This window comes from Rhinatrema bivittatum, chromosome 11 (assembly GCF_901001135.1).
Source record: "Rhinatrema bivittatum chromosome 11, aRhiBiv1.1, whole genome shotgun sequence".
NCBI classification, from domain to species: domain Eukaryota; kingdom Metazoa; phylum Chordata; class Amphibia; order Gymnophiona; family Rhinatrematidae; genus Rhinatrema; species Rhinatrema bivittatum.
In genome coordinates, this window is record NC_042625.1 from 90,048,637 (window position 1) to 90,119,715 (window position 71,079).

The 71,079-nt window shown below is 49.3% G+C and overlaps 3 protein-coding genes and 1 long non-coding RNA gene across 9 annotated transcripts in view; 3 read left to right on the forward strand and 1 right to left on the reverse strand.

The window, feature by feature from the left end:
* Positions 1–2,379: 2,379 nt before the first annotated feature.
* LOC115072994 (mucin-2-like) lies at positions 2,380–24,638 on the forward strand. The gene is given in 11 exon segments (XM_029571078.1): positions 2,380–2,541; positions 2,754–2,768; positions 11,287–13,412; positions 13,414–15,013; positions 17,046–17,231; positions 17,532–17,633; positions 18,057–18,277; positions 19,332–19,489; positions 20,851–21,093; positions 22,829–22,991; positions 23,291–24,638. Coding segments are annotated over 11 exon segments (4,968 nt in total). The 5' UTR covers positions 2,380–2,492; the 3' UTR covers positions 23,396–24,638.
* Positions 24,639–25,830: 1,192 nt separating this feature from the next.
* Positions 25,831–28,168, forward strand: LOC115072995. The gene is made up of 3 exons (XR_003851914.1): positions 25,831–26,081; positions 26,643–26,730; positions 26,832–28,168. It is a non-coding gene; the product is annotated as an uncharacterized LOC115072995 (long non-coding RNA).
* Positions 28,169–30,909: 2,741 nt separating this feature from the next.
* Positions 30,910–55,472, reverse strand: EXTL1 (exostosin like glycosyltransferase 1). The gene is made up of 11 exons (XM_029619223.1): positions 54,244–55,472; positions 39,943–40,036; positions 36,632–36,739; positions 36,182–36,301; positions 35,763–35,895; positions 35,544–35,662; positions 35,133–35,228; positions 33,755–33,841; positions 32,882–33,042; positions 32,136–32,307; positions 30,910–31,369 (listed from the first exon to the last, which is right to left on the reverse strand). The coding sequence occupies exons 1-11, from the start codon at positions 55,176–55,178 to the stop codon at positions 31,181–31,183; spliced, it is 2,214 nt and encodes a 737-aa protein (XP_029475083.1). The 5' UTR covers positions 55,179–55,472; the 3' UTR covers positions 30,910–31,180.
* A 13,965-nt stretch (positions 55,473–69,437) lies between these two features.
* The window catches only part of PAFAH2 (platelet activating factor acetylhydrolase 2), a 12,667-nt gene continuing 11,025 nt past the window's right edge, over positions 69,438–71,079 (forward strand). The window contains exon 1 of one of the 6 annotated variants that reach the window (XM_029571101.1): positions 69,438–69,568. Coding sequence is in view for 1 of the 6 variants with exons in the window: in XM_029571098.1 (XP_029426958.1) it covers positions 69,872–69,901 (30 nt within the window). In the remaining 5 variants the exon portion in view is untranslated. Of the gene's footprint in view, positions 69,682–69,704; positions 69,902–69,948; positions 69,972–71,079 lie in introns of those variants that run through there. The other 5 variants (XM_029571100.1, XM_029571099.1, XM_029571098.1 and 2 more) reach the window with 5 other exon arrangements.

A 71,079-nucleotide genomic window follows, 5' to 3' on the forward strand; every position in this document is an offset into this window, starting at 1 on the left:
TTCCTGATGTTGTTCTGCATTGTCCTCCCTGTAGTTTCATTTCATGACCCCTAGTTCTACCAATTTCTTTCCAACAGAAAAGGTTTGACATTTGTAGATCATAAAACCTTTCAGGTATCTAAATGTCTGTATCATATCACCCTTGTGCCTCATCTCTTCCAGGGTATACATATTCATATCATTTAGTCTCTCCCCATAGGCTTTCTGATACAGACCCCACACCATTTTTGTCGCCCTTCTCTGGAACACCTCCATCCTGTCTCTATCCCTTTTGAGATAAGGGTTCTGTTGCAGATCTTGGTACCATCTGCAAACAGACAAACTTTACCTTCTATCCCTTCTGCAATGTCACTCACAAAGATATTGAACAGAACCGGTCCCAATACCATTCCTGTGGCACTCCACTTAAGACAGCTATCTCTTCAGAGTAGGTTCCATTTATCATTACACGCTCTCTCCTATCGGTCAACCAGTTTGTAATCCATGCCACCACCTTGGCACTCACTCCCAGGCTTCCCATTTTGTTCACAAGCCTCCTATGTGGGATGGTATCAAAAGCTTTGCTGAAATCCAAGTAGATGATGTCTAGTGCTCTTCCTCGATCCAATTCACCTTCCTCTGGTGAATCCATGCAACTCACTGGATTGTAGATAGTTTAGTATCCTTTCTTTCAGCAGCGTCTCCATTAATTTCCCACCACCGAAGCCAGGCTAACCGGCCTGTAGTTTCCAGCCTCCTCTCTACTCCCACTGTTATGAAGTGGGACCACAGCCGCTCTTCTCCAATCTCATGGCACCACTCCCGTTTCCAGGGATCTATTGAACAGGAGAACATCTCTGAGCTCCCTCAGTATCCTGGGATGAACCTCAACAGGCCCCATGGACTTATCCACGTTCAGTTTTCCTAGCTCCTCCCTTACATACTCTTCTGTAAAGAGAGTTGTGTCTAACCCATTCCCTTCTACGGTCTTGTCAATCAGTAACAGTCCTTCTCCAGGGTCTTCTTTAGTGAACACCGAACTGAAGAATTTGTTTAATATTTCCACCATTTCCTTGTCCGTCTCTACACATTGCTCCTCGTCACCTTTCAATTTCACTATATCACGTCAGGCTTTCCTTCTTTCTCTTATATTTCTGGAAAATGTGTTGTCACTTCTCTTTATCTCTTGGGCAATCCTACTGTTATGAAAGTGGACCCTTGTTTCGAGGTAGATGGCTACCGTCGAAGGGCGAGGCCTCTTGAACCGTAGAGACTTGCTAGAAGACTTCACCCTGGAAGCACGCGACCCCCCCAGGTGGAGCCCATAGGGGTCCGGCCGCTGGGACTTAGGCGACTCCTCTGAAGACTGTAGAAGGTCTGGATGCAGGCGCCTCCTGCAGGCCGTGGGTTCCAGATGGCTGGCGCCTCCAGCAGGTCGAGACAGTCTGAGAACGGAGTCGAGGAAGAGTCCAAAGCCGGTCCGAGAATCAATATACCAGCGGGGTCCGAGTCCAGTCCAGGGTCAAAGCAGGAGAAGGGTCCAGAGCCGTACCAGGATCAAGCCAGGAGAAGACACGTCCACCAGTCCAGAGGTCAGAAGCCAAGAATTAATCCACGGAGCAGGGGAAGAAGAGCGGGATGAAGAACCAAGAACCAAGAGCCAGGAACACACGCAGGCAGGAACCTCAATACCAAGGCAAGGTCTGAGAGGCAGACCTTGCCTTTAAACCCCTGGAAGAGGAAGCAGCATCAGAAGGAAGCCACAACATTTCCTGTCACGGCCCCTTTAAATCTATTCTTCAGCCCCGCGCGCGGTTCTAAGAAGCCAGGAAGGAGGAGGAGTCATCGCAGCCCCGCTGGGCTCCGCGGCTGGCCTGGACAGCGGCCAAGGCTGCGAGAAGAACTCGGAGGAGGCTCCCTGCTCCTGCAGGAGCCTCCGGGTTCCCCCGATGTCTCGGATGAGTTGCTGATCCTGACCGTGGTCCGCCGCGGCCGGCGGCCATGACACCTACCTTCCACTTGACTTTTTGCTTCTCTGATTTCTTTCTTCCTCTCCCTCTCCCTCATTTTCATCAGGTACTGTTCCATGTGTTCTCTTTTTTGGGATCCTTTATACTTCCTGAACACTGATCTTTTTGCCTTTATTTTGCAGTCACCCTATTTGAGAACCAAATTGGTTTCTTTTCCCTTGAGCTTTTGTTTACTTTTCTAACAATTAGATTTGTTGCTTTCCCCTCTACCTGCCGTTTTGTAGAGCAGCCAGGCTGACAGGTGCACGAGATGTCACCTGCATATGCAAACAAAGAGATCTCACCCTCCCTGGTCCTGCCACATTCCCTGCAGCCTGCCGCGTATAAAAGCAGAGGCAGCGCTCTCTTATTACACCAGGAGAGGAGCAGCCATGCTGTGTGCACGTAGTCAGAGCTCCTGAGCCTGCTTTTCGCAGGAAAAGACTACACTTTCCTACTTGGTTTCTTGCAGGGTCTGGAAGGCGAGAAGCCCCGAGCCCAGAAATGCAGCTTCTGCTGGAAATCCTCCTCCTGGCGGTCCTAAGAGAAGCAGGTAAGAGCTGGACTTCCTGCCATTGCTGGGTTACTCTGTGGGCGCCTCCCAGAGCCTGGATTCAGCGGGTCAGCAGGACTGGATTTATCCCTTGCTATACATTTTTTTCAGCACCTGTTTCTCTCGTAATGATATCTCCTCATTTTGCAATAGAAGATTTCTCCCTGCAGAGTGAGCAGACGCTAATGGATCCCTTGTTCTCTTCTTTGCAGGAGCTGCTACCTGTAGTAAGTATTGCTTTTCCGGTGGTGGTGGTGTTTCTTGTTTTCTTTTACGAGTTCCAAACCACAATCCTTGAGGGCCTGGTTTTCAGGATATCTCTCACGACTGCATGCAGGTAAATCTCGTGCATATTTATGAGGGAGCCAGACCAGCGTGCGCCCCTCCCAGCATCGCACTTTGACACACCTCTACCAGATTGTGAAAGGATAGAGAGAGGTGTGGGTCTTATTTGCCCAACAGAAAAGATTTACATGAAGGTTTCCAAAATCTGTAACCTGCCTCCCGATCAGCCCAGGGACATCCTTACAAGTGCCTATTCATTTACAAAACAAAACCCATGGAAGTGTGAATTGTTTACCACTCTGATTGTCTTATTGTGATATTGTATTCAGTGTATAGCTTGTTTTGTATAATTTGGTATGGTTCCTATGGAACCTGATATTTATAAGTGTAATGTTTGTTTTTATCATTATGTATGTTTTTATGTATATCGCCCAGGCCTTTTTGTGTTGGGCGTTTAATAAATTTTATTAAATGAAATGAAATGAATAGTAATAATTTAGCAAAGTAAGAGACTGAGAGTAGCAGCTGTGAGTGAGTGTGATTGGTCTGCATTATGGCCCTGATTTTAAAAAGCATTTACTCGAGTAAGTGGGCTTTTGAAGATTGCTACAGTATATGCTGTTGAATTCTCCATAGGGTTTATTTGCATAAGTGCACTTCACTCAAGTAGATGACGTTGGAAAATTGCTAAGATAGCGTGTTACATTTACGCGCATAGCGGTAACTAACTTTCATTCTGGCACGTGTGTGCACATGTGCATGTGCTAGCCAGCTCATGCATATACACATATATGTGTGCGTGTTATAAAATAGGCTATACACGCATACAGGTGCGCACGATTTTATATTGATGCATGCATGTGCTGACTCGAGATATGTGCACCGACGCAATTACCCGTTTCCCCAGTTCATTCCCAGTTTGCCCCAGTAAAGGAGAAGACTTCCTTAACCCCTAGTTAACTTGCCTCCCTTTTACCCTATTAACCCCGACCTTTAAAATCCCCGCTGACTAGCCTATTATTTTTTGTTACATTACTTACATGCCGTCCATAGCAGAAGTAACTTACGCAGTAGGGGACCCCGGCACGCGCTTGTGCACGTAATTACATACGCACTGACTTCATGACAGACCCCGCCCTTTTTTATGTTTATGATTTGTGCGCGTAGCGGGAGACACGCATGTACTCACGCGGGTTTTAAAGTTCACATGGCACGCGCCGAGCCAAATCACGCGCCTATCTCCCTGCTTTCGCACGCATAGGCCTTTTAAAATCTACCCCACTGCTCCTTTGAAAATTGCCCCCTTTAAGTTAACTTCAGAATCTAAGGTTTTGCTTTGTTTTTTTCCTGCTGCCCTGCCTGTGCTCGTACCCCAGATAATTCAGCCACTCCTAGTGGTAACATATCCCGAAAGTAGAAACTTGTTAGCTGCATCATTTCTAATGCAGGCTGATGGTGTTCTGATGAAAATCACGGAAATGAGAATTTCAGGCAATTTTTACAGTAATTTTTTTTTCACATTTTTGCTGTTATGGCCCTCAAGGTTATTTCTTACTTTCAGGCACCATCCACACTCTTGCAGAACCACGGTTATATTTTTTAAAGCTACTAATTTCCAGTGTGTTCTTTTCTGTGCTATCTTAAAATTGTCTTGAACACAAACATTGCAAAAGCAACCTCCTTCAAGCATCAGAAAAGGGACTTGTGGGCCAGCCTGGTGGCTCAGAGGGTCTTTGAGTTCGAATTCTGGCTCAGGGGATTCCCTGGGGCTGGGGGGTTTCATAGTCATTGCTCAAGGGTGACACCTAATGGCCGGACTCAGGATCCCTGATTGCAGGGTTCCAAATGGAGCCCCGGGGCGTGACCTTTGACTGTCACTAAAATAAGCTGAGCTGGGATGTAAAACAGGGGGAGCAAATCAAAGCTGCTGTCACCAGATCCCAACCCATGTTCAGATGAAAGGAGCAGCAAGAGGAAACTGCTGGGTTACAAAGAGAGTCAAAGGGCACTCTTGTGACTTTTCAGGACCCTGTTTTCCATCACCTTCAATGTTTTAGCCCTGACCAATTCATGATTTCTCAAAAATCTGCCCTGGCAAGAACAGAGACCTGTTTACTATCTTTAAAATGACTTTGTTGAAGGAGAAGCATTTACTAGCATAGGCTTCGGAATGGGGTGGACCATGGCCCCACCAACTTTTTGGGGGGGGGGGTCCCACAAAACAGACCGGAAGGTGGTCTGTCAGAGCCAGAAGGCAAGTATTAAAGCAAGACAGACCAACTACCTTAGATTAAAATAATTTATTTGCACATATATCTCTTGAACAAAAGAGCCCAACTCTGGCCGAGTTTCGCACAAGGCCGTTTCAGGGGCTTCACCAGAGGTGAGATCAGAAATCAATTTCTCAAGTTGTAAAAATATATGACCATGGCAAGGTTATTGGCATACATCGGTCTATTGAAGCAATCACTGGAAACGTGACAGTGAGTCAACGGTTCCGCCGTGTTACTGCCTGCAAATACATTATTTTAATCTATGGCAGTTGGTCTGTCTTGCTCTAACACTTGCCCACCAACTTTTGGCCAGCATGCACTTTATCTGATCATTGTTGTTCAGGCCTCAATGACACCTCCCCGCTTTCCCTACCCACTTTTGCTGCCTAATTGCCAAGCGCGTTGATCTTCCCCCTTCCCTGCAGCTTGATTGTGATGGAAGTTATGTCTTAAAGATGCATCTTCCACCACAAGTAAGCTTAGTTTTCTATGGACAAGTGGTACATCAGTCACAGATGGGATACGTCATCCAACAGCGCTGAGTTGGGCCTAATCTATGGCTGAAACTTCTGGAATCTTTCTGCCCATGCACAGTAGGTAGGTGCCAGAACACTCCTTCCTCCTCAGTCTCATTCTGTCTGCTGCCAGGAACATTTGGGTCTGATCTGCTCCCATTCTTATTTCTAAGACAAGCTCCTGCAAAGGGGTTTCCCCCTTTTGACTTTGTCCTAAATGCCACAAAAACATGTCATTGAGAGATCTCCATGATGTCTGTCTCCTCTGCCTAGAAACTCATCATGACTCTTCCAACTGCAAAGCATGCAGTCGCATGTATCTCTGAGCATGTCATTGAGGGATCTCCATGATGTCTGTCTCCTCTGCCTAGAAACTCATCATGACTCTTCCAACTGCGAAGCATGCAGTCGCATGTCTCTCTGAGCATATTGCTACCGGGATCTTAAAGTCCAATTCATGCAGGCAAAGTCTTCCAAGAGGAAGTCGGCTGACTCCCCTCCTCTCCAATCCAAGTCCAATCGCTCCAGCAGCAGGGATTCCCACAATGACTCCAGAGGTCCCCCTCCCTCTCCCTGGTTGTGGACCTCCCCTGTAGCTCATCCAGGGTGTGTCATTCACCAATGTCCCTGCAACCACCCAAGAAAATGAGAGAGGTTCTAGTGCACAATGCATTGCAAGATGCCCAAATGAAAATCTGGTCCATGCCCTTCACTGTTCTCCCAGTATTGAAATCAGTAGATACAAAATATAAGCTCCAACCCTGTGCGGGACATTCTCATTCTCAAATTCCTCCAGATTCCATTATTGTTGAAACTGCCCTCTTCCGGGTGAAGCGATCCAGGACTCGTGCCTCAGCCCCACCAGGGAAAGATCCTTATTTCCTCCTCCCCTGGATACCATGGGGAAGCATATTTTCCAATTGGCGGATCACACTGCTCGCATTGTGTCCCATCAAGTGCAGATGGCATAATACTTATGTGGCTTGCTGCGGCAGCTTCTAGAAGTTATTTCCCAACTCCCAGAGCCTACATCAGCTGAGACTCAGTAATTGTTGGCAGATTCTAGAGATTGCACTAAACATCTTACCAGATCGTTTTATGACATCTTTGATTCTGCATCCCGTGCTCTGTATCAGCTATCACTACAAAATGTTTGGCCTGGCTTAAGGCTTCCGGCCTGCAGGAAGATTTCCATGAGAAGTTGGCGGATGCTCCTTGTTCAGGACACACCCTGTTTGGGGATAAGGTAAAGGAGGCAGTCACTCACCTCAAGGATCAGGCCACGGCTATGCATTCCTTATCACAGCCTCTTCTTTCTCAACAGCGCAGACAGCAGCCTAATTATTCCTACTCAAAGAAGCCTTATTCCCTCTACAGCATCATCGCTTCCAGTTGTCTTATCCTCTGTATCACCCTTGCCAGTTGTCTCACTTCTCATCTCAAGGTCCTCCTGCTTGATCGCAAGTAACCAACCAACTATCCTCGCACCAGGGAACAAGGTCCTCGCCAAATTTCACAATCTGCTATGCCGTCCTTCTCATCCTTTTGTCAGTGCAGCCTGGCCTCCAAACCTGGACTGTGCTTCTAAGATGATATTTTTTAACAGTGTCCACGCCTCTTGTACACTCTTAACCTTTGTAGCTGCACCTTTCAGTTTTTTTCCTAATTATTGTTCTCATTTTATCAAAGTTTTTCTTTTGAAAGTTTTCTGCTTGAGCTGCAGATTTACTTATTGTCCCCCTTCCAGTTATTAGTTTAAATTTGATCATGTTATGAGCACTGTTGCCAAGAGCCCCGCCACTGTTACCTCTCTAAATTAATCCTGTGTTCCAATAAGAATTAAATCTAAAATAGCTCCCTCTCTCGTTGGTTTCTGAACCAATTGCTCCATAAAGCAGTAATTTATTCCTTCCAGGAACTTTATCTCTCTAGCATGTCCTGCTGTTACATTTACCCAGTCAATATTAGAGTAATTAAAATCTCCTATTATTACTGCATTACCAATTTGGATAACTTCCCTAATTTCTCTTAGCATTTCATCATCCATCTCATAATTTTGGCCAGGAGGATGGTACTATACTCCTATCACCATAGTCTTCCCCAACACACAAGGAATTTCTACCCATAAAGATTTAGTCTCATGCAGGATGTTTATCCTGTTGGACTCTATGCCATCCCGGACATAAAGTGCCACACTGCCTCCCGGGTGCTCCTCTCTGTCATTGCGATATAATTTGTACCCCGGTAGAGCACTGTCCCATTGGTTCCACCATGTCTCTGAGATGCCAATTAAGTCTTTGCCATCATTCACTGCTATACATTCTAATTCTCCCATCTTACTTCTTAGACTTCTGGCATTAGCCTACAAACATTTTAGAGTTTGTTTTTTGTTTGTATTTACATTCTGCTTTTCAGTTGATAGGGATAATTTGTAATCTTTTAGCTGAGGTGAGTTTTTAGTTACAGGCACTTGGCCTACTTTTCTTATTATTGGAATCTCACTGTCGGGATGCCCTAATTCTAATGCATCATTAGTATCCTTTGAAGATACCTCCCTCCAAACCATGCGCTGCTGAGCAACTTTCGCTTTCTCCTTTGATTTAGTTTAAAAGCTGCTCTATTTCCTTTTTAAAGGTTAACACCAGCAGCCTGGTACCACCCTGATTAAGGTGGAGCCCATCCCTTCGCCAAAAGGTTCCCCAGTTCCTTATAAAACTGAATCCCTCTTCCTTGCACCATCGTCTCATCCACGCATTGAGACTCTGGAGCTCTGCCTGCCTGTGGGGTCCTGCGCGTGGAACAGGGAGCATTTCAGAGAATGCTACCCTGGAGGTTCTGGATTTAAGCTTTCTACCTAAAAGCCTAAATTTGGCTTCCAGAACCTCCCTCCCACATTTTCCTATGTCGTTGGTGCCCACATGTACCACGACAGCCGGCTCCTCCCCAGCACTGTCTAAAATCCTATCTAGGTGATGCGTGAGGTCCACCACCTTTGCACCAGGTAGGCAAGTTACCAAGCGATCCTCACGCCCCCCAGCCACCCTGCTATCTACATTTCTAATAATTGTATCACCAACTATGATGGCCGGCCTAACCCTTCCCTCCTGGGCAGTAGCCCTGGGAGACTTGTGCTCAGTGTGAGAGGGCCTGGAGAGCAGGTCCTTGCTACAGGATCATTTTCTGCTACACCAGGGTGATGTTGTCCGACCATGAGACCTTCTGATCCAAGGCAGCACCAGGGTTGCCAGACTAAAGTTGCAACTTGGCTACTATGTCCCTGAAGGTCTGATCTGTACACCTCTCTGTCTGCTTCTGCTCCTCCAGGTTTGTCCCTCTAGCCACCAAAGATCAGACTCATTCTCTGAAAGCCAGGAGCTCTTTGCACTGTATTCATAAATACAACTTCTTACCAGCAGGTAAAAAATCATACATGTGACACTCGATGCAAAAGACTGGAAGGCCTCCCTCTTGTTGCTGGACTGCTGCCTTCATCTTAATTTTGTTGCATTCCTAGTTAAGTTTATGTTGCTATGGGAGTAGGAAGGCATACAATTAGAGTCCTTTAAATTTATTGGTGTATTCACTATTAATATATTTATGCATATGTGTGTGTGAGTAAGCTTGTGTGTGTGTATAAGAAAGAGAGGAGAAAGCTTGTGCACCCCACTCTCACTAATCTACGATAATCTCTGGGTAACTGGAAATCTAAGGTTCACAGGTATAGAGAGTGTGAATTTTTTAAAAATCTTTTTAGTTTTATTTTTCAGGAATTTTTTGATGTGCCTGCTATTTTGAAATATTTTATTGGTGTTTGGGACATTTAAAAAAATGTAGTTTTTAATTATTCGGTCTTTTATTCATCAGCTCTTTTTGAAATATTATTAGTATGTTTTTACTACTATGATTATGTATTTATTACATCTCTTGATTTTATTGTTTGATGTTTGGTGATGATTCTGTTTTTCCAACATTGCACTGCATAGAGAATCTGGCTTCTTGCGGTTTCCAGTTCAGTTTTTGTCTGCACGTTTCTATTTCCATTTTATGGTTGTTTTGTTCTGTATTTGATGACTGAGGTGACATGTTTGTGTTCTGCATGTGTGACTGACGTGAGGTATTCTCCTAACAGGAAGTGTTTTAGGGCTTTCAGAGGGTTAAGGCCGCACATTACAATAGGGCTAATACCATATGAGTTCCAAATGTCTTTTTTGCAGGGATTTCGGGGTTGGCATCACAGCAGTGCATGTAAATATAATATATTGTAACTAATATTTTTACCTCAGAGTACTAATATTTTTCATGTAAAATGTTATCTTAAACGTAAACCTTAACTGTTTGTGTGGAGAGGACTGGAGGACTGGCGTTGCATTGTGCAAGCCTCGCCTAGGGCCAGTTAATGCCCTTGCACTGGCCATGGATTCCAGGGCAGGGGGTGAAGACCCGGAGGCTGGGGGAGATGTCAGTTTTTAAAGAATGTATCGCTGGAGAATAATTCATAACCTGGTATATCTGGAAGAGCATTATTTATCCGCTGTTACTTATATTGGCAATTCTATGTTCTTGTATTACATTGAATATTTTTGCTTTGAAAATTTGTGAGTCTTAGGGGGTCATTTTCTAACGGGATCGCACGCAAAAAGGGACTTTTCGTACGCGATACCTAGATCAGGGTGGAGTCGGGGCGGCGTCAGCACCAGAAGGGGAGGAGTTGGGGCTGCACCAGGGCGGACGCGGCGGAGACATCGCTGGTGGCGAAAAGGTAAGAAGCCTTATCGCCGCCAGTAACGCGCCCAATAGCGCCACCTTTCACGGTGGCGCTATTGGTTTGCGAAAGCCGGCAGCGATAACACCACGGTGGTGCGATCGCTGCCGGCTTTCGCAGGCCCCCCCCCCTCCAGCCCCCCGGTACCGCGCGATTCTCAAAGGCCTGCGATTTTAGAAAATCCAGCCCTTAGCTTGTAAATTGAAAAATTTCAGAAAAGAAAAACCCAGGACTGGATTAGCCTATTCCCATTGACATGGAGCCATGTGGCAACTCTACTCACCCGCCACCCCCCGACTCCCCCTCCCCCTTCTGACCTCGTTACCCTTATGGTGAAACTTTCTTCGTGGGACAGAAGCAATCCCCAGCCGCTCCTGCCCTGTCAGTGCTGCACTTGTAAATGTCACCAGCAGGCCGAGGCCGAGGCCATCGTTAACTTTCTCCATACGAGACGGCACTGGCCTGGTGCTGTACTTCTGTACCACAAAATGCCCCAGGCCCAAGACTGGCTGGCGCCGTTTTTAAGAAGGTACCCGGTGGAGAAGGAGCGCCTGGGGATTGCTCCTGCCCCGTTTGGATTGTTACAGACCCACGGTGGGGTAAGGATGTTCCAGGGGAGAGGAGGACTTCACATTTTGCAGTGCCAGCAATGGTTTTGTTTTTTTCTTCAGCAGGTTGGAGGGGGGCGGGACTGGTAGCTTCCTGGAAACAAAATAAAAGAAACAAAATTGAATTAATTTTTCTTACATTTTGTTTTAAAAACTAAATGAAGCAAAATGGAAACGTTCATTCAAAATCCCTCTGTGCACATTCCTAGAAACTCCTCATGGAGTCTTCCTTGGAAAATGCAAGCCATCAGGAAACATTGAGTATGTTTTACTGTAATAAGCTGTTCTTATTTGTATTTCAGATCCAATTAACCAATCCTGTCTCACCACAACTGCAACCATCCCAACTACTGCCACAACACTGACGACTACAAATGTAACCATCCCACCTACAACCACAACACCCCCAACTACAACTGCCCAAACTACGAATAGAACAATCCCAACTACAAAACCCCTGTCTACAACTACAGCTACCTCAACTAGATCTACACCCTCAACTACAATTACAAGCTTCCCTACTACAACCACAACACCCCCAACTACAACCACAACCATCCCAACCACAACTACCCTGACTACAACTACAACACCCCCGACTACAAGTACAACCATCCCTTCTACAACCATCCTGACTACAACCACAACACCCCTGAGTACAACTACAACCATCCAGTCTTTAACCACAACACTCTCAACAAATACAATCACTCCAACTATAACCAACTTGAATACTACAACCACCCTGACTACAACCAACCAGACTACAACCACAACACCCCTGACTACAACTAAAACCATCCCTACTACAATTATCCTAAATACAATCACAACACCGCCAACTACTACTACAACCAACCCAAATACAAACACAACACCCCCAAATATAACCTCAACACTCCCAAATACAACCACAACCTTCCCTACTACAACCACAACATCCCCAACTACAACCCCAACACCCTCAACTACAACTGCCCAAACTACGAATAGAACAATCCCAACTACAACTACCTCAACTAGATCTACACCCTCAACTACAACTACAACCTTCCCTACTACAACCACAACACCCCCAACTACAGCCACAACCATCCCAACCACAACTACCCTGACTACAACTACAACACCCCCGACTACAAGTACAACCATCCCTTCTACAACCATCCTGACTACAACCACAACACCCCTGACTACAACTACAACCATCCAGTCTTTAACCACAACACCCTCAACAAATACAATCACTCCAACTATAACCAACTTGACTACTACAACCACCCTGACTACAACCATCCAGACTACAACCACAACACCCCTGACTACAACTACAACCATCCCTACTACAATCATCCTAAATACAACCACAACACCGCCAACTACTACTACAACCAACCCAAATACAAACACAACACCCCCAAATATAACCTCAACACTCCCAACTACAACCACAACCTTCCCTACTACAACCACAACATCCCCAACACCCTCAACTACAACTGCCCAAACTACGAATAGAACAATCCCAACTACAAAGCCCCTGTCTACAACTACAACTACCTCAACTAGAACTACACCCTCAAATACAACTACAACCTTCCCTACTACAACCACAACACCCCCAACTACAACCACAACCATCCCAACCACAACTACCCTGACTACAACTACAACACCCCCGACTACAAGTACAACCATCCCTTCTACAACCACAACACCCCTGAGTACAACTGCAACCATCCAGTCTTTAACCACAACACTCTCAACAAATACAATCACTCCAACTATAACCAACTTGACTACTACAACCACCCTGACTACAACCATCCAGACTACAACCACAACACCCCTGACTACAACTACAACCATCCCTACTACAATCATCATAAATACAACCACAACACCGCCAACTACTACTACAACCAACCCAACTACAACCACAACCTTCCCTACTACAACCACAACATCCCCAACTACAACCCCAACACCCTCAACTACAACTGCCCAAACTACGAATAGAACAATCCCAACTACAAAGCCCCTGTCTACAACTACAACTACCTCAACTAGAACTACACCCTCAAATACAACTACAACCTTCCCTACTACAACCACAACACCCCCAACTACAACCACAACCATCCCAACCACAACTGCCCTGACTACAACTACAACACCCCCGACTACAAGTACAACCATCCCTTCTACAACCACAACACCCCTGAGTACAACTGCAACCATCCAGTCTTTAACCACAACACTCTCAACAAATACAATCACTCCAACTATAACCAACTTGACTACTACAACCACCCTGACTACAACCAACCAGACTACAACCATCCCTACTACAATTATCCTAAATACAACCACAACACCGCCAACTACTACAACAACCAACCCAAATACAAACCACAACACCCCCAACTACTAACCACAACCACTCCCAACTACAACCACAACCTTCCCTACTACAACCACAACATCCCCAACTACAATCCCCAACACCCTCAACTACAACTGCCCAAACTACGAATAGAACAATCCCAACTACAAAGCCCCTGTCTACAACTACAACTACCTCAACTAGAACTACACCCTCAAATACAACTACAACCTTCCCTACTACAACCACAACACCCCCAACTACAACCACAACCATCCCAACCACAACTACCCTGACTACAACTACAACACCCCCGACTACAAGTACAACCATCCCTTCTACAACCACAACACCCCTGAGTACAACTGCAACCATCCAGTCTTTAACCACAACACTCTCAACAAATACAATCACTCCAACTATAACCAACTTGACTACTACAACCACAACACCCCTGACCACAACTACAACCATCCCTACTACAATTATCCTAAATACAACCACAACACCGCCAACTACTACAACAACCAACCCAAATACAAACACAACACCCCCAAATATAACCTCAACACTCCCAACTACAACCACAACCTTCCCTACTACAACCACAACATCCCCAACTACAACCCCAACTACAACCACAACCATTCCAACTATTACTACAACCATCCCAATCACAAGCACCCCGACTAAAATGACAACACCCCCGATTACAATTACAACCATTCCTACCAGAAGCACAAGCATCCTGACTACAACCACAACCAACCTGACTACAATCACAACATCCCTGCATATAACCACACCCATCCCAACCACAGCCACAACCATCCCTACTACAACCACAGCTCCCCTGAGTACAACCACAACACCCTCAACTACAACTACAACCATCCAGTCTTTAACCACAATACCTTCAACAAATGCAATCACCCCAGCTATAACCAACTTGACTACTACAACCACCCTGACTACAACCATCCAGACCACAACCACAACACCGCCAACTACTACTACAACCAACCCAAATACAAACACAGCACCCCCGAATATAACCTCAACACTCCCAACTACAACCACAACCTTCCCTACTACAACCCCAATGTCCCCAACTACAACCCCAACACCCCCAACTACAACCACAACCATCCCAACTACAACTACAACCATCCCAATCACAAGCACCCCGACTAAAATGACAACACCCCCGATTACAACTACAACAATTCCTACCAGAACCACACCAACTACAACCACAAGCACCCTGACTACAACCACATCCAAATTGACTACAACCACAACTCCCCTGAGTACAACCACAACACCCTCAACTACAACTACAGCCATCCAGTCTTTAACCACAACACCCTCAACAAATACAATCACCCCAACTATAACCAACTTGACTACTACAACCACCCTGACTACAACAACCATCCAGACTACAACCACAACACCTCTGACTACAGCTACTACAACCACATCCCTCCCAACTACAACTACAATCACAATGCCCTCAACTATAGCCACAATCCCCCTGACTCAGGAGACCCTGACTCCTACCACAACAGACTGTGCTTCAAATGAATATTATTCTGCATCATCAGGCTGTGTGTGCAATACCATCCAATATACAACATCAGGTAGGACTATCAGTGAATGGCCTTTTTTCATCCATGACACCAGTATGTAAACTAATCTTGTTCTTAGATCTTTTCCTGCATAATTTTGTCAACTGGTCTTCAGTGTCTACTAGAGGTGTGAATCATGTGATCGATCGTCTTAACGATCGATTTAGGCTGGGGGGGAGGGAAATCGGATCGTCGTGTTTTGTTTTGTTTTGAAATCATTAAAAATCGTAAATCGGGGGAGGACGGGAAAACCGGCACACCAAAAAAACCCTAATACCCACCCCGAACCTTTAAAACAAACCCCCACCCTCCCGAACCCCCCCCAAAATGTTTTAAGTGACCTGGGGTCCAGTGGGAGGGTCCCGGCGCGATCCCGGCGCGATGTCCCGCTCTCTGGCCACACCAAAAAAACCCTAACACCCACCCTGAACCTTTAAAACAAACCCCCACCCTCCCGAACCCCCCCCAAAATGTTTTAAATGACCTGGGGTCCAGTGGGAGGGTCCCGGCGCGATCCCAGCGCGAAGTCCCGCTCTCTGGCCACGGCTGCTGTGAAGAGAAATGGCGCCAGTGGCCCTTTGCCCTTATCATGTGACAGGGCAAAGGTAGCGTCGGCGCCATTTTGATTCCTAGCTCCCGACGTCACGCGTCCAGGAGATCGCTCCCGGACCCCCGCTGGACCCCCAGGGACTTTTGGCCAGCTTGGGGGGGGGCCTCCTGACCCCCACAAGACTTGCCAAAAGTCCAGCGGGGGTCCGGGAGCGACCTCCTGCACACGGGCCGTATTGCCAATCTTCAAAATGGCGCCGGCGCTACCTTTGCCCTCACTATGTCATACGGGGCTTTTACCTGCTCTCACCCTCCTCTTACACTCTCTCTTTCATACCCCCACCAAACCCCACCTCCCAGCAGACCCAACATAATGCCATATTCTACTGGGGCTGCTAAGCTTTCACAGGTTTCTCTTCTCTCCCTTCAAGTACATCCTCTTTATTCCTGCCCCCAGTCCCTTCCTCTCTCACTCATCCCACCAGCCTCTCCCCCCTGCTCCCAGGCCTCTCGTCTCCCCCCTTTCTTCTGCACCCACCTCTAGCCCCCTCCTCTCACCCACTACCCTCACCGCTTCTTACCCTCACACCCTGCCTTCTCCTCTCAGCCCCCTTCTCTCACCACCCTTGCTCTCTCCCACACCTCACTTCCTTGTTGTTATAATAATAAATTATACTTTATATGGTTTACATGATGTATGAAAGAATGACATTAATTATAAGCAAGGGTGTTGGGGTAATTTGCATGCCCCTCGTCCAACTAAAAAGTCATTCTGTTGCCCCTGTCCCCTTGGCAGGTTGTGATCCCGCTGGGGAAGGCAGCGGCAACGTAGCTGAGACATCAAACGAAAATGATTTTCCTCTTGGAGACTTATGTAACGCTTTGATATGAAGGGAAGGAGCCAGCTAGTGATGTCCCAGGATATCCCAGAGTTTCCAATCAGTGCCCTCCCCCACCTCCTTCCCAGAACTCCCACCTCCTCACTCCCCCTTGCAGAAATAACTCCCCCCCCTTCTCTCCTTCTACCTGCCTGCACCAGAAAAAGAGGCCCCTCAGGGGCTTTGATGCCCACCGCCCCCACCTCCTCACTAGGCCACTGTTTCTAATCCGAAACCACACTTAGTCCAAAGGACAGCCAAATGGTTTTTTTGTTTTGTTTTTATTAAACGGCATCGCTTCCCGTGCACACCGCTGCGGAGGTCATCCGCGATGTGCATAAAGTCTCACCACCGAAGTGAAAATAATCTCACGGGAAGAAATGCGCAGTCAGAATGAACCAAGGGGAAGCTCTTGCCGCTGCCGGCGAATGAGTCTCACCCCCCCCCCTAGGGATATCTGACGTGCCAAGCCTCTCCTGCTCCCTGGGAGCCCTTCCTCGTCGGGGCGCAGAACGTTCCCGCCAGCGAGCACGCGACATCATTTTGCGACTCCCTTCAAGAGACCCGGATCTGTACCGCTGGGGGGAGAATTAATCCTTCTGCCTCTCTCTCCCCAGGTGCAGTTAATGGCGCCGCCATGTGCTCTGCCTGCGCGGGGAGCTGTGACCCAACCAGGGGATGCCTGTGTCCTGCCACACTTCAACCCTGCGTTCCTGACCCCGGCTCCTCCTGTCCAGCGAATTCCAGCGCCGCCTGCTGCCCCGCGGGCCTCTACTGGCACCCGGACCTGAGCTGCTGCGCACGTGAGTCTCCAGGCCAGGACGGGAGCAGGGAAACACGACCTAAACGTCTCATCACCCCCCCCCCCCTACAGTAATGTACCAGACTTGGGACTATAAGAGACACTCAGTGATGGGGGCACGGCAAAAAAAAAGAAAAAAAAGACCGAACGAGCTGAAAGCAAGATGAAAGGTGTCACTTGTAAATAAGGCTTGGTTTATTGTTGAGAATGAGAGGTCTGACTCTTTAACTATTCCTTCCTAACAGGAGGAGAGCAATCATAGCAGCTTCTCTGCCCTGACCTGTCCTGCTTCCTTTCCCAGCTGAGCTGAATTGTGCCCCGGCCTGTCTTGAGGATGAGATTTGCACTAGCGTGAGTGGAAGGCCGGTCTGCCAGTGTAACCTCACCCTGTACCAGCAGGCCAGTAAGTCTGACCATCTCGTCCTTCTCTCTCTCTCTCGTTCTCTGATTGTCAGGTTTCCAGAGAGCGGGGTCTGCTGTCCTGGTTCATGGCTCTTTCCCTCCCCCCTCCCGGTCAGGCTGATCTAGTCCTGCTTTTAGCCCTTGACATTTCATGGATGCATAATCTTGCCTTCAAGTCAGAATTACAAGTTCAAACATATAGCAAGGGTAAAGTTAGGACCGGATCAGTCTCTGGGGGGGGGAAAAATGGAACAAGCAGGCATCCCTACACCCCAGCTCTCAGCCATTCCTTGCTGATACTTCGTGTATGGTTCCTGAGTTGGACAGCACCAGCCTGATCGCTCCTCTGAGATGGGTTTGGGTTCTGTGGAGGAATAACGCCTACTGGCAGTGCCTCACATCTGACATCTTTAATGTCTTCCAGCTCTCCGAGACTACACCCCCACTGTGACCTGCCGGTCGTCTGCAATGGTGATCTCCCTCAGCAGGTGCCTGCTGGAGGCCTTCCACTATGACATTGCCAGCCTGCACCCGGCTAACAGCTCGGACGGCTGTAGAAATGTGTCCGAGGTCACGGCGAATAACAGGAGGGCATTCGTGGCCCAGTACCCGACTCGCGACGGCTACTGTGGAAACGAGATGACGGTAAGAAACTGACCCATCTGCCCTCCAGCCTGGCCAGAGCTGGGGGGGAGTGTGAGGCTGAAAGCATGGGGGCACAGTTACAGCATGGGGGGGGGGGGGGGGGATCTCAGCAGTGGAATAACACGAGGGGGTCTGACTGAATGCAAGCCAAGCCACACCTCATCATCTCCTCCTTGCCGCCCATCCAGCAAAGTCCTCTTTCTTTCCACTGAGCTCATGGCAGCCCTTGTGAATTAACCTCAGAGAGCGGTTAGGTTACTTAGTCAGAACTGCTTTTAAATGTTATTTAAATTAAACGACGCACCGTGCAGGGGCCATTCTCAGGCAGCTGCATGGGCCGCCTCGAGCCAGGTCTCAGGACTTGTATTCTTCCTGATTTAGGACCTTTCAGATGGTCCATTTCTCCTCTGCCCCGTCAGCAAACCTTCCCGTGGCTCAGCAGATCCTGCGCCTGTGTGCTTTGTGGGCCTCATGCTCCAGTCCTTGAGAGCTACAAACAGGCCCGATTATCAATAAAACCAGAGGACAGAAACTGACCTTATACTGGAGTCTCTGCCTGCAAATAAAATTCATGAAGAGGGATGGATTTCGGCTAGCGCCATCAATGCCCCCCCCAATCTCCAAACTCTTCCCTCTTCCACTCCCCCACCCCCACTCTTATCCCCTGGACCCTAGGGGCTTTGCTCCTGTGAGTGCTAAGTCTAAGTCGGCCCCTCCTTGCTGTCTCCCTTCTCCGCATTGAAGCCCGGAGGATGCCGGGCCTGTGAGAGCCGCCTGACTTGGTCCCCAGGTTTACTGCAGTCTGAGGAGACCATCGCTGGAGCAGAGCCTCAGAGGTCTGCGGGGTGGGGTTGATGGCAATAGTGGTCCAGAGTGGGGGGGGGGGGAGACATCCCACTCTAGGCACAGGCCCCTGCAGGCGCCCTGATATGAGACTCGCCAGCCTGGTAAAATGCAGTCGTTTATAAACTCAGAAGCATTGTCCATGAGTTGTAGCAGGCGTAATTCATTTCACTGTGAGGTTTTGAAAGGCTTTTGTATTGACATTTTCCAGGTCAATGCCACCCACGTGAGGTTCTCCAATGTCCTGACTGTTTTCTCAAATGTGACAGCGGTGGTGACGGAGAATCCTGTGACCTTCAGTTTCTCCTGTGCCTACCCCCTGACCTTACAAAGCAGCCTGCTCCTGCTCCTGCAGCCCGCAACGAACAGGTGTGGCACCATCTCCTTAGTGATGCACTGCTCACGCAGGGAAACAGCACTGCCCTTCCTGCTGCCGGACGGACTCTCGTCCCCTCAGTTACAGCCAGGGTTTCCTACGGGACAGGCAGTTCCACTCCTGAAACTGCAGTAAACCAAAAAACACTGAGGGATTAATAACTATTTCAATCCAAAATATTTTTTGTGTGATGTCATATACTGTAAGTAGTGCTAAATGGTTATTTAAATGCTAGGTTGCTTTATATTAATGACTAGTTTTGTTTGACACAGTTATTAATCCCTCAGAGTTTTTTGGTTCCTATAGCTGGATTGTGGGATTTTTTTTTGGCACCATTGATTCTTTAATCTGTCCCACTGCATGCATGGACTTGTAGCTCCATCTTTCCTAAAAAAAAAAAAAAAAAAGCTGGATTGCTTGCAGTGGGAAAAACCTAAGAACATAAGAATTGCCGCGCTTGGTCAAACCGAGGATTCATTAAGCCCCGCATCCTGTGGCCAATCCAGCTCTCAAGTGCCCAGCAGGATCCCAAAGAATAAACCCAATCCTTCTTGCTTATAACTGGGATAATAAGCAGTGGCTTTCCCAAGTCTACAAGGCTAATACTGGCTTATGGACGCTAATTTGCCCAAACCCTTTTTAAACCCAGCTACACTAACTGCTTTCACCACATCCTCAGGCAACAAATTCCACAGCTTAATTGTGAGCTGAGTGAAAAACTGTCTTCTGCGATTTGTTTTCAAACTGCTACCCATTAGCTTCATGGATTGCCCCCTAGTTTGGAAAGGGTAAATAACTGTTCCCTATTTACCCCATCTATTTCCCCACCTCCCCACTCCACATTTATAGACCCCTGGCATATCTCCTCTCAGCCCTCTCTTCTCCAGGCTGACGGGATCAGCTTATCCTGAAAGCATGGAGCATGCTGGGCTCTCAGATGGGACCATGACCTAGCCACAAGCTACCCCTCTTTTCACGGTGGGTGTCCTGAAAACCGCAGCTGCCTGTGGGTTCTGGAGAGCAGGCATCTGAGCTCCCTGCTTCTCTTAAGTTAGATGTAAAGGTGGAAACCTTGAAGAAGATGTTAATGGGAAACAGCAGCAGGTTTCTCCTCAAATAAAATCCATCTCAAAACAACGCAACCTGCACGCTGCAAAGAATTGCTAGGGAACCAGAAAAGTATACAGGGCCCTTTCTGATAGGTCGATCTCCAACCTATCATCAGCTACCCCCAAGCGGTCGGGTTTTCAGGGCACCCATGGTGAATATGCATGAGACCCACAGGAGACGGGGTTGGTTTCTTTCTGATTTCTGGGTCTGCTTTGTAAAACCTGCTGTCCTTTGCAATTTCCAGTATGGTGAACGTGACTCCAGGGAGCGGCGAGCCATCCACTCTGACCACAGCTGTGTATGAGAGCCCGACTTTCACGCAGCCAATCCGGAAGAGCCAGCTGGTTGCCCTGGGGTCCACCGTCTACCTCAGCCTCCTGACCTCCTTTACTGAGGGAGCCAGGTTTGCGTTAAGGGCAGAGACTTGCTACGCCGCTCCCAGCAACAACAGCGGCGATCCCAGCCGAGTGGAGCTAATCTCGAACGGGTGAGTGAGCTTCCGGTTATCTCACAGAATTGCCCTTCCCACCCTCAGAGGTGACTAGGAGCTTTTCCTCCTGCCTTCTTGCCCTATAGTCTTTCAGCAGTTTCCATGCGACGGGGCACGGTAGGGCGAAGGACTGGCTTGGCTCAACCGTTCATCAGACTCGTGAAGGCGAAAGAGAACTCGAAGCCAGGTCCACAGGGCCGGTGCCTCCATTAGGCAAACGAGGCAACCTAGAGCACCAGGATTTTGCAGGTGTCAAAATCCTGCCAGTGCACAGTCCTAAAGGATACTGTATCAGAGCCAGTACCGTCAAAGAAGGGAGCGCTGTGCTGTAGCCAGTGCTGTGGGCAGAAGGGAGCGCTGCGCTGGAGCCGGTGCTGTGGGCAGAAGGGAGCGCTGCGCTGGAGCCGGTGCTGTGGGCAGAAGGGAGTGCTGTGCTGGAGCCGGTGCTGTGGATAGAAGGGAGCGCTGTGCTGGAGCCAGTGCTGTGGGCAGAAGGGAGCGCTGCGCTGGAGCCGGTGCTGTGGGTAGAAGGGAGCGCTGCGCTGGAGCCAGTGCTGTGGATAGAAGGGAGTGCTGCGCTGGAGCCAGTGCTGTGGGCAGAAGGGAGCGCTGCGCTGGAGCCGGTGCTGTGGGTAGAAGGGAGCGCTGCGCTGGAGCCGGTGCTGTGGGCAGAAGGGAGCGCTGCGCTGGAGCCGGTGCTGTGGGCAGAAGGGAGCGCTGCGCTGGAGCCGGTGCTGTGGGCAGAAGGGAGCACTGTGCTGGAGCCGGTGCTGTGGGCAGAAGGGAGTGCTGTGCTGGAGCCGGTGCTGTGGATAGAAGGGAGCGCTGTGCTGGAGCCAGTGCTGTGGGCAGAAGGGAGCGCTGCGCTGGAGCCGGTGCTGTGGGTAGAAGGGAGTGCTGCGCTGGAGCCAGTGCTGTGGGCAGAAGGGAGCGCTGTGCTGGAGCCGGTGCTGTGGGCAGAAGGGAGCGCTGCGCTGGAGCCGGTGCTGTGGGTAGAAGGGAGTGCTGCGCTGGAGCCAGTGCTGTGGGCAGAAGGGAGCGCTGTGCTGGAGCCGGTGCTGTGGGCAGAAGGGAGCGCTGTGCTGGAGTTTCTGTTGGGGGGGGGGGAGGTGAATAACCAAAGTTTTGCTAAGGTGCCAAATAGGCAGGCACCAGCCCTGCAGGTCTGAAAACCCGATCAGACCACGAGCCAGAGAGAATTAGTAGAAGACAAGCAGCGATATCTCCATCAGGTGGTTGTGCCCCATTTCTCCCTCCCTAGAAAATAAGACTGGGGTGAGGGGTGACCGGATGGCTTCAGGTAATAAGAAACAGCCCGAGCAGGCCCAAGTTTGCTTCTGCTCTGACAGAGGGATCCTGGGGACATCAGAACTACAACTCCCTACATGCAGTGGAGGTGGGGGGGGGGGGGGAGGCAGGACTAACCTTGCCCGTCCCTGGTGATATAAAGGCGTCTGATGGGCCCAATACTGGTGACTGAAGCAGTTTAATAACTTGGAAGTGAGTGGAACTATTTTATAATGGAGGGCTTTGAGTTTCCCCGCTGGAGGTGTATGAAGGAAGCATTCAAACATTTAACAAGCTTCAGTAAGGTAAGAGAGGGGGAAGTTTTGTCTAGACACGGAGACTCCAGGAGAAGGGGACTAGGGGATCCCGCAGACAAGGCCTGGGTTTTGCAGCTCCTCCGACAGGGAACCTCTTTGTGACCTCGGCCATGGGCTTCTCTTTACAGCAGGGCGGCCGACCAAGGCATTTATGTCCAGATGGTGGAGAACGGGCAATCCCTGCAGGTCAATTTCAGCCTCCAGATGTTTCGATTCCCCGAGCAGCCCCAGCTGTATATCTCCTGCGATGCACGGCTGTGTGACAGGACAGCTGAAGACTGCACCAGTAAGGTCAGCCATTTGCGACGTCCCTTCACCCCACCCAAGGGAAGGCCGAGGGGGCATTTGAGTGCACGCCTGCAGGGAATGACGCCTCCGTCAGCGGGTTGTGGTCTGCTTCGTCTTTCCTCGCAGAAGAACGTTACAATGATCTCCAAAGTGCAAAGCACAAAACACACCTGACAGGATGGCGTCCCTGGCCCTTCCTCGCCCCTCTCGGGCGTTTCTGGTGAAAGGGTTTTTTCCGGGGTGTGGGAAAGTTGTGGGTGGTCGGAAGAGCTCTTAGACTCTTCTCTTTCTTCTCCTTACAGTATGTCGTGACGCCTTCCCAGTGCGCCAGTAAGATGACTGGCATGAAGGATGTGGCGCCAGTCACCCCGCAGGTATCCAGAACTCGCCCCAGAAAGCTTCGCTGAGAGAGAAGCTTAAGCTATTCAGGTTATTTCAGTTCCCACAAATTCTGAGCTGAGCTGGTAGTGTGTGGCCCTGGTGGATTTGAATTTCAGCAGGAAGGGTCTGGGAATTTCACAGAGAGGGCCTACGCCCAGCATCGCCAGACAGCACCTTCCTATCCCTTCCTACAAGCCCTTCCAGCAGCTGCTGCTGCGTTTTGTTCTGTTTTTTGCCCTGCTTCACCTCCCACCTTCCTTCCTAGCACAGACGGCAGCCTGTTCTTCTCCTGAAGGTCTCCTAACTTGTTCCCGAGTCATTCCAGGAACCCTGGATAATGGGAGCCATTCCTCAAGCTAACACTCCACGTTGCACTTCCAGTATCCGTCCCGAGGGCCTGAGTGCCAGTCATTTATACGAACAAAACATCTCAGGAGGCTCTACCTAGCGTGGCTTCAGTGTCAAGGGTCGCAAACCAAGAAAAAGCTCAGAGGCAGGTAAAACCCTGAACACGCAGACAGGTAAGTCAGGCCTTGACAGGTAAGGTGTGCAGAGTCAGGCAGGTAAGTGATAGACAGCAGGGTTCAGCACTAAGAGTCTGTTGGCTTTCATACAATATTCCCAATAACCCAGAGACGTAACGAGCAGCCAGTGGTCTCATGGCTTTACAGAAAGACCCTCATGAGGTTGTGTGCATTTGTCCGTACATGGCTGCTAACTGGATGTTTACACTTGGTGGCATCGGGGCAGGTATTTGGGTGTTTTACACTGACTCTGATATTTGCTGATTCGCCTGAACCAAAAGACTTCACCAAGAACAAAGCAAAACACGAGGGGGCTTCTGTCTCCCCTCAGGGTATTTATAACACATCAGCTACACAACAGAACTGAAGGGGGTCTAGATTCAGAAAGGTCATGCTCTCTGATCAGAGTCTGGATGCTTCAACCCCCTACAACCCACCCAGTTTTCCAGTGCTCAAAAGCGTTAGGCCAGCCAGAGCGCTCGATTGGTTGGCTCGCCTTCCCCACTGCCAATACCGTAGAATGGCACTTGGACTGTTCCACTTCAGGCTGAAAGGATGGGGGGAGATCTTTCTTCATGGCACTTCTTTTAACTACAACTACAAATAATAATTTTTGAACACATCATACATTTTGGATGCTATCAAATAGTACGATACAGAATATACATAATTTATTTTATTGCAAGCGTCATTGTGCACACTTTAAACTGCCAGAAGCAGTTGCATTCTTCATCAAATACTCCTTGCAGTCGAACATGTATGGTGACACTCTTACATAATAAGACACCGGGTAAGCATCATGTGTTAGGTGAGAGCATTTCGTGCCCAGCTCTTGGCAGAACGTCATGCTGTGTTCTCTTGCACACAGCCCATCACACCCTGGGACTTGTGCCAAGAGCGTTTCCGTCACCAGCGTCCTGTGCGGCGCAGAGTGCTCTGGAGTCCTGTGCTGAAACCGTTGGGCTCTTGGATGCAAAATATTGCATCTCAGGCTCTCTCGCATGGATTTCACGTGGATGGTGGCACCTGGGGCTCCCACTCGGAATGGCACAGGCACATATGGCACGTTACACTCTAGGGCTCATCCACAGGACTGGAAGTCCAGATTGTGTGGCCTTGGCTTTCTTCCAACAAGAAAACCATCCTAGGGTAACCGTTTGCAATACTGAATAGCATTTGCTTCGTCACGTATCTATCAGAGCTGAGAAACCGATCCTTCTGCTTGTGTTGTAAATCACCTTGCTCTAGGCCAGCTGTACAAAAATAACTGAGAAGAATGGCGAAGGCCTACAGGATGAGATGAATTAGGAGAGGGGTCAGAGTGGAGCAAGGAGTGGGGAGAAATGTCAGTGCTACAGGGCAAGGGTGGGGGTCGAGGGAGACCTGAAGAGCCAGGGCTGAAGGTGGAATGAGGATGAGATGGGATCCCCCAGTCAGAAGCAACCTACAAAAGCAGGTAAGAGGGCCAAAACCAGAACCAGGAATTGACATGACATATGACAAGAAAGGGGCAAGTGCAAGAGTCTCTACTGCCTGAAGCAATGTAGGAAGAGGAGAGGATGAAATGAAGATAATCCCAAGGTTACAAGGTGAGTCCCAGGAGAAAGAGCTCAGGAGGAGACTGGAGATCGACAGAACTGATGGAGGAAGCAGTAATCGTTCCCTCCTTCCTGGTTTTCAGCTGGGAAGTCAAGTACACACTGCATCCCTCCATTCTTGAGACTGGGTAAGTTATTACTACAGTTTTATTTCTCTTATTTCCATTCCCCCTTAGTTCATGAGTTCCTAGCCCCATTCTTTCCCATAAGTATATAACACTCCCATGTTCTCTCTCACACACACAGGCTTCCCACTCCCATGTTCTCTTTCAGATACACAGGCTTCCCACTCCCATGTTCTCTTTCAGATACACAGGCTTCCCACTCCCATGTTCTCTTTCAGATACACAGGCTTCTCACTCCCATGTTCTCTTTCAGATACACAGGCTTCTCACTCCCATGCTGTGTCTCACACACACCCTGATATTTCATTTTTCAATCACTAGCCTCCTTCCCTGTCCCACTAGCCCCATCGTTGTCTTCCCGTCCCTGTAACCTGTCCTGTCCTTCTTCCGCAGCAGGATTATGCACCTGGCAGAGGTCAGAACTGCAGACACAGACTCTTCAGGGTTGCAGATCCCCTTTGACAGGTCTGTATATGCAAACAAGCATTTTTGTACCCCCGTTATACAGTCAAGAAGCTGTGTGTGTGTGGTGGGGGGACTGGAGCTTCCTGTGAACCTTATGGACTTGGGCTGGCAAATGGACCCTCCCTATGAGCCTCAGTCGCAGCGTGGGATGGAGACGAGGCAGGTCTCACACCTTCCAGAATGCACTTGTGGGGTTTTTTATTTTTTATTAATAATTTCTCCAGGAGCACTGCAGCCTGCATCCCAGTCTCCCTTCCCACAACCTTAGCAGAAACGATTCTGCACCTGCAGTGCGTTAATTGGACGGGGACCTGGATTTGCCTTCCGGTTTTGATCCAGCCAATTCCCACACTGCTCGGACCTCATGCTAGCCCTCTGCAGTGTGCAAAGATTATCCATAAACTGCAACAACAAGGAAACTGAAACTCTACAGCTGCTGAAGCTTTACACTTAAATACACTGATTCCCCTTGAGTTTTCCTAAGCTGCGTTCAGCTTTTCTGTTTGCGTGCTGAACATTTCCATGTATTCATGCACTGAACAATTGTCTGCTCTCCCCCAGGCTCCTGTACCTCTGGTCGTCATCGACGTAAAGTGCCTTTTAATCAAACAAATGAAGACCACTTTGGGTGGTTGTATGCACCAGCAAGGTGAGATGCGAGGATAAAGAGTGCAAGAGTCCCATGAGCCTCACCTGTGAAGCTCCTCCCCAGCGAGTGTCCGGTTCATTCCATATTTTATTTCATTACAGGTCCTCCTGTGAGAAGTCTAAGCTGCGTCCGATCCACCAGGCGTCTACAGAGGAAGTATGAGGTCCGCTCTCACCCAGAAGCAAATTTCTGCAGAATGAATCCTGGACGTTTCTGTGCTTCCTTCAGACCCACCCAGCTCAGACACTGAGCTAATTCCAGACAAGAACTGAATGGAATTTGATTTTATTTTTATTGTTTTGACAACCACAGTGAAGGCAGAAGCAGGGCAGGATGGTTCTCTATAGAAACTGCCCCACCACATTGAGAAGTGGAATTAACTAAGTTACAGAGCAAGAACTGCTGAGGGTGAAGGCACAGATCATTAGGATTTACAAGGAAAAGACAAGTGTATGCTGTGAGCTTCCATCCAGCAGTGCCCTATGAACACTACCACTGTAGGCTTCCTGATAGCAGTGCCTTACCAACTGTAGGACCATGAGCTTTCTTGCTCTCACAAAACCATCCCTCTGATGAGCTTTTCCACAGCAGTCGTAAGAGTATAAGACTTGCCATACTAGGTAGACCAAAGGTCCATCAAGCCCAGTATGCTATCTCCAACAGTGGCCAATCCAAGTCACAAGTACCCGGCAGGATCCCAGACAGTAGATAGATTTCATGCTGAGAATGCCCAAACAAAAGTAGTGCCTTCTCCCAAGTCTATCTGGTTAATACGTTTATGAACTCCTCCAGGAACTTGTCTAAAACTTTTTTTATACCCAGCTATGCTAACTGCATTAGCCACATCCTCCAGCAATGAATTCCAAAGCTTAATTGTGCACTAAGTGAAAAGAATTTTCTCTGATTTGTTTTAAATGTACTACTTACTAACTTACTTACTTACTAACATATTCCTATGTTTTTTATTGGTTTCCCCTTGTTATTTGTAAACCGGTACGATAAGACCTGTCTTGAGCATCGGTATATTAAAAGAACCTAAATAAATAAATAAATCATCAATCTGACGCATTTAAAGGCCGGGAGAGGTTGGACTCTTACGTTTTTTAACTCACCCTGCGGGAATAACTTTGTGCTGGGAAATGTCAGAGGAATATTTATTTTGTTGGGGAGGTGGGGAATTATCTCTGTCTACTACAATTCCTCAGTATGGATTAATAATTTCTTAGGGAAACTTAATTCCTAGTCTGACGCAGTGGGAAGTTTCCAGGGCGAATGCTGGAGTATGGGCAGACGCTGGAAGTCCGGAGCTGGGAGCTGCAGTCGAGGTTTTATGTGCAGAAAACCTGCTTAGCGCACGCAGGGCCTGATTTTCAAAAGCATGTACATGCTTAAAACTGGATTTTACATGCAAAAATGCACGTTATCCATGGAAGTGGGCTTTTGAAAATTGTCCACAGATTTTACCTGTTTTAAGTGCACTTTATGCAGGTAAATGCCTTTTGAAAATTGCTATGAGGATATGTTACATTTACATGCGTAACCCTTTGAAAATTCACCTGATAGAACTTAAGAGTCCAGGAACCAATCCCATCTTCTCATGGAAATATTTGTGGATTGCAGGGACTCCCAGCTTTTTTTTTTTTTTAATCTGGATAGTGCTTTGGGATGGGGGATATTCAGAGGGATGAGGGACAGCAAGAAGCCAAAATGCTCCATCATCGTGCCACAGGGACAGCAACAGAGGGTGCGGCAGCCAGGAGCAAGGGTGAAGGATAACAGGAAGGTTCAGGGATTCCACCAGCTTTGCAGTATCACAAACAATGGAAAATACATTTTAAAAAAACCCCTCTGGTCCCAGCCCCCAGTTACCTGCATCAGCTCAAGGGCAGAGTCTGCAGCAAGACTGAGAACATTCCGGAGCAGTGCCTGAAAGTCTACAGCAATGCTACACATTTGCATATTAAACACTGTCAATTTGTATTTGACTTTATAGAAATAAAGCTATTTTCTGCTATTTCTTGTGTCTGGATTATTTTGTTCTTTTTTTTTTTATGGGAGGAAAGGATCTTAGTGATTGGTGCTGGGAGGGGAGGAGGGGGATAGAGAATAGGGATGGAGAGGATGAAGGACCGGAGAGGAAGAGAGGAGTAACTGGGAGCAGAGGGAGGAGGAGATCCAGGGGCAGGAGGGAGGGAGGTTGTGAGGATCCCTTCGTCCTAATGCTGATCCCTTCTCTCACTCACTCCCCCCCCCCCCCCCCCCCACATACTCCTGCCAATTCCCTCTCGCACATAGGCTCCCTCCGATGTCCTGTCATTCACTCATCATAAACCCTACCCCTCCACTCCCCCAAGCATGCTGATCTCCTCTCACTCCCCCCCCCCCCCCCCCCACCTTGCAATGATTCCCTCCCTCTCCCATCCCCTCCTCCAATCCAGGCTTGGTAATTGGAGGACAACGGGGCACAGCATCTCGGGCTGCTTCCTCGTCCTCTCCTGCCCGCTGGGACTGGAGTGCTGCACTTTAATTCACAGGGGTTCAGACACTCCAGGCCCGTGGCAGCTCTGCACCACCAAACCCCGATCAGCAGTGGGGGATACGAGGGGGGACTTATCAGGGGTGGAGGGAAGGGAGAGGTGTGCAAGCCACCGTGGCCTCCGATTCAGCCTGGCCCGTCTCCCATGGAGATTCAATGACGCAGCCAAGGGGCTGGGGTTTGTGGCTCTTCTGACAGAAGTGGAGGAGCCCGGGGCACTGCCTATAGTGTAGGATGAACGCCAAGGATTCAGATTAAGAAACCTAAGCAGAGGGCCCAGGATGAATGGTACCGGCCTCCCCGTGATCCAGTTTCTGATTCTGTTCAGCCACCACTCCCCACGCGCGCCCCCGAGGCACCGTGGGGCTGATGCAGTAAACAGTATGTGGAAAACGAGCGCTTGCACGGAGCGCCCGTTTCCCTAAGGCGCGCCCAGTACGATACGGTAACGAGCTGCCCTGCTGAAAAGATGTGCCAGGGATAAACCCTGCGTCCTTCGGCACAGCCTTCGCGTTGGGCGCCCTGGAAACGTGGCTTTGTGAGTTAGAAAAGCAGAGGCTCAATTTACTAGCATCACGGCCACGGGCTGGGAAAGCAGGCGCTGGTACACTGCGCGCTCCTCTGCCTAACCTGACCGCCGTCAGAACTTTTTCTCCCACGACGCTGCTTCCTTTGGCTCCTCCTTCTTACTATCACCACAATATGACGTCGGGGGAACACCAGAAAGCCAGTGGAGGCTTGAGGCACGTCCAGACTTAATGCCAGCTCTGGGGCTGGCCTTAGGTTTTGCAGGATAAAACAGGCGCTGCGGGTGCATGCAGCGGTCTCACCGTGGAGCGAGACAGAGGCATTAGGACATCCTCCGATTTATTCCCTTCCTAATAATTCCCAACATTCCCACCAAGCCTGTATGCGTGTGAGAGACAGAGGGAGAATATTTTGTCTGTGTCCCTGTGAGTGTGTAGACCCAGTTCACCACAATCTCAGGGTGACAGATATGGAGGGTGAGAGATTTTTTTAAATCCTTATTAGTTTTAACTATTGGGTGTTATTTGATGTGTCTGCTGTTTTGAAATATTTTATCAATCTTTAGGAATTTTTTAAATTACATATTGGTGGGGGTGCCAAATACTTTAGGTTGGCCACTGATCAGAAGTAGTTTCTCAGCCTCAGCTTTTCTTGGAGGCTTTCACTGGGCACCTTGTGAAGGATTCATCCCTAGAACTGGAGAACCTGCGAGGAGCCAGGGTGTGTTAATGGCTTTAGGCAACAGGTGGCGCCATTGCCTGCTCTGGACATGACTGCTGCTATGTGCTAAATATCACACATGAAAACATTGATACAACCGCCTTACAGACTAATATTTTTTAGGAGACCAGATAATTGGAAACATTTACATTAATTAAAAAAAAAAAGCTTTTCTGCTTTGTGTGTTCTAATGGCAAATGACTTTTACTGCTTTCACCAGAACCAAGAGTATTCATGAGCAGTGAAGTGGTGCGCTGAAGCCATCACAGCTGGCCTGGCTGCCCCCAGCTTCAGACGCCAGTGCTAATTCAACCACTTCCCGCATATACATACTTTGCTGGTCTAAAATCCCAGAACCGCTGAGACTGTGAGTGAAGAAACCATCCCAAACCATGCTCTCTGCAAACTTTTATTAACATTTGTGGGGAGCACCCTAAAATAATAAATATTAAAATTCTTGTCATCTGAATAGTAATCACCAGTAAACTGAATGTCCCAGGAGGAGGCTGCTCCACCAGGCATAGTCCACTCTTCTGCTCAGCCATCCCAGCCTTCTCCAGCAGATTAACTGATCCCTGGCTAAAAAACACCAAGGATGACCTGGACGCAGCTTTGCTCTGGAGTATTTATCGTCCACGAGGCACTGAGTTACCGTCCCGGCTCTCTCTAGAGCTTTTCCAGGTGCCGATACTTCTTGCGCAGCACCGAGACCTGGTCCTTGTAGAGGACTGGGTCCAAGCGGAACTGGGAGTGCACCAGAGGCATGTACCCGAACCAGGACACAAACTGGTTGATGCAGTCCTGCCGCTGGGAGAAGCGCAGATTCACCAGGGACAGGGTGGAGCTCTTCAACTCCTGCAGAGAAACAAAGAAAGAGGGCGAGAGAGAGGAGTGGGGAAAACACTCGGGCTCTTATGCACCAAGGGGGTAGATTTTAAAAGAAGCGTGCACGCTCTTCCCGGCGCGCACGTATGGAGGCGCCGATTTTATAACATGGGCGTGCCGGCGCACGTATGCTATAAAATCTGGGGGCCGCGGGCACCCGAGTACCGGATTTTATAATCCATGCGTGCATGTGAGCGCAGGGGGGGGACGACACTAATCTTACAAACATACGCGCGGCGACGCGATCAGGCCTCTCCTAGCTCCCTACCCCCTACCTAATCTCTCTTACCCTTCCCCTCTCCTCCCCACCCCCTAAACCCTTTCTCCTACCTTTTTACGTTTTTATTTTGTGGCTTTACTGCTCCGTTGGAGCTGCAGCAACTTGTGCACGCCGGCAGTCCCTTCCCCCGACCAGCGGCAAATGACTGCTCTACCGGCCACCTCCAGCCCCGCCCCCCCCCTCCTCCGGCCCGCCACTTCTGCGCGTACTGGCCTTCACGCGTATGGGCCGGGCCCTGTTGAAAATTGGCTCCGCGCACGCAGGGCCTGCCACGCGCGTAAAGGCCGGAATTTACGTGCGCTGGCCAACAAAAACCCACCCGTAAGCATTTTATCCAAAGACTCAAAATGGGAGCTAAGCTTTCGTCCAGCCGCCCGGTGCCCAGTACGGGTTCTGACTGGCACTGGAAGAGGGCTTTGTCTCCCGGTGCTGGTGTCGCCCTTGATGTGGCAGTACCTGCTGGAACAGTGGCTCTTTGTGCTGCTTCTTCTGGGTCACTTTGATTGGAGGTAGTTTGGTGACAGCCGATACCAGGAAGTTCATCAGGATGTCCTCACAGTTGGAAATCCGATCCACCAGGTTCCTCAGCTTGGCAGGCAGATAGTCCGTGAAGAGCCTGTGATAATACCTGTGGGAAACATTACAGACTCCGGCTGAGAGCACGATCAGCCATAAATAATACAGGTCATAGCTCATTCCCGGCTGCCGTATAAAACTCAGCTACCCCGTAAAGATGCTGGCTTTGTTGTAAATAACTCGGGTCTGCTGTAGAGCCTTCAACCCTGCCATGGATTACTCAACAGGGCCACGGATAAATCAAGTCTGCTTTAGAAAATGGAAGCAACCTGTAGATAAATCAGTTCTACTTCAATTACCCAACTCTGCTTTTAAGTCACTTAACTCAGTTGAAAATGGAGAGAGAAACTGAAAGGCAACCCAAGGAACTTAACTTAACCTTGATCGCATCTAAAGTGCCTTTGTGAACACGTTTCCTCCCGAAGCATCCCCTCCAGTTCCATCTCCTCCCCCACTGCTCCTCAGCATCAGCAGCAGCGAATAGAAATCATTGCCAGGGAAAAGGCATGAAGCGGTGAATTCCCTCCCACCCCCGAGTCCAGCTGCCAACCTGCTGTTTTCCAACAGGAAGGCAAATACAGGACATCAGAGAAAGGTAGCATCAGGCGGTGCTTGCAGGAGGTTACCTGTGGTAAAATGCAGCTGCCGTCAGCACCATGGAGAACTCGTTGGTCCATTTCGAGGTGTAACCCCATCGGTTCCTACTGGAATCCCAGAAGTGGCTTCTCATGGGAAACCCAACGATTCGGTCAGGGAAGCTCCTCCAGGTAACGAAGGCGAAGTCTACCTGCAGACCCCCCGTAAGACAGAGGGATTACCACCAGGACCCACGAGAGCCACACGGCGTGGATGCTCCGTAGCACGGCTTTCTGGAACTGCCTCCCCTCCTCTGCCCGCCCTGCTGATATGTACGTTTCCCATGGAGAGGCCTGAATGCTGCTTAGTGAATGTGAGGTACACGCTACACTTTATACAGATGTTTTTTTAAAGGTGATTGAATATATATGGAAGATGGGTGCCTAGGCTGTAGCCAGGGCTGAAACCTTGATGAATGGCACTGCTGCCCACAAGTTTCAAACCAGAGCTAATTCAACCCCTAACATGTCTTGTTTATTTGAAAATATTTTATAACCCACTTATAGCAAACCAGCCGAGCTAAGCGGTTACAATACATAACGAAAAAACAAGATTAGCAGTTTTACAATAAATATATTAAGTTAAAACATCACATCTAAAAACTAATCATCCTGCACAGAGAAAACACAAGCACTGAAATACCATTAACCTGATTCCCCGAAAGCTTCTAGGGCCAAGTATGCCCTTAACCTCTTTATGGAAAACCTTTATGTCATTAATGGATCGTGAAGCCTCAAAACCCAGAATCCCCATTCTCTCAGGATGAGGGACATTCGTGGCTCAAACGAGGCAAATAACACTTCCAGCGCCAAGCGGCAATCACAGGTCTCACCCATGGGTCTCACCTTCTGCACACGCCTCACCTCGCTGGTTGAAAGCATGGTGGCTTCATCCAAACTTAGCACTGCGTCCGTCATGATTTCATTGTAAGGGAAGAAACGATGGCTCATCTGGTGCACGAGAGAAAATGGGGAGGTGTCCGTATGAGGCAGATTTCTCCATTACACGAGCCAGACACAACGCAGTATTTATTTATTTAAAACTTTTTCTATACCGTCGTTAAGATGGGTACCGTCACAACGGTTTACAGTAAGGCACAAAAGAAATGCTATTAACCTCTATCAGTTTACACAGGTGCCATAATATTCGGTAACATAGTTTTAATCAATGTTAGTTGTTAAATGAGAGTATCCCACATGAATGCATAAACTCCAGGCGTCTCTGCAAGGCGCTCTGATCTTAACATATTTTACTGAGCTGCTCCGGCGCATCTCCATCAGGCGCACTTACCCCTGCTACTTAACAGATGTGTGGCACCTCTAGGCACATGCAGGCCTACACGGGTACATAGAAGAGGCAGCCCGGGCACCGTGGCGATCACAACCTTGCAAGGCGCACAGGCAAGAGGGGAAATGTATTCATGGCCATGAACATGGCTGAAACCAGCACGGCACTGACCACAGACAGCCAGGGTATAAGATCTAAAAGCAATCTCGCTTCTGTTTGTGTAAGAGATCTTGTTACTGTGTGTTTCCACAGAAAGAAGAACCAGCACACAGGCTAGGGGTGATACTGGGCCAGCTCTATACTTTGGTGACCAGGCCTTTGACCGCCACTCAACAGGTCAATACAAAATGAGCAAAAGAGAGTGGGTGTCCTAGAACATTTTTTGGTGGACCGACATTTCCACGGATCTAAGCCCAGCTCAATTACTCATCGCGCTTCTTCAGCACTCCGAGAGCATTCATTAATGGCGTTACGCCTTGCACTGTTATGTAAATCACCTCTGTGAAGCACTTTTACATTGACGTCCCTATTTGGGATGTTCTTACACCAGCGCATTTCTGTGCTGTCCTCTAATGCATCCCTGGTGACGTGATACATTTTGTTTGCAAGGTACTCGGTGGAAATACAGATTTTTCCACTTAAAAGCCACTTAGTGATGGGTTGATTGACTTACAGTCAGTTATAATTTGCATCACAGAAACTGTCTTATCTCCTCCAGTCTAGCCAGCAGGAAGAATAGGTAGCCTAGAGGCTACAGCAATGGGCTGGGAACCTGCGTTCAGATCGTGCTGCTCCCGCTGGCATTGCTTGTGCCCCTGGGCTTCTCACGTTGTCTCACAGGGGCCAACTTAGATTGTAAGTTCTCTGGGTCAGGGTCTCATTATACCTGTATGGCAGTTTGTTGTAACGCCCCTGGTTTACAGCACTGGATAAATACTAGAAAAAAAAAATCACCTTCCTCTTTCCTGGAAGAACCGTCAAAGGCACTGCTGTTCGAGGCCATCTATCACTTGTGGGAGGCAGTTTTTCACTGTTCCATAAGACCAGGATCTAAAGCCAAGACAGCCCAGCTAAGTCGATAAAGTGACAAATTATTATTTAATATAACCACCTCCCCAGTCTTTATAACAGATTCCCCAACACGGTGTATATAAAATTAAAGACCAAATCGACCAGCACAGCAATAACACAACATATTAAAATAACTACAAATAGAACAAAACAAAATCATCCCCTTTATCTTAATATCGCCAATCTGAGAGAGGGTGGGGCGCGCTGAGGTGGGAGGGAAACAAAAGGAGTGACTTTATACTGAAGGTGGGACCCCTGGCGTGAGAGAGAAGTAATGGCAGGGGCCCGACAGACCTGTGCACAGTACTGGGATTCGGAGACCGCGTGTAGAAGCTTCAGGACAGGCTGAGACTGGGAAAGCAGCGGAGAGGACGCCCAGATGACTGCCGTGAATTTGCTGGAAGGCTTCAGACCTAGAAGGGAAGGAAGAGGAGAGCTGAGGCCCTCCCCCAGGAATACGCCGGCAGCCCATGGCAGAATCTGCTTGAAATACTCTCCCAAGTCCCTGGTTACCGTGGTTCAGGTAGTAAAACGGGAAGTCGCTCAGGTGTGTGGAATACTGCGGCAGCGCCAGGAGCCCTCCAGGAAGAGTGTTCCAAAGGAAGCGCTGACGCGACTGCCGCCCAGATATCCGGTCTCGTATGATCTGGAAGAAAAAGGGGTTATTTACAACCTCTTACACAGATGGACTGCTCAGCGAGCTCCTGATGGACGCCCGAAATGAAGTTAGGTCCAAGGAAGCTAAATTAAAAAAAAAAAAAAAGGGAAAAAAATCATTTCCCCCCAAAACCTTGAAAGTGCCTGTGAAACCTGGAGCTCCGTTACCAGCTGGGGCTGTGGATTCCCCAGGCCCCCGAGCAGCAGCGGCAGCGGGGCCGCAGCTTCCTTTCGCAGAGGTCACTGAGGGTGAGGCCTGGGAGCGTGGACTTTACCTCCAGGGTGGTCTGCACGATCTTCTCCACGGAGGAGAAGTAGGCGTCCCACAGGAACTGCGTCTGCTGTCGGAAGGCCAGGATTTTATCGCTGTGGATGCAGCGCACCGTGGACGGGATCTGGGAAGAGAGAGAGAGCAAGCGGCAGGGGTAAAAGCAGCGTAGACGTCCTGACGGCGAGTGCAACACCCCGCCATGCTCGTCTTTCATCTTCAGACCTAGTCAAAGCCACAAACATCTCAGAGTGGCAGCTAGGAGGAAGCGTAGCTCGGAGCCACAGGAACTTAAGACATCCTCTCTCCCTGCCCTCAAACGCCGGGGTGGCAGACAGACGTGGCCTGGGTCATTAAGCGTCTTGTCCTAATTGGAAACCTCCTAATTAATCAAGCCCCATCGGCTGGGCGGGCGGGATGTTTTGAAAAGCAGAAAGGATGGCGCCTCTTCCCTTACCTGAAGAAGAAGCTTCTCGTCGCCTACAACTGCGGCCTTCCTCCAGTCCACGACTTCGGAAAAAGGCAGCTCCCAGCCGTTACTGAGCAGCACTGGAACACAGGCGGCCTGGATCGACAGCAAAACGTCATTCAGCGAGCAGAGGAGCTGCAGGGACTGGGCTGGCAAACACACATCAGGAACGTGTCCCCGTCCTCTCCCCCCCCATCCTTCCCCTCCCACTCCAAAAATATAAATTCTAGGCGCAGAGCTCAGAGGTTGCTGTAAATGCAATAAAAACCCAGCGCTGCTGCAGAGAAACCCCTGGAACAGCCGGGAGCTCTGCTGCCCAACGAGCAGGCAGGCCACGAGAGATCGAAAAGTGGATGCTTTTCTTTTTACAGTTTTAGTAACGTGCATGTCAAGCGTGAGCACTCGAATTCATGGAAATAAAGATCAAAAAACAAAATATCATATAAAATATTGAAAAAATATATAGAGAGTGATACCATTTTATTGGATTATTAGAGCATAAAAAAAAGAGCCGTCCGAACAGGGACAGATTTAGGATTTTGCCACCCCTAGGCACTTTTAAACCTTCAGCTCCCCAGCTCCTGTCAGGCTCCGTTACATTCAGCAGAGCTGGAAGGCAGCAAATCTTCGCCAGCCCAATGCCCCTAAATGTTTACCATGATAGGCCCAGGCATGATGGATCCCTAGTGACAAATCCAGGCCCATGCAGGAAGAAAACCGAAGGAGCAAACTCAGCGAAAAAGCAAATGAACGGGAAGAGCTGCCTTTACTTTCCCGGCACTGTTATCTTTTCCTCTGAGCGGCTCATTCGGTTCGGACCTGCGGAAGGGAGCATTGGCTCCCGAAAGCTAGTTCAAGGAACGTGCTGAGCTGGTGCCATAAAAAGGTAGCGCCTCACCTGCAGGCACACAATTTTTGTGTGTTTGCTGATCTTTCTTTCCGTTTAATTGTTGGCTCCCCTCGTGCATTCGCTCCCCCCCTCAGAAACCCACACAGACTATGCACAGTGAGATAAGCAACTTCTTTTATAATACATCTCCCTTCTACTGCCTCTGCTTCTCATTTCCGTGGCAGCGCTGAACGGTCCCACTTAAGAGACGGTCGTAACGGAGAAAATCTCGATTTCTGACTCCCCCCCGACACCAAAATAAAAAGAAAGTAATCTGTGCCCTGCATCGTTCCATTCTAGCAACCACGCACTGCAGCACCAAATCCTCCTTATAACAGATGCAGGTTTCTTTCAATGAAGGAGCACTGGGGGGGGGGAGGGGGGGGGTCTGGCTCGCCGTCAGATACAGAATGAAAGCAGGGCAGGCTTCGGCGTTCAGGGCCCCTTCGGGATTTCCTTCTGCTGCAGGGACCCAGGTGGCAGCACTGGTTCTTCTGATCTCCCCCCCTCCTACACCCCCCACACGTACGTAGGCGCCCCAAAGTCCGCTGCGGTGTTTGGGAAGCTGAGCGTGGATCATTTTTCCCTCCAGCCGCCTGATTTTGAGAACTGCCTGCTCAGCAGAGAGTGGGGGGTTTCGGGGAGGGGCAAGGAAGCTTGCAGCCAACCTCATTTTACGGCCAGAAAACTGTAGGATAAAAACCAACACTGGGGAGAGGACAGAAGTCTACGACCTTCACCAGCATCCCAAATACCATCTCCACACCTACAAAACTAGGACCCTGGCGTTTTTTTTCCTTTTAATTTGATTAACAATGAGAAGGCTTCCAAAAGTGGTGGCAAGATCTGCTTTTACTTCCAAAAGATACAAAAGGAGTTGATCCCCAGGGAGGAGGGAGGCCGGTGGCTGACCAAGGGACTGGAGAGGAATTCCTGGCAAGGGAGCTGGGTCCGGCTCTGACGCCGCACCAGAGAAAGCAGATCTGGGACGTGAAGCCAGAGGGAGCGGAGGAAGCCGCAGGAGGAGACAGAGGCAGAAAGGATTCTGGCACCAGTCTGGACCACAGAGGCAGGCGGCCAGCCACCGGCCTCCCCCCACCCACCCACGCTGTCGTGCTTCCTCGCCCTGGGGGCTGGAGCGCACACGTCCCGGCCCTCTGAAGCTTTCACCTTGCAAGAGCTGAGGCAGGCGGACGGAACCAGCCATGGACCCTTCACACTTAGCCCTCATAGCCGTTCTATAAGAGTGAAGGAGAACCAGTGAAGGCCTCTGTCAGCAGGGAATGGAGGAGAGATCACAGCAAAATTAATATTTACAGTCAGTGTACACGATAAATTATAAGAGTATAAGGTCACTTCCCCTGGTTTACAGGCCGAATAAGGAGGTTAAGTGACTTGCTCAAGGTCACACAGCTGACTGGAGGTGATGAACACTGAGGTGATTTCCCCAGGTGTCATGTCAGAGCTCTGGGCCGTAGCCGCTACAGTACAGCCTGCAAGCAAACACCTGGAAGATAGCTTTGAGCCTACACTTTTCCTGCCAGTGGTTCCTAGCAGGAGAGTTTGAGCTTAAAGGAGCTGAGGTCCCTCACAGCCGACACACCTGCACCATTATGCACTGCTGAGAGCAGCTGGATGTGGAGGGGGGCAGCTGTTTCTCTCGCACAGGTCCCTAATGCCCCTCCAAATGGGAGCCAGGCAGTGGCCACCCTACCCAGGACTGTCTACCCACTATGCACCAGGGTGCCCGGGACAGCAGCCGCGGCAGTGCCGACCGACTTGTCCGTCCTCACCCGAGCCAGCGCTTCTCTCTCCCTCACAGGCACCGACAGCTCGCCAGCTGTGCGATAACCTGGTCCCCCACACCCCTCGCCTGCGACGGATCCCTCAGACCAGACTCCAGCTCCCGACACCTCCCACCATCTTGCTTTGGCTTTCTCCGTGCGGAGGAGTGGGAGAGAGTGCACGAGCCCGAGCGGGGCAGCACGAGGGGGGGGCAGGTGCGACAGGGAGGCAAACGCAAGGCAGAAGGCACCTAACAGCCTTGCACCAGTCCTGTCCCTACCCTCTCGGTCCTGGGAGCACCTAATAAATTACTGCATGACCGCAGAGAGTCGGGAGAGCAGCTGGGCTAGACGTGCTGCGTCCAGAATAATATCTGCTGGCAGGGCAAAGGTGGCAGGCCCAGTGCAAACAGTTAACCAGTCCCTACCTGGGACGTTCTGGGGAATGGGTTTCGTGCCGGTCACTGCCGGGGACGGAACTGGATCTGGCTAGAGGTAGTATCAGGAGAACTATCAGGGTTATTTCTGAGCGTGAACGAGCAGCAGGTCAGCAGAGACAGGAGCGGCGATTCGGATTCCAGAGCCCTCCCCGAGCGGCCCGGGCGAGAGGTTTCCCCGTCGCTCACCTGCAAGGCTTCCAGGAAGCGGAAGGAGCCCAGGCGCCGGCCTCGAGGGATGAGGCAGAACGTGGAGTTCCTGAGCAGCTCCTGATAGTCGAACCTGGAAAATTAAAAAAAAAAAAAAGAGTGGTTTTTCTGTGAGAAACTTCGGCCTCGGCTCCCAAACAAACATCGGAGGAGAAACATTAACAGAGCAGTGGGATATGAAAAGACATGCGGCCAAATACAAACCACAGTCCCCCGAGAGCTCACCTCGGCACACGCTCCCTCTCAGGCCGAGGCAATAATCTGCGCGTTAAGAAACTTGTGCGCTGGGGTTTCAGCGCACGGCTAACATTTCTTTAAACTCCCGACGCAGTAAGGTAAATGCTATGCAAATGCATCGGGAGTTTAGTGGAAAATGTAGGCTCAGCACAGGCCAAATGCACATTTTAACTCGAGAAGGGTGGGGGCGGCCGTCCCAGGACGCGTCTGTAACTGCGGCACTAACAGTGGCCAGATAAGTCCGTCCTTACCCAGATACCTGACGCAGTGAGCCTCCGCCACTTAGCAGGACGAGTACGGACTTATCTGGCCAGAGCAGGAAACACTTCTGTTTGCCTGTCCCGTGGTTTTAAGGGCCAGCACAGCAATGGTGGAAACTACTTCTGACCAGGGGAACAGTTTCCAGCACCAACAAAACCCGGGTTAGGGCCGCCGCATCTGCAAGGGCCGCTGAGCAGCGCCTACGTTTCTGAATGCACCTTTTGTGAGCGGGGAAACTCCTTGCTTCGGTTCCCTGCCTGCGCGCGCCGCGCCCATCCCAGACACGGATGCACCCTCTCCTGAAACATCTCTTCACGGAAAAAGTGGCAGATGCATGGAATGGACTCCCGGGAAGGCGGTGGAGAGAAAAGCGGTGACGGGATCCAAGAAGGCCTGCGATAAGCAGGGAGGAGCCCTAGGGGGCGAAGATGTGAGGGGAAAACCCGAGGTCTGTGGCATTACACCAGGAGTGGTGTTAGGCAGACTGAGTGGGCCGCTGGATTCTGTTTCTATAATACACACGCGATGTTCATGGAAGGCAGGTCCCATTACAATGAATTACCAGTTTAAGGCTTTTGATGGGATAAACATCCTCCCACTTAACCAGTCCCACATGGCAAGGACGCTATTTTTATGCACAAGATGCTTTGTGCTGACTCAAGCATGTGAACGAATTGGTGTCGACCACTGCGGTTCCTATTCGTACAGGAATAAACTTGTGCTTTCACAGCAGCTGGGCCAAATTCTGCTCAGTTAGGAGCAAGGAACAACAAGTAATCCCCTCAATTCTTTCATCTTCTTAAAAGAACACAAAAAAAAAAAAAAAAGTCCTTTTTGAAGATTCATTTCAATGACGGACGGCCGTCAGGACAAGGCTTGGATTTCCCTTTCCAGGCTGCGGCCGGGCCTCTTCTTCTGCAGTAACAGCACGTGAGCGCCTCACGGCTGAGCAGGAAAGATGAGGCAGGAGGGCCAAAGGGTAGCGCAGATGCGCTGGGACGGAAAGCAATACAAAACACTGCAGTCCAGGACCGACTGTGAAGAAGAAGATGATCCAAAATTAAAAACAGAAAAGAGAGGTCATTAAACAACCTGCTTCTCAGACTGTGGGGGAGGTATTTTAACAGTTTTTGGGAGGGGAGGTGATGTGTCTAGAGCGCACAGTAAATGTGAAGTAGCATAACATAATAACATAGGTAAAGGCCAAAATGGTCCATCGAGTCTACCCAGCAAGTTCTGTGGGGGTAGTAGCAACTGCCGCTCCATGCAGACCACCCCCAAACCTTCTGTTATGCAGAGAATATCGCCTGGGCCTTTCACAGCCCTGGTTGCTTCACTGCGACGCCCCATGACTCGGGTCTCACAGCAGCTTGCACAGAGAGTCCTTTCAGCCGGCGCACGGGTTGCTTATTTGCTTCTCCGTTTTTTTCCAGCCTGTGCAAGCTTGTTCTTGGCACCCACACAAAGAGGCCTACACAGGGCCAGGACCTGTATATGTGCAGCCAGTACCTTGCCCGTCCCCTCCCCCCAGCCTGGACGCAGGACGCACCGCGGCTGTGTGCCACTGGATCTGGGACTATTCTCAGCAAATGAGGGGCCTTCCTCGCAGCAGCCAAGAGGCCAGGAATAAAATAACACACACACACACACACACCCCAGCTTCGTTCAAATTCACCTAGGCCTCGCTCCACCTCCGAACCCATAATAACCCCATTATTTAAAAAAAAATCAGAAAATCAAGGAGCTTTTTGTCCTATGTTGGATGGTAAGAAAAGCAGGAAAAGAGCTTCTCACGTCGTCGCTCCTGCCTTCATCATGCTCCATCCTCACTGCCCTGCATCTATCACCCTTTGATTTCCAGAAACCCTAATCCCCTTGTAAGAGCAGCCGAAGCCTCTGTCTGCGCCCAGGCTGGTGCGGGTGACATGATAGGGGGAGAGAGAGAGAGGGGGCTGGAGGCTCAGCCCTGCCGCCCTGATCTTTCAAGGTTTGTACGCTACACCCTCCCTTCCTTTTTTTCCCCCCAGCTATTTTATTTATTGTTATATCTTCTCTTCGAATACTCGATCACAAATGCGCTGGAGTGACGGTGCTGGAAACCAAAGTTCGCCATTTACCCTCAAATGGAGGGAAGCTCGGCCAGCGGCAGTGCAAGTGTCCTCAGGCTGTCCCCGGCCGATGTGCCTCAGCCGCCCTGCTGAGAAGGAGTCACCGCGGGCTCAGTGCCCTCCGTCAGTGGCCTCTGCATCCGCTGAGGTGGCCCACAAGGGGTGCCTATTGTTATGGCGTGCCCTGGGATGGTTGTGGCGACGTGGACACCGGTGCACTGACCACGGCATTCATGTCACATGAGCCACCAAGGCTGGGGAAACCCTTTGACCTGACTAAAAACACAACGAGGTGACCCCCAAAGACAAAAACCTCCTCTCACGCCCACTCCAGGGTGGGGAGATGGCGCCAGTCATCAACCAAAAAGGAAAGGCAGATATGTGGCTCCTTTTAAGGAAACCTCGTTCGTCAACCACTGCAGCCGAAGCGCAGAGACGGCACAGGCAGGATCTGCTAAATGAGGCCCAGCCGGAGCTCGCGTAGTAACAGCGTGGCCACCTCTGGGGCTCTGCCAGACGTGGATGATGGATTCTCGGAGCGCCGCTGGGCTCCTCGCCGTCTCATTAACCAATGCCACGCCTCGGCTTGCACCGGCACAGCCACGGGCACGAGGCCCTGCTCGCGGCATCATCATCATCTCCCCTGAAGCTTCGGCCGCGAGCACCGCGCCCCGCGCCCCGCGTGCTTTCCGGCCGGACCGCCTCCATTGGCAGAAGCCGCCGTGGGGCGGCGAATCCTGGGCGTCCTCAGCTTTCGCTCCGTCTGGCGCTGTGCGGCACCAGCCTCCTCCTCCTCCTCCGCTCTCTGCTTTTCCGTTTGCTGCCATCCTCGCCGGCCACCGTGCCGTGTCACGGGTTTTCCGCGTCCTCTCTGCCCGCCCTGGGCTGCGAGCCAAAGAAACAGCGGCTCACAAGGAAGGAGGCGCTGAGAGCTGTGCTTAAACGGTTATAAAAGGATGCGCCATTCGTTTAACCGCCCAGAATCTGCCGAAGCGCCATGAGAAGGGCGGCGTCGTTAGGAACTGGGAAGGCCCCCAACCTTCAGACTGAATCGATGGCCTCGGCGTGGCCTGGAACGGGAAACAGAGGCCGTGAGCCGTGGAAGGTGCGGTGGCAGGACCAGGCCCTCGCCCTGGTATTCGGGGCTTTCGGAACAAAGTCAAGGGGTTTTGTTTTTGGTTTTTTTCCAGTCTGTACACAGAAAAGCCGTTTGTTCAGCGGGGTCCCCGGGAGGGCCAGGGCTGTGGAGGAGGCGCTCGCTTAGCTCAGGTGCTCATAAAGGTTTAATGTTACGCACACAAGGCCCACTGTGCTGGAAGGCCAAGGCCAAACAAGCAGAGGGGATTTGATAGCAAACCAGCGGAAAGAACGGTCGGCGAGCACAAATGTACCTTTTTGTTGGGCTAACTTGATACACTTCTTGAGTAGCTTTCAGGAGCTAACACTCCCTTCCTCGGGTCAAAAAAACAAAACAAAACATGGCCACGCCCGGCAGCCCGACTTGTGCAAAGCGGGAAAACCAGCCCCAGCGTCCCAGGAACCCAGCAAAGCAAAATCAGGGGCCCATCGGCAGTGCGAGGAGCCCCCCAACAGCCGTGAGCAAGTCTCCCGGGGCTGCACTCACGAGTTTCTTTCTGTTTCACCTTCGGCGACCCCGGGTTCGGTGCTGTTTTATCAGGAGCCACCCTGAAGGCCTTGCGCTCACTCTCAGCTGCATCAAAACCCCCACCTAGGGCTACGAGGCCTGCGATGAGCTGCTTGGCAGCGTCTGATGGTATTTTAAGATATTCATCTTAGTCTGTCATCACGCCTGGGAACATTTCGGTTCTGGTCGCCCTGAGACTGCTGGTGCTTAGGGGCAGATGAAAGAATAACGCATAATCAACCTTCTCTGTTCCAGCCTCTCCCTACTAATCCACGCTCTCTCTCCGCCAGTGCCACCACTCCCCCCCCCCCGCAGGAACAATCTCACCCCAGCCTGTTCCCCCTTCCTCCCACCCGCCCCCTCCAAGTCACAGCTCCCACGCTCCACCCTCAGCCGAGTGAGCCCCAGGTGCTGGAGTCGCAGCCGCAGGCTGAGCTGGGTGGGTTGCAGCCCCTCTCCAGTCTCTCCCCATATTCTGCTTCAGATTCTCCCTTCTCCTCCCGCTCCCTGCAAGCTTCCTGGAGCTGTAAACAGAGAGGCCCAGAGCTTTAAACTGCTTCTCCTGGGGAACCGGCGCTGATGCAACCTCCCTGAGACTCCAGGGGAAATCCAGAGAGTTCCCAGGTGTGATTTCAGCTTTTATATAATGCACATTGCTGGACGGGCAATAAATGGGTATAAAGTTTATAAAAAAAAAAGTTAAGGGAAGGGGAAATGGAGATGGTAAGCGAACCCAGCGGCAGTAACACGAGATTGTTTCAGACCCAACTCTGCCATCCCAGAGTTACCGAAAGCCCCCCTGCTCTCGCAAGCTCCGGAGGCTGCACGGGCAAGGTCAGAGGGCAGAGACCCGGGAGAGGACAGCAGGCTGCCAGCAGTAATCAGTGCTTATCGTTAGGCTGCATCAGTAAAGTGTTGTGAACAGGTGAAAGCCTGGTCTGGACAAGCTGGCATGAGTGAGCGGCCCTGGAGTCTCACCTAGCATGACAACCCCCACAACTGGTACAGGTTAGGCCGGTCCTGGGTTCCTGACAGCCCCCATCCCAATGCCTTCTGGTACCTGTGGCACTGATTTCAAACGGCAGAAGTAGGGACTACAAATCCCACAGTGAACAGGGATGTCAGTTTAAGTCTCCCTCCAGGAACTGGGTCACTTGGCGGCCCTGGACTGTCTACCTCAGTTTCAGAAAAAGAGCCAAGCCAGACCTTCCCCCCAAAACTCCATCTTAACTGTGATAAAACTGCGACAAGATCAATAAAGAAAAGTCTTTATCTTCCCAGAGCTTCATCGCAAGACCATTTCAGGTAAGGCTGGTTGTATTACCCGGGGGTCTCTCTCTTCCACTGCGCTAGGTTCTGTCCTCCGCCCAATTAGTACTGCAGTATCCCATCTTCTAATCCCACTAACAGATTCATACTGCCACTACTTCTTGGCTTAAAGCACCCCAGATGATCAGCTAATCTCCCTTGGACCTAATCACTGCTGTACATGCCCTGGAACAGGTGATCACATTTGCAGACGACACAAAATTATGCAGAGTAGTTAAATCACATGCGGATTGTGATAAATTGCAGGAAGACCTTGCGAGGCAGGAAGATTGGGCGTCCAAATGGCAGATGAAATGTAATGTGGACAAGTGCAAGGTGATGCATATAGGGACAAATAACCGGATGGCTTCCTCAGCCCTCGGTCGGAATAGAGCAGGAGCACGGGGCTTCGGTGCTCGCTTATCGCTTGCCGCTGGTAATTACAAAGCTGAAGCTGCCGGTCACCGACTGCGCTAGGGGCAGAGATAGGAGAGAGCAGAGCTGGGGGGTTCTCCAGGGTTCGTCACCACCTCCTCCCACGAGCCCCTGAGGTTTCCTGGCTTACCTTTACTACACCCAGGGGATGCCCTCTATTCTGCTCCCTCTTAACCCTGCATCACTGCCTGTCTCTGACACTGCTGCTTTTTTTGCACCTGTGGTTCACAAGCTCTTATGCCTGCGACCTCACTGGCACAACAGGTGCACACTGCTGCAGAATAAAGCTGATTGTTTCCCCATTCAGCGTATTCTAGATGTGTTGAAAACTGGGGCAGGTAGCACAGGACACTATGTGCCTTGGTGTGACTTTCATCGTTATAAAAAGCTGTAGAACAACGACGACGCTCTCGGTTCAAAAGAAAGCCCTGGGCCTGCAGTGAGAAACCTCCCCCCTCCCACCCCCCAAGAAGATGACATGGGGAGGCAACCTTCCTGGGGACAGATAGCAGAAGCCATCCCACTCCTGTGTGCTGTTTGCAGGGCTCTGCAGGCCACTTCCAGCCAAGAGGTGTCAGCATGAACACAGACAGGCTGGAGACAGGGATCCCAGCATGAATGAGAGGACGTAGGGCCCGACCAGAGACTAATAACTCTTAAAAAAAAATAAATCCAGCTTTCTGCAGGGACAGACAGTGTGAGCAGTCAGGGCCCCTGGCTGACGGATTGAAAGTGACGGGCTCACTGAACGCCACGCGGGAAATTCTTATTAAAATCCTCATCTTTCTGCGAGTGGCTCGAGTGGCAGAGGTACCTGGGAAAAAGCTTCCCTTCCTTCAAAAGAGCTCAGAAGATGCAAATAACAGAGAGAAAACAAGATTACTCTACGTTCCTCTGTCCCCCTCCCCTCCACAAGGACTCCAAGCAGGTAGCATCATAAAAACATAACAAACTGGACCCAACAAACACAGCTCACAAGAGCCGATGCCCTCCACACGTGGCACGTGCGAGGTGCCAGCAGCAGCAGCCGCACCGCAAGTCCACAACGTGCAAGGCATCACAGCAAGCCCAGATCACTCTACAGAGAGGGGGGACACAGCACAACACCTGCGCTCCCCCCGACAGCTTGTACTGCCCCAGCTCCCACAGGGGCAGCACCGGCCTGCACATCCGTTTTTCACCTTTAAAAACAATCGACCCTTACCCATCACAGGCACTAGCACAGCAGATTTATGGTGCACCCCTAGAAGTGAGCCAGCTTCCCAATCCTCGGCGTTACACTCTGCGACCTGCCAGCCGCTGGCCACAGGACGCTCACACTCCGCAGCGTCTTTTCTGCTGCTTCTGACAAAGCGACGCGCTGCCTGCACCTGCACCCCACCCTCCGAGGCATTCAGGACCAACAGGCCGATGCAGTACTGGTGCGCGTTAAACGGGCGCTCGTGACTGAGCACCCGCTCCCTTAACGCGCGCCGATCCACCTCTCCCAGAGCCCGATTTAATATTAAAATCGGGTGCCGCGGAAAAAGGAGGCGCTAGGGGAAACTGCGCACCCCTAGCGCCTCCTCGGCGGCGGGTGACCGGGAGAGGTGGCTGTCAGCAGGCTAGGGAAATGGATGCTCGTTAATTTAGCGTCTCTTTTCCTAACCTGACTGCTGGCGCACTTTTTTTTTTTTTTAGTAATTTCTTTTTTTTCGGGACATTCTAATTTTTTTTTAGTTCCTCCGACTTAATCTCACACCACGACATTAAGTCGGAGGACGTACGGAAAAGCAGTATTTTCTGGCGTTTCTGTACACTTTTTGGGCTCCTCCAAAATTAACGCCTGCTCGGGGCAGGCGTTAATTTTGGCAGGTAAAAATGTGCGGGTTTTGCATTATCGGGGGTAATGGACGCACGTGCAAAACCCGTGTCCAATCGCGGGTTGAGCCGTGCGCTGCGGCCAGCGAACGGTATTGCATCGGCCTGCAAGTTAGATAAGGGGTTTCCAGGATGCTCATCTCTTTGGTTACAGCAGAGAGGGGAGCCTGACGTGTTATCCATGCTTCTCGCCTCCCATTCGTTCTCCCCCACACTTCCTTCTCTTCTCCCCCTCCCTCTCACACACACACAGACAGGTCCTGCTGTTGCAGCTGCTGCTGTTTGCTTCCCCTGTGGATCCCTCCCTCCTGACCGTGATGACCTGACATTCCCCCCTGGAACATTTTGCACGAGAAAACCCGAGGATTCGGCAGGAGATGGAATCTGACAGGTGGCTGCACAGCGAAAACTGTTACACAATTTACCCTAATTCTCAGGGCACTAATTAGCAAATAAGAGATGCGGTTTCTATCACAAGGCAAGTTGTCTTTTTAAATTATCCCAGGCTGGCACTAGGTTCTCCTGGTCTCACCCAGTCTGTCACTAAAAAAAAAAGCTTTTATTCTTCTGCCTTAATTAATTCCTGGGAGTATTAAGGAGCCAGGAATCATTCCACATTTAGCAGAAACCCATCTCATTAGGCAGAAGTGAAAGTCAGAACGGCTGCTTGGAAGGAGAAAATTACAGACAAATGACAGTTAACAGAATAATTCCGAATTTTTCTCTTAGGCCAGAGGTGAGAGAGCTTTCTGAGCTCCAACACCATCAAACATCTGGAATGGCCAAATCAATGAGCACCAGAGCATGGCACACATCTGGAAAGAGCGGCTTTTATGGGCGCCATAAAGCACCAAACATCTGGAGCAATCAAGTTCACGGATGTAGCGGGGTAAAACCAGGACCGGCTGCCCTTGTCCAGATGACACGGAGCCAGCTGAAAGCCCTAAAGCTTCAGGACCAGGAAACGCTGGTTCCCTCTCCCTCCTGCTGACGGAAGGACCCAGGATCCGGGAGCCCCGGCCACGCAGGCGGGATGCGATGCTCCCCTGAAATACACTGCGGCCGTTTCACGGCCTGGCCGCCGAAATCAGGGAGGGGCTGTGGCGAACAGAACCAGGCTCGTGTCTGGGGGCGGGCGCCCCAACTGCGATGCACTTTGAAAGAGGGAGCTCTGCGGGGGTCATGGCTGGCGCTGCGGGTGAACCTTGCAACCTCTCCCCTCTGACAGAGCAGCCCTCTCTCACCCCACTCCTCAGCATCCTCCTCTTTCTCCCCTTCACTCCCCAATCTCTTTGCCCCCTTTCTGCAGTGTCAAGCACCCTCTCTCCCCTCCCACCCCCTCTCCATATCTCCGCAGGATCCATTCCCGTCTCTCTTGTGATTGCTGTGCCTTGGAAGTGGGCAAGCGGCCCCTGCAGGTTTTCAGGTTTTTGCCTCCCCCAGCCCAGCCTGGGTTGACCACCTCGTTTGCCTAATGAACGGACCGGCCCTGTGACACTTCCAATACCAAAATAAAATTATCCCAGCTAGAAACAGAATTTTTGGGGGGATAGCTGCCCATTGCCTAAACTCAGACACGCATAACAAAACCGCACAAAGAGCCGCGCTGGGAGTGCAACCTGCCCAAGCTCTTAGGTGTCTGCCATGCTGGTCCCTCCACACCTGCAATCTGTGATCCAGGAGGAAGAGGCGTTCATCGCAAGCCCTGAAAAAAAAGGCACATTTTTTTTTGTTACAGCGCAAGGTTGCCACCTGGCTGATCCCGTTTTACCCCCTCCCCCAGCCCTCGGTTGCTTTTCTCAGCGCAATCAAGAGGGACTCCAGAACCAGCAGTCCCTGCAGGCTGGGGGGGGGGGGGGCGTAAAACCAGAGCTGGATCCGCCTGAGCTGAAAATCTGGAGCCAGTTGGCAACTTCATTATGGCAACTAGGGGCAGGCAGAGAGAGCCACAGAAGCCAAGCAGCGGATTCCAGGAGTGTTCCCTCTGCAGAACGCATCATTTCCTGTCTGTAATAAACTGATCTTCTGTGTCCCATTTTTTGACCCGATTGTGTCTGTAGTTGAGGACAGCAAAGATTGAATGGCCTGGGCAGAAAAGGGAAGGCATGTAAGGAGGTGATGCTGCATGAGGTTCAGAGTGGATAGGATGTATAACGGACGCTTGCACCCTCCTCTCCGGACTGTGCTAAGGATACTATGCCACGGCCTGCAGAGGGGCACAGGTAGACCACCGACAGTGACAGCAGCAGGACTCAGCTCGGCCCAGTTGATGCAAGCATCAAGGCCATGGTAGCATCCGCTCCCTATTATTATAATCCTGAGGCTGTGGCATTTCCAGGACCAGCCGTCATCATTATGTCCTTAATAAAATGCGACAGACCCAGAAGATTTCCGCTCCAGCAGAAAGCTGCATCAGCCATCTTTATCTGAGCAGCAGCACAGGAGGGACCTGTGGAAGGAGCTGCTCTTCCAGTTTCAGGAAATAATCAGCTTTACCCTAGAAGCACCACTGATCCGCTTTAGCTGCTCATCTGTGGCCTGGCTTGGCCAGCAGCATTTCTAAAGCGTGGTCTAGGGGCAGGTGTCAGGGCCGACTAGATTCTCTTGCTGCTTCGAAATGTCTATGAGGCCTTGGAGTTAGGAGTGTAGCAAGCACTCGATTCAGCCGGTGGGAATCTAATTCTCTCCCTGCTCACACATCTGACCAAGGGGCCTGTGTGTGCTTGACCATCCTCACCTGTCCATAATTCTTAGTGGGTCAGATAAAAGGAGCAGCAGGAACCAATGCAGCTCTTAAAAGAGTACACTGCATGCACACGCAACACATATATCATCATCATGCTTTGTACGCAGCGCTGTACAACACAACAAACAGTACCCACACAATCCCACCTGCACACACACACACCCAATACATATCATACACATACATCCTGCCTGCACATGCACACACACCCCATAACACATTCCCACATGCACACACCACAACCAACACATATCTAGACACACACACACACACCTCTCAATACAAATAGTCACCTGCACACAAACACATATATCATCATCATGCTTTGTACGCAGCGCTGTACAACACAACAAACAGTACCCACAATCCCACCTGCACACACACCCCCCCCAATACATATCATACACATACATCCTGCCTGCACATGCATACACCCCCATAACACATTCCCACATGCACACGCCACAACCAACACATATCTACACACACCTCTCAATACAAATAGTCACCTACACACAATCACATATGCCCCTGGTGTGCTTAGGTTAAAGCCCAAGGCAAGACTGAATCCTTTGCCGTCTACAGGTACCCAAGAGGGAGGTGTGAATGCTCTCAGCTGTTACAGCCACAACATTCCTGCTGCCTTCTCCAGGCTGCCCTGCACGGTTAATTCCTTGAACTCTCCACTGCATGCTTAATGGGTGTAAATGCAATTGATCTTACTTTTGTTAGGGAGCCAGAACCACAAAGCAGAGCTGAACTCTGACAGCCTCACAGCAGCAGCGGTGCTAATGCTCGGATACCTGGGAGAGTCCTCCCCACTCAGAGGCATCCATTAACATTGCCGAAATATGAGGGGTTTCTCTTCCTTTCTGTGCCAGGTACTCTAAATAAGTTACATCAAATTTCAACGAGGGGCTCCGTTCACGTTTTGCACTTTCCCTCCCAAACTACCGGCACACGACTAAACCTGCTCATTTGTGCACGGGAGGTCAGCAAGGAAATTTACGCCCATGATTTTGAAAATCCAAAAAATATGTAGACAAGTCCTAACCCGTTCGCCGGCCCCCGGGGCACAGTTCTGACCCTAGGGGAGTCCGTTCCCACCGTAGGAAGGCTCAGAGCTCAGGGCACGCGTGCATCCTGCTGATCAGCAGTTTAATCGGCCTCGGTGCCAGGAGTTTCCGAGCAGCAGCAGCAGCCATAGATTAGACAAAAGTGCATTATTATTAGGCAGAAGAATTTGGGGGGATATTTTCACAGCAGCAGAAAAGCCCGGGCTTCAGGGAGAATCTTCTTCCCACTCTGAAATGTTTCCACTGCAAACCTATTTTACTATTTTCTCACAAACATTTCCAGGAACCAGAATGGAGCCGGCAGTCCACCTATCCCTGAGAGATAGAGAAATGCGATAGCAGAAAAAGACCCTAGCCTAGGGTCAACTTACTCTGCCCAGCCACACCAATCCCCAGCACTCCCTCAGAGACCCCCTGTGCTTACCCCATACTTTATGAATGCAGACCCTGTCCTCGTGTCCACCACTTCCACTGGGAGGCCGCTCCGTGCATCCACCACCCTCTCTGTAAAGAAATACTTCCTGAGTCTCCCCCCTTTCAGCCTCATCTCATAACCCCTCGTTCTAGAGCCTCCTTTCCATTGAAAAAGGCTCAGCTCCTGTGCATGGAAACCTCTGAGATATTTGTCTGTCTCTATCACATCTCCCCTATCCCACCTTTCCTTTGGGGTTTACATGTTTAGATCTTTAAGTCTGTCCCCATATGCTTTAGAACAAAGACCACTGACCATGTTAGTAGCCCCCTCTGGAGCAACTCCATCCTGTTTATATCCTTCTGAAGGTGCAGGCTCCAAAATTGTACACAGTACAGTGAGGGCTCACCAGGGAGCTATACAGGGGCAGTATCACCTCCCTTTTTCTGCTGACCAGTCCTCTCCCTATGCAGCCAGGCATCTTTCTGGCTTTTGCCATCGCAATATCCCCCAGATGTGGCTGCATCTGCACCTCTGATGAGCATGATGGAAATCTGCTTGCATGATTGGCGATTTAAACACATCTAAATAATTCTTCTGATTTATACTATATCTTGTTGAAACAAGACAGGCTATTCAGTTGCATTTCCAGCAATCTCATTGGTTGGGGCACCATGCATTATGGGTCATATGGCACCAATTATTTTTACTAAAGATACAAGAAGTATTCAGACCCAGAGTCCTTATAAATACTGCGCACACACACACACACACACACACACACACACTCTCACACACACTGTGGCAATGCAATGGTGATAATAACAACATGGTATCTCCAACAGGGTTGAGTGGAAGGGTGTTAATCCCCCCAGCTTCACCCTTATTCTACACAGGTTCTCAGCCAAAAAGCCAAGAGGGGATTTGTCCTCAGCTCGTGATTCAGACCTTATATTGGATCTCGGCCAAAACGAGATCAAGAAAAATACAATACACTCCAGTAAATGAAGCTTCTGCTGCAACTGTAAAGCTTCAGTTTAAAAAAAAAAAAAAAGAATCCCCCCCGTGGAGCAGGGCTGGTGGCTGAGTGACGAGCGTGGCACCTCTGCTCCCCGAGCAGGAAGGGGATGCTGTGCAGCTCCTGGACGGCGGGAAGCATGGGAGAGGGGTGCTAGGGAGGCTCATTAATGACAACTCTTGGCCTGGCTCAGGGTGCATGGCCACCGAGTTCCAGAAGGAGCAATAATTTGTGGCCCCTGGGCAAGGGCCGTCAGGGGACAGGTGGTGGGGGGGCGGGGGATGGGGAACTTCCCGGGTAGCTGCATTTGAAGGTTCACAGTGTTGAAGCACACGGGAGCCCATAACAGCCACCGCTGAAAAGCCCAGAAATCGATCACGGGAGAGCCATGTAATCACACGTGTCCTCCGTGGTACAAACGTCTGCGTAACACTTTCACACCGACTGAACGTCGGTAAAAGGCAATAAACTTTATTTTTAAAAAGGGTTGGGGGCCCAGAAACGAGAGGGTGGGGTAGAGGAACGGCTGGCGGATTTTGGGGCATGCTCAGAGGATACCATTCCTTTAGAGAGGGCAGCTCTCCTCGCGCTAGCCAAACCACATTAAAAAATAGGCTTCCGCGTGACAACACTTCACTCGTGCGACATTATTTTCAGGGTTTTTGCATTTTTTTGTTTCACTCCACTTTTTGGTTTTTGCACACACTAAGATCACTTTGCATGCACTGAAGGAGGGGAGGGGTCGGGCAGTTCTGTTTTGCTTGAAAAACGACATGAAACGAAATGCCAGCACCGCCTCCACGAGTGTCACAGAACATCCGACTGCGCCGATGTAATAAATTTACTAGAGATGTCACCAATATGACTCACTTAACTATAAAACCATGGAAGGAGCGGCATTTTCGCTAGTCCGCCCTGCTTCTGCTGCTCCCTTTCAGCAGAGCACGCACCAGACTGCACACTATTTTCAAACTGACCCGCATGTGAAATTAGAACTAATGGTAATACCACAGTTAAGACGGCCCCCTCCATGCCAGCCGCGTCCTGAAAAAACGTTAACTATGTTTGGTCGCTGCTGCCCTCCAAGTAGATCGCAGCCTGAGTGAAAGAACGCAGGTTACCGAGGGACTACGGCTTGATCTAGGCACCGCGGAAGCTCCTGCCATGGCTTTACCTTTCATACTGGTCGTTATCCCTGGCGCAGCGGGAATCCGTGTGCTTCTCCCAGTCCTTCCCATGCTTGCAGGTGGTGAGGGAGATGATGTCTTTCCCGTTGTGGATGTGGTGCAAGGCGTTCCTGGTGTCCGACCCGATCCCGGTCAGGTAGCGTTTCCCTTTGAACGCCAGCAGGTACTTCTTCCCGGGGGGCACAGCGTTCTGCTCCAGCCAGCCCTTCTCCCCTCCTTTCTGGGGGTGGTCCTTGGAAAACAAGGGGATGGAGACGTCAAAGCCGGGCCGGAAGCGCTCCGCGTAGAAGCTGGCCTTGGCAAGGATGGCCTGCCCAATGTCAAAGCCCAGGTCTTCCGTGTAATTGGGCCAGGTCCCGGAGTACAGATTGAATATCACGTGGTTCCTTCCGTCGTTCCAGAGAGGGAATCTTTGGATCTTCTCGTTGATGCTATGAACATACTGAAAGGAAAGGTGGTCCCTGTCCAGCGTGTCGATGTTCAGGACAAAGAGACAAGCCTCTTCTGGGTTGGGCGTGTAGTACGTCGACTCCTCTATTGACGCGATGATCTTCAGGTAGCTCTCCGAGACCGGGTCCCCTCCCTCGGGAGGGTAGACGTAGACCCTGAAGCCCTGCTTTTCGCACCTGGAAAAATCGAAGCAGCTCTCCATGCGGCACCGGCTGTGTTTGTAGATCTTCACTCTCGACTCTCTCTGGGCTTGGGGGGATGGATCGTGAGGGTCTCCGTCGTTCTCCAGCTCTCCGGGGGTCGCAAAGCTGCTCAGGAGGTCTCCGTCCGTCCATCGGGGCCAGGGTTTGAGCTCCTCGGCTTTCTTCCCGGACAAGATGGCGAGGCGTCTCAGCTGAGGTCCTCCAAAGTAGAAGAGCAGAAGGCAAGAGGCAAAGAAAGTCATCAAAGTGTATTTCTTCCTGGCCTGCATATGTTTATCGGAACTCCTGCCACAGTCAAAGGAAGCAGGATGAAAACTTTGCAAGTCTGTTTAGTGGATTCAGACATAAATTTTCAAGTCCTAAACAACGGGCCGGAAAGTATAACAGAATCGCAGCTTCAGGAGCAGAACTGTCACGCAGACACATTCTTGCATTTTAATTGTCTGTTTTACCATTCTTCTTTGAATGCTATCAGTCTTTAATGCAGAAGGCTTTGGAGGGGCCCAGTAATTGTCTTGCTTTCTGATTTTTTTTCTTTTTCTTTTTTTACTTTTTCTCCAGCACAGGCTACAATGCAAACTTGTCCATCTGCACAGCAGTGGTGAGCTTCAGTTTCATCAATTTAGGAGTCTGCTTGATACTGCATCCTGAAATCTTTGCACTGCTGTATTATATGGTAAAAGCATTATTGCAGAACACATTCTTGAGTAACTGTGAACCTTGGGGTTTTTTTTTTACATCATTGTCTACTTGGGCTTTCAGACTCCATGAAAAGGTCATACAGCTGAGCTCCTTTCACTGAAGTTACTATCCTGTCATTAGGAGGCGTTTGCTGCTGTTTGATTTCTCTGAGTCCTATGACCTATTCCGTATAATAAATGAACACTTTACGAGGGTTTAAAATAGCAGAGAAGGGTCTCTGGGGGAACCTCCCTGCACACTCATTGGCAAACCCTGCTGTTTACTTCACGGTCTCCAGAGCTGTGTCTGACGGAGTCTCTGATATTTTTCCCTTGCTCTGTTGTTTTCTTACCTTTAAAGGTGCAGCAGTTAGAAGGAGGGTGCACAGCTCTCTCGGCCATTTGGGCTCCCCAGGGCACGACTGGATCTGGACTTCAATCAGCCTTCAGTAAAGTTCTCTGCCAGTGCCCAGCATCCGGTTAAGTCTTTTGCCCTCTGTACTTGGCTTCTCGCTGGACTTGTTGGGGGGGGGGGGTCTTGCAGCAGCTTCCAGGGGTTGACATCCTCTCCAGCTTTTTCACCAAGCGGGCCGGTCACATCCTCCAACGGAAAGGGCCCTTGGAGGTCATTTAGGACTCCCCACCTCTATTTGCCCTTTAAATATTTGTCTCCTGCTCTGCTCCTGACACCTCGTATCCTCACCCCATAGATGAATTGTGCACTCGGACGTCTTCGGGCTTTCCCGTTAACGCTGGCACAGGGCACTTGCACGGTGCATTTCGCCTTGGAAACTCTGCGCACTTGTTTTCCTGGCTCGTCTGCAGCTGGGGTTTGTGTCAATCTTCTCGCCTCCCCCCACGGCGGCTCGCTCTCTACTTTCTCTGCACGCTCAGTCTGATCTCCCGTTACCGTTATCCTCCTCCGTGCGGCTCTGCGATTATCCCTGCTTATAAATAGCAGCACCCTCGCCTGCCCGCCTCCTGGACGCCTATGCCCGCCCGACACTCCGGGGCGGTGGGGGGAGGGATCGACCTTGCAAATATTTCTCTCCCTCCGGATGAATAGGGAGCGCCGTCTGCTGAAATATCCCGGGACTTCCTACCCCGCTGCCCACAGCTCAGCTCAGCGCCTGCACCTCCGGCCGCGCAGCGCCCCGTAACGCGCGGGTCTACTGCCACCTTCACAACATTCCATAGGCCCCGCCCGCCAAGGCACCGATTGGCTCTGGCAGGCCGTGAGGCGGGGCCTTTCCCATTCACCCTTCCGAGAGCTCAGCGGCCGGAAGGTGTTTGTGACGTAAGGGGGCGGGGCAGGGATCTGTCTAACTTTTTCCACCCTCCATCGAGTGGATCTTGGCAAGGTGGCAGGTGCGTGGGGGAGGGGGAGGGGGGATAAATCTGCAAAGCAGGACGGTAGACAAAAACTAAACTGAACACCCAAAGAAGACAGGCTCGGTCCATGTATGCTGTGCAAAATGCAAAGAGATCAGAGCTGCTCAACTGCACATTTCCCAAAGCTGAGAGAAAAAAATCCAAGACTTAAAAAAAAAAGAATGAGCAAGGAAAACTCAATCTAATTCTGGGGGAAAGAGAAGAAACAGCAGCTATAGCAGCAAAATATGTGGCATTCTAGCACCAGGTCTGAGATGAAACCTGAGCCGTAACAATACAGAGCAGCACCAGAACCTGAGCCATGTCCCTGAAGCTGTATTTTCCATAACCTGTACCTTTCCTAATTACCATTTTAGTAATTCATTCCCTTCTTGTTCTATTCTATGGATCGCTCCTGTTCCTTTCTTCATTGGAGTCTGGAAAGGGATGGAGGTGGATGTTTCCTTTTTTATTATGTTTATTTTGTTTCAGTAAATGAACAATTTAATATAGGAAGATTTAGCCCTGATAGTATTCTCAAAGGACTCCATTTGAAAATGAATGTACAAACAATCTTTCATTTAAATGAACCAAAATCAGAAAAAAGCATCCAAAAACCTAATAATGACCTGAAAGGAATAATTTTTCCTACTAAGGTTGGTATGATGGACATGACCAGTGGTGGTGGTGACCAGTGAGCCACATTTTGATGATTCAGTTTTGAATGCCTTTTTGTAATGTAATTCTTAATTCCACTGTATTACAACTTTTAAAGAACATTCAATTTGAGGATGATTTGCGCCTTAGACTTTTTGTTTTCCTGGCATGTTCCCCTGGCATGTTTTGAAAAACGAATCTGTAGGCTAGACTCAGATAACTTTATTAGCATGACAAATGTACATGTGTTGCCAATAAATGATTAAAATAAAAGGGGTAGCTCAAGAAGGGAATAAATTCCGGCTCAATAGTTTTTAGCCTTCTGTTTCATAGTACATTTTATTTCTATAATGCTTTTACTGATTTAATTTTTAAAGTGTTACATAAACAGGACAGGTGAAATATTATGCAACCATAAATACACGAAAAGACCTAAATTTACAATTTATGATTAAGCCACTTCTATATTGATGAGTGGGCCTGAACAGAAAACCAACATGGAGAAAAGAAAATATGTCCCAGAATCCTCAGTTTTCTTAGCCTGCCTGACTATATAAACTCTAAGTAACTTCTTGAGAATGACTTGCAGATTTCATAGGACATGTGGATGGGCAAGTCAAGCTGGCTGCACCTATGATGCCTAATCATAGGGTCAAACAAAGCAGAAACCAACGGCGGGAACTTAACAAAGCAGAAACCAACGGCGGGACCTTCAGGCTATACGAACACTACAGAGGCACTCTTTCTCAGGGGTTTCTATAAACACAGCCACAAATGTGTTAATTACCTTGACCAGCAAGATTTTAACAGAACAAAGGACTACCTAAAGAGTGTTGGTAAATGGGCCCCACCTTGGAGAAATACTCAGGGTTAGCTAGGGAATTATCGTGCTATTGACATGACAACCTATGTAAATGATTCTTTGGGCAGTCACACACATTAGAATCTTCCACAATATTGTATGTTATCTATAAAAGAAGGATCACTTCCTGTATACGATGAGATGCTGGTAGTCAGTTTGTTAGAGGCATGGCATTAGCATCTCCCAAGAATACTTATATTGTTCCATAAAAAAATTATGCTTTCAATAAAATTCTAAGTGTTCTTGTCTCCCTGGCCATAAGCGTCATAAAACATGGTGTGGCGATTAACAATATACACACAGTGTTGTGCTCGGGGGTGGACCCTTTTCCTGGGGCAAGGATGGAATGGCTCCTGAAAGGGAACAGGAGGTAATTGGCCCCAGGGGGCAGAGCACTGGAGGAGACAGAGGCTAGGTAGAGCTTCACCACTGGAAGCCTGAGATCCCCCCAGGAGGAGCCCGTAGGGACCCGGGCCGCTTGGACTTAGGTAGGCCTCGCAGGGTCTCCTGGGAGTATGGAAGTCTGGCGTGGCCACAGACACAGAAGGAGCGCGGTCGGGTTTGATCTGGAGCAGGGAGAAACAGAACAGCTGGTGATGACAAGGCGAGGAACAGAGCAAACAGGTCTTTAGGCAGGCAGCAGACAGGCAAGTCAGGAACTAGCTGAGGCCGTAGACAGACCGCAGGCAGACAGGTAGGTCAGGAACTAGCAGAGGTCGTAGGCAGGCAGCAGGCAGGCAGGCAGGTAAGGAGCAAGCCGAGGGCAGTACCAGAAAGTCAGTCCGAGGGTACTACCTGGGTAGACAGACAGACGAACACAGGAATAGGCAGGACTCAGGAACGTGGATGCAGGAACAAGTCTGGAACGGAACTGGAACAGAAGGACCCTGGAATGAGACTAGGAACAAGCAGGAACAATCTAGCATACAAGCCGACCCGATTGCCAAGGCAAGGAAGTGGAAGCAGGAACTTCCTTATATTGTTAGATCAATCAGGGCGTGCCGCGGGACCAAGACCCGCCCTCGGCCCTGCAAGTGTAGGGGCATGGCTAGCATGGCAGGAAACGCCAAACCTCGGCATGAGGCCTGGCATGCAGAGGAAGGCCCGGTGACTGCCGCCGCGGGACGCCGTGGCCTAGCTGGGCTAGCAACTACCGCGAGGGAGGTCGTCCCAGGACCCACTGAAAAACTATGCAGGTGAGCGGTCCTGTGTGCGGGACGGCCGCGGGCAGGGCATGTAACACCACAGGGACGGTAACTTTCAAATCAGCACGTGGGCGCACTTTGGCGCATGTGCGTCAGTGTGTGCCTGGATAGCAGCCATTTTCTAAGTTGTACACACATATGTGCACAAATTATAAAATAACCTGAACCGCGTGCACATGTGCGTCTAATTTTAAGTGGGCACACAAATCCCAATTCTATCGCACAAGTCAGAGTATTTTATAACAGGTGTGCCATCCACCACTTAAGAGCTAGGTCCTCTAAACCCCTTTGGTTTGATCGCCTGCACGCGCCCTAGTTACTCCAGACCCTTTAAACCCAGCAGAAATAGCTAAAATGTGCACCCTAGTGTTTATTGACCTTTTTATGAGGGGAGGGCAGTGTTTGCATCCCATTAGACATATTTCTTGCTTATAATTTTTGAACTCAATAACTTAAAATAACGATGTTCTCAGGAAGTTTGAGCCAAGCGACATCCTTCCTGCACAAAGAGCCAAGAATCCCAGGAGCACAGGCACCACGTGGCCCAAAGTGACTGGAGCACATGGAGCAGGAGAGCCGGAAACGGGGCTGTGACCCCCCAAGTCTGAAAACTCACTGCTTTAGAGCCAATCAGCTGGGTCTGATTTTATAAATAGCAGCCCTTGAAGCAGGCTTTTGTTAGAAGCTGAAACATCGGCGTGACGGCTGTTTTGGTGGTCTGTGCCAAATCACACATATGAGGATTGTCCCGTGCTTTGTAATAAACCCCACAAGGTGTGACATTGGCATGTGTTGTTTCCATTTTGGGCACCCACTGGACAGATTATTAATTATGAGGCCATCCCACATTGGTTGATGAGTCTTTGAGTCCGTAATATGATCGTCCTTTCTGGGCTGTTTATATAGCTACAGTTTTAATGTAAGATCCTGGTGCTCAATCCTTTTTTTTTTTTTTTTCTCAAAAATTTCATACTTGATGCCCTTACAACACAAAAAAAAGTGTTACCTATTAATTTTGAAATAACTACTGTAAGCAAGCACAGTGGGAGCATTTAATGAAACGCATGCGCCTCCAGGTCTGATTCTGGGAAAATTCTACAAACCGAGGCACAAGGCAAGGGTGACACATGGAAAACATTCCTTTTAATTGCTGGTTGTGAACTTTTGCAAAGATCAGCGCTTTTTTTTTTTTTCCCTAAGCCCCGAAATACCAAACACTGATGTAGCCAGGATTACAGTAAGCCCTTCTTAATTTTTAAGTTCCCAAAACATTACCTTTAGAAAGCTCAGCATTTCTGAAAATTCCATAGACGGTGACAGATAAATCACTTGGCAGGCACACAAAGGTTAAAGTAAGTTCAAAACCAGGTCTTCAGTTTACTTTTTCTTTTATTTACTTTGCCTGACAATGGATAAAAATATCGTGAATGTTTTCCGACGTGGACCAATGAAAGAGGCACAATTTTGCCAAAATACCTCTGGCTCTGTGACACAGTCTGGGGACCAGTGAGTTTGTTCACCGTGCGCCGCCGGGCTGGGCGGGTTGTGCCACTGTAGCACCCGTTGGAATGCCAGGCCTGTGCTTTTGCCAGGACCTTGTGGAATGGATGTGACTTTTCTGCTTTAAGTAAATAAACCTGCAGAAAGCTGAGGTCCCGGGGTAAAAGTGACCGATTGCTTGTTATACCCATCCCTAGGCAGCCCAGGTGTGTTTGATCAGAGTCTGAAGGAGAAAGGCGAGGGACCACGGCACTTTCCAGCCTCATAGCCAACACAGGCACAAGGGCTAGAGGGCCACATTTTGAAGGTGCCCAAAAGTGCGATGCCCCAACCCACTGGTCTCCAGTCTCAAGCGAGCCCCCAGCCCACTCTCTCCAGTCAGAGAAGGGGATCCCCTCCTCTTTTTCCCCACCCCAGGTTCTGCCTATGGCTGCCATCATTTTAAATCAGGCTCTGGTTGTGTTCTTTGCTAACTGAGGAGCGTATTTTGGGGGTGGGGGGAGGTGGGGAGAAGGGAAAAGAGAATTTGTACTTAATCTTCTTAAATTCCCAAATCAGACTGTCCAGGTCCCTACTCAATATTCTCTGACTTTCCTCCCTCCCGTGGCTGCCTTCTGTGCCCCTCCTCCCTCTCTTCTTTGATTTCTCTCTCTCTCTCTTACCCTGGCCCACATCCTCCCGCTCCCTTTCTCAGTGCAGGAGCTGATCCTACCTTCTGGTTTCTTTTCTTGCAATCTCAGTCTTCTCCATAGCAACAAAACTTGACCTAATTTGAAGAGAACAGGACAGGCGTCCTACCTGGTTGACACCAATAAGTCATTAGAAGGGTAGATTTCAAAGGAATATCTGAGAGTAGAACAGCAGTTTGTGTGCAGAAATTGTCTTTCACAACTTGCCCACCCATTGAGCCCAACTTTCAAAACTGTCCGCAGTATGCCATTTGCACCTATAAACAGGACCACGGAGATTTATGCAAATATTTTATTAACTACCTGATGGGAGCCGCAAGGCATATTTCTGCCCTGAAAGTCCATGGCCATATTTCTATACACATGCATATTTGTAATGCAGGAACATGCATACTTTACCAATTTTATAAAACTAGGTGCATATATTTTGCACGTGTTAGAATAACTGATTTGCATGCAGATGCAGGTATTTTATAAAGTATGTGTGTACCCTGCTTATGAAAATACCAATTTGCATGCATACTTGGAATCACCGGTTTGCCAATAACCCTGCCACTTCATCCAGACCTTCTCCAGCTCACCTGGACCATCCTGAGTCCTCACCAGCTCATCCAGACCTCCCATCCAAAAACTGCAGACAAAAGACAAGCGCGAGGTCAGACCAGGTCAGTAATGTTTGCGCAAATACCGACTACAAAGCAGCGACTTACATGCACGCTTCCGAACCCTGCCCAGGAGCACCCTTAAATTGCCCCTTGTTTCCTTGTTAACATTTACACATGACACTACAGGTTTGCATGCATTCTCGAGGTGTTTAAATCAGGATATACACAGGTTCATTCTACTCATGTGGGTACATGCTAACTTTATGCGCATAGCCCCCACAAAACTCCTTGAAAACTGCCCACACCTAAGTTTACCCAGACTGACCAGTGTTCCTGGGGAAGAGTTGGACGCCCATGCATACTTTTGGATTTTAAAAAGCGTATAAATAAATGTTTATTTCAGCAGGAATAAGTGCTAAATAATTTTCAAAGCTTATTCACATAAGTCAGCTTTGAACATTGATTTACCTCATGCACACATTTGTTGACTTTTTAAATGTGCGATTTTTACAAAACAACTCCCTAAATCAGCATCTGATATCCTAGCCTTTTATTGTGTGCGTGTCAAACGCTTTCCCCAGATGGGCACTAACAGAAATACATTGTGAACTAGCAGAGATCCCTTCAGCGGTGGGAGCCACCATCATTGTCCACAGAGAGTGGTCGGAGGGATGAGGAGGGGCTCATTGGCAGACCAAGGATGAATCTTCTTTCAAAGACCAGGCAGAGGCTGGAGAAAGAAGCAGCTGCTGGGCTAGTTGATCATTCAGTAGCAGGTTACTTAATGCTTTAGGCAGAAATCTCAAGTCACTTATAAAACTGAGAGCTTCTGAATTTCTTGCATAGTCTGGAATCCAGCAGAAGGGGCGGACTTCATTTCTTTACTTACTGATAAACACATCATATTCTGCCTTTAATCAAAATGAAATCCAGTTTGCAGTTACAATAGCATTACACTTTTCATTCGGAACAAGGAAAGATTGCTGCACTCTCCCTCCTGAAGGATTAGAAGTCACAGCTCCCTCGGCCCACTTTATCATATGTTTATTCTGAGCCCTCCAGCCTGGCAGACCTTCTGCAAAACTGGAGGGCAGAGCAGAGGTGCTAAGGGGGTTCCCAGAGAGCAGGAATAAGGGGGCCTCTCCATGGAGTTTCACACAGGGGTTGTGTCTGTACGCTAGGGAAACCAAGTCTGTGCTCCATATTCCAGGTACAGTTTCTGAGGGGAGAGGCTGAAAAGAAAACTAAAAAATTATCTACCATCGGGCACTTAAAGAAAACTACATCTTGTGAGAAAAAGACACAAAAAAATAGTAAAAATGAACTGAGATGTTAAAAGAGAAAATCAGCGATGTGAAGACTCGCCCCCCCCCCCCCCCCGATGTCATGACGACCAGCCAGCGGCGACCCAATTAACGTCGCGATTACACCAGGCGTCGCGTGCCGGGCGTGACAAAGGGGTTTTCCCCTTCATGCTAACCTTTGTGCTCCTTCTAATATAATTATATTTATGTTTATGTTAATAATTTAACTTTTATTAATGTTATTTAGCTTTTTGCTTTGTTTAAAATTATTTCATTATTGACGTTTAAATGTATTAGACTAAGGAATTTTACTTCCTGCTCATTCTGTTTCATTGTAAACCGGTTTGATATGCATTTTATGCAGGAAAATCGGTATAAAAAAACTTTAAATAAATAAATAAATAAATCTTTGAGATAATAATAATAATAATAATAATGCAGATGCAGATTTGGAGAGGGGAATAATATGAGTCCCAGATGTTAGCTGCTCAAGTTGTGCCCATATCAGGATTTGATGAGAATCTGTTTTCATTACAGGTATGCAATGCAGAGTTCAAGAAATCTCATTGGTTTCAAAGAAAACTGGACTCTGCGGGTTCTGATACCCTTTATTGGACCAACATAACAATCTTCCAACCACCACACTGTTCAGGCTCCTTCTTGAGGTGGAATAAACAAAGATGAATTCAGGGGAGCAGCTATGAGCCTGCAGGATCTCTGGCGCTTCCTCACCTCCACATCCTTCCTTCGCCTCTCTCTAAAGAAAATGAGATTAAGGGAGTCATTTTAGAACAGCCCGCATAAATTTGCAGGTTGTCTGTCAAGTTCCAAAATTAGGCCAGTTTTTGAAGCAAAGTTACATAATCTGTTTGCTTTGAAAATTATCCCAAGAGGACCGCCCACACAAAGTTACATCTGCCACTTCGTGCGCATAATTTTCAAAATAAGAAGATTATGCAAAGAAATGCAGATCCCACGCAGACTCCCCCCACTCCTCTCTCTGATGTGCGTGTGCACGGAATTTTACGGGCAGACCGGCCCTGCATTTTTGAAGGGAACCATTCGGCGGGTAAAGTGCCGTTTTCAGCGCAGGACTCGGAAAGCAAACAGTTAAAGACTCCGCAGGCTTTCGGTGATGTTTTTCCCTAATATGAACAATCCCAGAGGAAGCTGCCTGTAATTCAAGGCTTGCTTCCCGAAGCCAGCGGAGAGTCTGCTTTTTCTAGAAACGCTCGTCTTTCCCTGCTCCGTCCCAGGGCACCTGGAAAGGTGCAGGAGCCGGGAAACCGCACCCCAGGAAGGCAGCGCCCCGGACAGTGGCAGCCTTCCACGTGGCTCAGTGGTCTCACCCCGTCCCTTCCCCCTAAATCTCAACCCCTAAAACAGTTAGCAACAGGGTAGAGAGGGGGATCTGGGGCAAGCCCCTTGGACTGAAGTACAATCTCTCCAGGGGTTTTGTCTCTCTCTATAAATTCGCTCCCAGCTGCGTCAATTTTCAAAGCAGAGCGTGGTCTGGCTGAAAATTCTCCGACCCAAAATGATTAAAAGTTCCCCTGCATTGCTCTGTAATGCGCGCACTTTTATCCACATTTAAGGGAGAAGTTTCCCGGGGATTGGAAAATTAACCTGTGTAAATGGTATTTTTAAGTCTCTGCGCGTTCTTTTCTATAGAAAAAGCAGGTGCAAATGTCTGCAGCAAGCTTCAAGGGGAAACTGCAGGGGCGCAGAATAAAACAAAAACAAAAACAATAGCAATTTTTAAAGTGAGCAATAAAAAAAATGAATACAGGCCTAGACAATCTGAGCTAGGCTGGGTTATGTATTTGTTTATTTAATGAACTTGTATTCCGCTGTAACCTGGAAAGGGGAAGGGGACACCCCTGGAGGGGGTGACTTGGTAGCCAAAGGTGATGAAGACGGCAATCAAGTGCCGTCCATCTCCACAGAGGAAAGGGTAAGGCCTCGATGGGCTGGAATGACAGCAGGGCAGGACTAAGTGCCTATCGGTAAGGAAGAGGCCGTGGAGGGAGGGACCCCTGGCCTGGACCAGAGGAGCACTGCAGGGGTCCCCGTCCCCATCTCAGCCCAGCCCTTTCTGCCGTGGGATGCATTGGACGTTGCATCTTGATATCTCCAGGTATAAACCAAAGTGAATTTCTTTGAAAACTCGGGGGGGCTGGCTTTGTTTCCCGAGGGTGACCCAGGTCGACCCTCTCTTGCTCAGAGTCACCCATGAAAGGTCCCCTGACATCAAGCGTTTTCATCTTCAGGGAGAGATTGGGGGGTGAGGGTTGAACTCCGTTTCTCGCAGAGCAGGAAGCAGTGCACGTTAGGCCGCAGTGGGAGCCACATCCTTCATTTCGTGGTGCACACAGGAGGGCAGCATTCATTCTGCTCCGTTCTGTCAGATGGGAAAATAGCTTCCAGATCCACGTGGGCCTCTTCTGACATTGGGTTTAGCATTGTCAGCATCTGTTCCGTCTAAAAACAATGTCACTTTCGTTTTAATTTGATCCCTCCAACGTTGGTTTGGCTTCCTTATTTAAAGTCATGGAAAACAAATTAAATAATATTTAGAAATCTCAAAGTAATGCTTTCTAGTCAGAGACCACAAATTCTGAATCTGCAGAATCGGTAGCCGGTAGGAAATAAAAGGGGTGATTTTTTTTTTTTGAGAGGGGGTTAAGGAATGCCAGCTACACATTTTATTTATTTATTTTATTTATTTATTTAAAGCTTTTCTATACCGGCATTCATGATACAATCATATCATGCCGGTTTACATATAACAAGGGGTGCAATAACTTTCTTTTAACCAGTGTCGAGGAAGTAAAAAGTTACAATATAACAAGGTTGTTGAAACTGGGAAGGAAAGAGACAGGGAAAGACAAGAATTATATGCAATAAAAATTATATGCAATAAAAATTATATGCAATAAAAAGAAAACCCCCATTATAAAACAGATGCCCATGGTTGCAGGGTCCCATCCAAACCCTGGCATCTGAGCAAATTTCCAACGCTATCAGCACATACTTAGCCATCTCATGTGTCCAGCACGCCAGCAGAATCAGCAGTTCTGTGGAAACCCAGACTGTAAACTGCACAACCGCAAGCCCTGTGACGTCTGCCTGCTGCAAAAAGGCTCCTCTGTGCAAGCTTCCTTTGAATTCCTGAAAACTACCCAGCACAGCTCTGAAAGCCTTGGGGCTTGAGATATTTAAAGAAGCCTCCAGAGAAGACAGAAATCAGGATATAATATCACTAAATAGTATTTCGGCTCCCACACAGGGAATGGAGAAAGGATATTTATCCTCACCCCCTCCCTGTCTCGCAGCTATGCAGACTTGGAAAAAGGAGGGTGAGGGGAGGGTGTCTCGAGTTCAGCCACACATTTTGGTTAAGAAGCAATGTTTGTTCTGAAGGGGAAAAAAATGTAATCCAGTCCATGAGGCTTTGTGGCTTACCCTGTTGCAAAAAGTCCCACAGTTTTGGAAAGTTTGACCTTAAACAAGAATGTGTGCATTCATTTCACACAACATAAAAAGCAGTAGTATTTCTTATGTCGTTTTGCTTCGTTTCTTCAATGAGAAGACGGGGCAAGCTCTGCAGCCCTGCCTTTGCATAGCGTCCTAAGACTAGACAGAAATTTAAAACATTTAAAAGACCAACTCCAGACGCCGCTTGCGGGCATTTTGGTTCCCCCTCAGTTATTTTTGTGGCCAATCTTCTACAACAGTTGTTATTTGACAAAGCCCAAGTAATCTAGCAGACTGCACTAAGTGACAGGTGAGTCTGTATCCATTCTCTGATGCTACCCGGAATCACACATTGACAGCCACTGTCTGAATGACTAATTCTGATCAAGTCACTGCATTGAAAAGGACCCTAGAAGAGAGGGAGTGTGATAAAGATATTTAAATACACCTGAAAGGGGTCAATGCACAGAAAGAAAAGCTTTAAGTTGTAAAACCAGGGGTCATGACATGAAGGGAGGAGGGGGAGACTGAAATAGTAACGGAATTAAAAAAACGCGTGGGATGAAGCAGTTGGGTAATCTGCATGGAGCAGCAATCACAGCCGAAACAGCAGCTATATGACTGCCCAGGACTTTTTAGAAGGCATGGAGTAACCTGAAGAAAGCGGCTGTTACCACCCTGAAAAATTCACAAGGGACGGGTAGGAATTTGTAGGCACATTTTCTGAGCAGACTGGATGGGCCATTGTGTTTTTATCTGCCTATCGTCTTTACTATCGGGCCGATACAGTAAAATTCGTGGGAGAGCCAGCACTCCGAGGCGAGCGCCCACTCTCCTAACGCGCACCCAGGCCACTCTCCTGGGCGCGTGATCCAGTATGCAAATGAGGGCCCGCGGTAAAAGGAGGCGCTAGGGACGTGTTTTTTGACAGGAGTGGCGGCTGTCAGCGGGTCTGACAGCCGACGCTCAATTTTACCAAACCTGCTGACAGCCACGGGTTTGGAAAATGGACGCCGGCATAATTGAGCATCCGTCTTTCAACCCGCGGGCCACCGGCCGATTTAAAATTTATTTATTTATTTTAATTTTGGGGCCTCCGACTTAATATCGCTATGATATTAAGTCGGAGGGTGTACAGAAAAGCATTTTTTTTCTGCTTTTCTGTACACCTTCCCAGTGCCGGCAGAAATTAACGCCAGCCTTTGGGCAGGCGTTAATTTCTGAAAGTAAAATGTGCGGCTTGGCTGCACATTTTACTTTCTGTATCGCACGGGAATAACTTGCATTTGCATGTTAGGGGTAAAAATAGCACGTCGAAAACACGCGGCCAAACGCGGGCTAACAGCGCACTGTACTGTATCGGGCTGTATGTTAGGACTGAAGGCTTTCATTTGGTCGCAACAGGCAGACAAGCTTTACAGAGACTACAGTAGAATAAACTCCATCATGCAGTTTTGTACTATCAAACCGAATTTAATTCGCATTTATTGCATGCTTCCATAGCCAGTTGTCAGTGTAGCTGCTGTCCTCCCACTTCTGGTATTGAATTTTTTCTAAAATGCACAGAACACTTTCCCTTATTCTTTGGGGAAACTGTCCTACTGCAGTCTGGAAACACTGCTAAGGAATCTGCTAAGGAACAGGAAGGAGACTTTTGTGGAAGAGGAAAACAATAATTAAAAATGCAAAAGACTTATTTTTGGATCAAATAACAGAGGGAGTGTTGTGAAATCATACTTTTAGTCTTCAGCGGTGTAGTTAGTGGTTAGAGCACGGAAAAGTGGTAAGCCTGAAAAGACATTCATTATTATAGCTCTGTCCAATCCTCACTGAGTGACTGAACAATGGGAATTATGTTCTACAGTGCTTTGTACATTGCTGAGATTATGCAAATAATGTTATTATTGTTATACGTTACTAAATTTGCAACAAATGATGTTATATAGCATCTCGTACATTGACAAGTTGTGAACAAGGGTTTGTTTTGTACAGCTCTTCAAGGCGTTAATTACTGGCGTCATTACAAACACGAACCACTAGAAGGCGCTCCAAGGCAAGGGCTCAGTGAAGCAGAAACTCAATGCGCATTCTCGGTCGCAAGGCGGCCTCATCCTTCGAGACCGAGGAACCAAGAAACTGCCCTTCCGGCTGCAAATTATAGAGCCCCCCCCCCCCCCCGAGAAGAGCGTAGAACCCACAGAACCAGTGGTCGCTGTAATACTGACTAATACCCGCGTGGCCACGGACGCTGGGAGCTGTAGTGCTGAGAGGCGCCCGTGACGCTATGGACGCTGGGAGCTGTAGTGCAGGCAGGTGCCCGTGATGCTACGGCCGCTGGGAGGGAGCTGCAGTATTTGAGACCGAGAGGGTATTTCCGGGTTTGAGGACGGGCCTGGGTACCGTGGATGGTCGGGGGCGGCGGGTAAAGTCGCATTTCTCAGTCTCGGCGAGTTTAGAGCCCGGGACCGAGTCTTAACTTCAGGCCAGCGGGCAAATCGCTGATCCGCTCCCTGCCTTTCAGAGGGCTGAGCAGCCGACTCGAGGCATCAATCAAATGAAATTAAAGGGAACGCTAAGCACGCAGCAGGGTGGAGCTGGGAACTGTGTGATGAATGCAGGGAGATCTGAGCGTGCGGGGAGCGGTGAGGCAGTCGCCCTCGCATAAAGATGTCACCGGAGGGCGAGATGGCCGGGTGGGGTCTGCAGCGGGAGGTGACATGAGCCGTCTGGACGGGCCTGGCTGGCAGGCGTTTCCTACCCTCACAGTAGTTGGTTTTCTGGCATAGAGTTGACAGCTCTCCCTGTTCAGAGGGGAGATGGCGCCCTTCAAGTTTACAAAACTGACCTGATCCCTATCAAAACGTTCTTGTTCACGATGCAAGTCCGTTTATTTATTTACGGCTTTATTGACCGCTTTACAAAGAAAGCGTAAATGCAATGAACATGTTGATGTGGGGAGGCTATGAGACCTCAAAGCTATCGAATGTGCAACTGGTGGTTGCATGGCGCACTCTGAGCCATGAGCTGAGCATTCAGATTGAGAACCTGTCCACTATTTTTGGGAGGAGGGAGGGGGGGGGATAGTATTAAAGAGGTCCTGCCACTGACCCTCATTGGGGAATTGATTTTATTTAAATATTTCTAAACTGCTTTTCTGGTACATACAGGGATGCCCAAGTCAGTAATGACTGGGGACACGATGATGTTAATGACCGTTGTCACAGCATGAGAATTAAACCCCCTGCTAAAAAGATAGAACGACATGTTTGCTTACACAGTATACTTGCTACTGACACCATGAAAATCTAATCTAAATGCTGTGCCATTCACAGAAATACTTGAGGACCTCTATGTGCCACTTTTGTGTTCTTTTCTTATATATTTATGAAGTGTCATCGGTGACAATATTTGCGTACACAAACTATGCACACCTCTTGTATACACTCTGCATTGGTGGCTGATAAAAGGCATGTAATATATTAGTACAATGAATTAAGCAAGGAATAGAAAACCCCTTTTTTTCCTCTTAAAATTGAACCATTAAGAAATCTAGCCCTGCAGAAGTATGAAGCCTTGGTGCTTTAAAATCAGGAAATCTATAGAGCATCTGTGAAATTAATATTTTTTAAAGTCCAAGGATACAACTTTTCCAAATTTGTAAACAATTACTGATACTCTGAAATCTTAAGTGGCCTTTCAGGATATGTAGTATGAAAATAGGTGTAAATATGTACAGCACCTCACTAGTGACATGTTTATTTGCATTATATATACCAGACAATGAGGTATATTTGATTTTATTAGTGCCTAAAAGCGGGAG

Bases quoted from the DNA above. Each gene is read 5' to 3' on its own strand.
- EXTL1 (XM_029619223.1), bottom strand. From the start codon at position 55,178: ATGCAGGCCAGGAAGAAATACACTTTGATGACTTTCTTTGCCTCTTGC. The intron at 33,842-35,132 runs GTGATTTTTTTT...CTCGTGCACCAG, and splicing joins TTCTTCCAGGAAAGAGGAAG to ATGAGCCATCGTTTCTTCCC. The intron at 33,043-33,754 runs GTGAGGCGTGTG...GGGGGTCTGCAG, and splicing joins CCATGCTTTCAACCAGCGAG to GTAGACTTCGCCTTCGTTAC.